Source organism: Somniosus microcephalus, unplaced genomic scaffold (assembly GCF_052327205.1).
Source record: "Somniosus microcephalus isolate GS21.2 unplaced genomic scaffold, FLI_Smic_1.0 unresolved_chr1, whole genome shotgun sequence".
Lineage (NCBI taxonomy): Eukaryota > Metazoa > Chordata > Chondrichthyes > Squaliformes > Somniosidae > Somniosus > Somniosus microcephalus.
In genome coordinates, this window is record NW_028225179.1 from 18,880,132 (window position 1) to 18,952,220 (window position 72,089).

Genomic DNA, 72,089 nt, shown 5'->3' on the forward strand with positions numbered 1-72,089 from the left:
GCTGGCAGTTTTACTGAATGGTGTAATAAAGAAAAAATCTAATAGGTATTTGCTGTAGTAAACTTTTTCTAAAGTGCTGAACTGGCAGTTGAGACAACCTAAGCAGTAGTGTTAGAACTGCATACTGTGTCAATTAGAGACAATTGGAAATAGTCGGATGTGGAAACCATAAGAGGCCTAGAGGATGTAAGTTCTGTTCTGGCAGGAAAGTAAAATAATGAGTTGGAAGTAAAGAGACCTACAGAGGCAGGAATGGAGGACAATGAGTCAGAAGTACAATGTTGATGAGACCCTATCTGGCATAAACAAAGGTCATAGGTGCAACAATAGCTTGGGGGATAACGGACATATAGGTTTGCGATAATAAAAGTGGTACATTAATGTAACGCAGCATAGGCAACCAATCAGTGAAGATGCATACGAGCCAAGATCCAATCAGGTGGCAGGAATGAATTCTGACCGAGCTGGACATATATGTTTTAATGTATAAAAATGTAGTGTTTGCTGCACCAATTTGGTGAAATCTGGCTATGACAGAGCAGATTGTCTCCCCACCAATGTAATAAAGATGATTGTTTATCGATCCGAAAACCTTGTGTCGAGTGTTGGTTTAAAATACTCCGCAGCAATTGGCATCACGAACAGGATCCCACATGGATGGGTGGCATGGACGAGTGAAGCTGAGCAAAAATGTGAGTTATTTTGAAAAACCACGTACAGTTAGGGCAAGGCAACACCGTCTCGTGTCCACCGCCCCCTTTGGAATCAAAGAACTAAAAGATTTGAATCAATAAGTCAAGCGGTCTTGGGGTTCAGGTGAAATACGCAGAACTATAGGCGTGGTATGTGTTGCAAGTAGTGCGTTAACTTTGGAGTAAAAGTCTAAAGCATACCTCTGACAGCTCGAGTTACAAGCAATGCAGAAAGTTTAAGCTTACCTCTGACAACTCCAGTTGCAGGTAGTGCTAAGCATACATCTGACAACAAATTACCCGAACAAAATTGTTGCAAGTATGGACTCACCCTGCGAGAGTAAATAAGGGAGCTACCTCTGACAACTGCGGTTGCAAGTACCGTCTCACACTGTGAGAGTAAAGCAAGGATGGTACCTCTGACAACTGCGGTTGCGAGAGTAAAGGATGGGACATACCGCTGACAACAATTAACCATGGAAAGTGAAAAACTCGAGGGGGCTCGGTGGGGTTGCTGATACACTATTTAATGGACAAAAATAAAAGATTCAATGACAAAATTGTTAATAACGATTGGCAACCGAACGACCCACCGGCCAAACAAAGAGAATGGTGGGCTAAAGAAACAAAATTAAAGGAAGAAAGGGCCATCATTTTAGTGGCTCATGCATATTATGAGTTGAGCAGCTGTGCTCGAGTTTGGACCAAAAACGGGTGCCAAAATTGTACCCAAGTACCCATAATGGCAACAGCTCCTGTAGTGCCATCTGAGGTGAAAAGAGTAGAGGAGGACAGGATAGACTGGGATGCGCTGAGCCGAAAAGTTGCTGAACATGACCCCGACTATAATGATGGGGAAAACTCGCCCCCATATGACGACATAAAAGTGGCATCTATTAAGGTGGAATTTATTCCGGTCACCCCGGCGGTGCCTATACTTTTAGGGGCACCCCCAGGCACCGTAGCGATCCCAGCAGTACCAGTTCAGGTATAAATCACTTATGTATCTTTCTCCACAGGAGATAAATTAAAGTTGCTTCAAATTCTGCTGGAACTAAAGCTCCGACAGAGTAATGCCATATTCTGGCAGAAACTAAGAGAAATGAGAATATGTCACAACTTCCACAACTGGGATGTTGATGGATTAGCGAGGGCAAAAATGAGCGAAGATATGTTGGGTCAATTACCTCAACAATATAGGGAGGGGACATGGTGTCAAGATGTAGCCCCTGTAAACCAGCAATGAGATGTGGATTATACAGCTTTTTGGACCGCTGTTACACAAGTTTTAGGATTAGTACCAGTAAACTGGGGACTAGTCATGGGAATTAGTCAGGGGAAAGGGGTGTCAACCCATGATTATGGAGAACGGAAGTGGACTAGTTTTGTAGCCCACTCCAGTATAATAGCACCACAACGAGACAATTTGGCATTTTTGAAAATGTACAAGGGCTGAGTCGTGCCCATCAGGCCATAGTACAAATTGGATTGGTCACCATACAGACCTTTGATGAATTGATCAGATGGGCGACTGAGGTAGACAACCAGCAGAAAGTTAAGGTGGCTGCCTTGGAGGAACAGATAGCTGCAGTAAAGGAGATGGAAGTCTGTATAAAATGCAATAGGCTTGGGCACAAGAGTTATCATTGCACATTAACTAGGAAAGACACAGGAAGGAGATGTAAAAACTGTAACAAACCTGGACACGAACAGCGAGACTCTTGGTCCAAGGGAGGGGGGAAGGAAGGTCAAGGCTCAAGACAACAAGAGGCAGCGTGTAGCGAGAAGATAACGGGCGAGGCCAATATGAATAAGATTCAATTGATCGAACTAATCAAAACCATGTCACAGTCCCGCTAGGTATCATCGGCCCTCGGTACAGGCACCGATCCCCGTCTGGAGCTAACAGCACTGTTATGGGGCCAGCAGTGCTATATGTTAGTTGACACAGGGGCATCAGTGTCTATAACCAATTTGGACCTCCCGTACACAAAAACCTCAAAACCTCAATAATGATACAAGGAGTGGGCGGGAAGAGCAATCGCGCTGACAAAAACGGGACAGAATTATTGGAACTAGGGGGAATTTTTCTCACATTCCAGTTATGGGCATGTGATAACCCAGAGGGATCAATCTTAGGAGTGGATAAAACGAGTGAACTGGACCATGTGACAGATGTATGAAATAAGACTGTATTATGAAAGCGCGTAAGTGATGATAAATTTGAAGCCAGGATTATGGCCAGTTATATGATAAAGATCGGTAGTAAAGCGATTGGGAACAATATGGAATATAGGGAGTCCTATGCCAGGCGGTGGAAGGAGTATGGGTCACCTCTAAACAGGACTGTGGACTAACTACAATTAACCCTATCATGATACCCGGGCCGGAGCACAAGGCGCATAGACAATACCCGATAAAACCAGCAGCCAAAGAGGCTGTATTCAGGATACTAACAGAGTTACTGAAACAGGGAGTGTTAAAAGAAACCACAGCAACCACAAACTCACCAATTTGGCCGGTAGGTAAACCAGACAGATCAGAACTAGTGACTCTCACGGATGCATTGAAATTGGCAAAAGGAAAATGAGTAAATATATACACAGACAGTAGATATGCATTTGGGGTAGTGAATGATTATATGATAGCATGGAATAGGAGAGGATATGTAACCTCCGGAGGAGGACAAATACAGCATGAGGAAGTAGTGAGAGACCTAGTAGAAGCGGTAAAAGGAGCAGAAGAGGGAGCAGTGATTAAAATAAAGGCACACCGCAAGGTAGTGAGCGAGCAACAAAAAGGAAATATGCTAGCTGATCAGGCAGCAAGAACAGCAGCGGACACAGAGATCCCTACACCAATAGCTGCAGGTAGAATAACAGCAGAGGAAGTGAACATTAAAAGAATCCAAGAGGAGACCGAAATGGAGGAGCAGGAGCCGTGGATAAAGAGAGGCGCAGCCAAAGGTACAGATGGAATATGGAAAAAGGATCACAGGGGAACTTGTTGAAAATGTACCATGAGCCAGACCATGGGGGGCGGAATGGCATGATAGGTAGGCTAAGTACAGATTGGTGGTGGAGTGGAGTGGGAAAAGATGTGGCAAGATACTGCAGACGCTGCATCATCTGTGGACAACACAACCCAGGTAGGCCCATAAAGGTTGGAATAGCCCACCAGCCACGACACAAAGGCCCCTGGGAAAACCTCCAATTAAACTTTACTGGAACCCTACCTCACAGTAGAGGGAAGAAATACTGATTAGTGATCATAGACCAGTTTACAAGTTGGGTGGAAGCATTCCCTACTGTAGTGCTCAGACTATGGCCCGAATATTTGCATACGACGTGATACTGAGATGGGGGTCCCATTGCAAATAGGTTCAGATCAAGGTACCCACTTTACGGGAAAGGTAATGAAAGAAACTTGTAAGTTACTGGGGGTAAGACAGAAGTTCCAAATCCCCTACCATCCGCAAAGCTCAGGCATGGTAGAGCGAATGGACAGAACCCTGAAAACAGCCTTAAGCAAGGCCATAGCCGAAACTGGACAGGGGTGGGTGGATGTCCTTCCATGTATCCTGATGAGGCTGAGAGCCAACTCAAACAGGATGACCGGACTGACACCATATGAACTCATGAGTGGACAAGCAATGCGTCTGCCGGAAGTATTAGCATCTGGTAGCGAGGGACTAGGACCATTAAACAATAAAATTATGAAGTACGTACAAACATTGGATAATCAATTGAAAGTGCTCTAACAAGAAGTTAAAGAACAACAAGACATCAGAGATAAAAATACACAAAAGTAGTGGTCCTCGGAGCACCTACCCCAGGTAGGCGAGCAGGTAGTTATTAAAATATTGCCAGAGAGATCGGGATTCTCACCTAGATGGACCAGAACATTTGAGGTTATCATGACCAGCGATATGTGCGCATGTATACATATGAGGGGAAAGGATAGATGGAAACATTGGACACAGCTAAACCGGTACAACAATAACCCATCTGATCTTATGTCCGACAGAAACAACGGAATAAACACCAGAGATGAGCTACCTCTGGTGACAACCAGACCTCTGTTTAAATTACAGATAAACATGGATCCCGTAAGATGGATTGTCATAACTACCCTGATGACAGCATTTATAAGTACAAGTAACGGGCTGGAAGAAATGGACTGCAGGTTGAGATCCCATAATGGCGACTTCATAGAGGCTTCATCATATCACACAGTTAGGAGTGTGAAAAACAAGGAAAATGATGTTACAGGTGTAACGGTACCTGGGTGAACTTGGATCAACAACCATGCGGACCCTGTAGAATGAATAAATGCCAGCAATATGGTAGAATGTAATAGACACTGGCAGATGTTGGCTCAAGTAGGGGGAGGATATGTCCTGAGCTGCACGGAAAATGATATAAGATGGACTATTGTACACGGCATTACAACACCTCAACCAACAACAACAAGGACCACACCACAAGGGTTAACCCTAGAAACAACAACACCCCAAATCACAACAATACCTGAAGAATGGAGGTGTCCGAAATGGACGCCTGGGCCTGAAAATGGACTGGTGATATTCACTGAGGGAGAACAATTGTATGATAGCGTGAGACACGAAATTGTACCGGTACTAATGAACTTAACCATGTTACAATGGCCAGGATATTCTGAAAGGTTTACTAAAATTAGAAAATTCTATGCATATATGATAAAGAATGTAATTAACCAAGCTGCTGATGTGACAGGGGCTACTGACGTTAGGGGACATGCTGCATTTCACCAAAGGATTAAGAGGAGCTTAGTAACCGATATACCCATGGGAATAAACACGGGGACATCATTCATTAATGCCCTAGATGTACAAGGTGTCCAAAGTAGTGTGGAACGACTACAAAGGGTAATACAACAGATTTTAGAGAAGGAAACTGGTTTGGTTCGACAAGGATCAGAGTTGGGAGGACATACGATAAGGAAGTTACTCAAGGGAATCAAGGTTATAGAGGACCATGCTAGCATTATCAACAAACCAAACCATAGAGATGAGGAACAGGCAAAGGACAGGGTAGGAAGAGGCTTGTGTTAAGCCTATGGCCAATGGATCACCGGACAGTTAAACACAATCTGGCACAGATACAGCGAGGCGAGGTACCAGACTGGATTAACAGCACACAGCTCTGTGGCCTGAGCCAGAATCCAGGCCCTCTGACTGCTTGTACCCTTAAAGGGATGACCAGAGTATATCCAGTGATACAAAAATGTAAAGCAGAAGTGACAGCAATGATAGGCATGGTACTCCTGATGCCAGTGGTGGGACTAGACATGGCTCCATACCCACAGTACCAGGTAACAAACATAGGCATAGTGAGGGGTGAGACATACCTCCAATACTATTCAATTGATACCTATGCCATCAGGAAGAATGATACTATGAGAGGCGTCTCCCTAAACGGATGCCACAGGAAAGGCACGCTTATGGTGTGCCCACATCCAGTAAGAGAAGGCCCTATAGATGAGTGCGCCTATAATAAGACAGAGAGTGTGTGTTGGACTGATCACAAGTTGATCACCATCACACCCGCTCAGGATATGAAGGCGAAGGGGAGTATTGTACAGCCACCACAGAGGCTGAGTACCAATAGAGTAACCTTGTATGTGCAATCACAATGCCTAACTTTTGCTTTACGCCAAAGATCCCTGTCACAATTGGACACACCAGATTGGTGTATGTACATTCAAGGGAGGAGATAAACCTAAATGTGCCAGATAGTCTAAAGAAAGAGTTGGTCAATTATGAAGTACCAGTAGGGACCGCAATACCCCACCTGCAAGAGGATCTGCAAGAATTGAAAGAGGATTTAAGTAAGATGGTGAAACAATACATAGTGCTGCAAAGGGACCTTGGGGAATTAGAAAGGGTAATAGAGATAGAGCTACAGGAGTTCCCGTGGTATGAGAAGCTGTGGGATTGGGGAATGAATGTTAACATACAACCATGGATCCGCATCATTTCCCATATATATTAGTGATAGTACAGTTAGTCATGGCTATATGATGGGGAATAGCAGCATGCACCACTTGTAACAAGAAACGGACCAACAAAGAGCTAAAGTGAAGCGGAAAGAGCTGGAATAAACAAGTTTGCTCTACACATGATGGGTATGCAGGGCCTCCTGAGCCAGCGCCTGATCACCACATGGGGCAGGAGGCACAGCAATGCTTATACATGTTGTTCAACTTGGGCAGTGGCCAAGTACCAAAAGGGGGGATTGCAGTGGGGAATGAGTTAAACTGACATCGCTGGCAGCTTCACTGAATGGTGTAATAAAGAGAATAATCTAATATTTGCAGTGGTAAGCTTTTTCTAAATTGCTGAACTGGCAGTAGAGATAACCTAAGCAGTAGTTGTAGAACTGCTTACTGTGTCACTAAGAGACAGTTGCAAATAGTCGGAGGTGGAAACCATAAGAGGCCTTGAGGATGTAAGCTCTGTTCTGGCAGGAAAGTAAAATAATGAGTTGGAAGTAAAGAGGCCTAGAGAGGCATGAAAGGAGGACAATGAGTCAGAAGTACAATGTTGATGAGACCCCATCTGGCATAAACAAAGTTCATAGGTGCAACAACAGCTTGGGGGATAATGGACATGTACTTTTCCGATAATAAAGGTGGTACTTTAATATAACGCAGCATAGGCAACCAATCAGTGAATATGTATATGGGCCAAGGACCAATCAGGTGGTAGGAATGAATTTTGAATGAGCTGGACATATATGTTGTAATGTATAAAAATGTAGGGCTCGCTAATCCAATTTGGAGAAGTCTGGCTAAGACAGAGCAGATTGTCTCCCCACTGGTGTAACAACGACAACTTGATTATCGATCCGAAAACCTTGTGTCAGGTGTTGGTTTAAAATACTCCACAACACTTCTATAGTTATTAATGACTTAGAAAATTCCTATATCCACGTTTGCTGATGATGCAAAGGCTGGTGGTATGGTAAGTCGTGTAGACAGCAGCATATAATTACAAAGATATATTGATAGATTAAGTGAATGGGCGAAACAGTGGCTGATGGATTACAACGCAGGTAAGTATATCGTCATTCATTTTAGACCTAAAAAGTAGATCCGAGTATTAATTACATGGTGCAGAGTTCGGAACAGTGGAGTTCCAAAGGGGTTTCGGGTCCATGTACACAGACCACTGAAATGTAGCAGTAAGGTACAAAAATAATCAAAAAAATAGAATATAAAGGAGAGGAAGTAATTCTGCAGCTATACAGCGACCTGGTTAGACCACATCTGGAGTTCTGTGTACCGTTCTGGGCACCGCCTGTTAGAAAGGATAGATTGACCTTAGAGGAAGTGCAGTGCACATTCACCAGAACGTTACCAGCGCTCCAATGGTTAAAATATGAACAGAGATTACATAAACTGGGCTTGTATTTCCTGGAATATAGAAGGTTGTGGGGATTTGATTGAGGTTTTAAGATTTTGAAACGAATTGATAAGTTAGATAGAGAGAAACCTTTTTTGGCCGTTGTTGGGGGAGCCGAGGACAAGGGGACATAATCGTAAAATCAGAGGCAGGCCATTCGCGAAAGAAGTTAGGATACATTTCTTCTCATGAAGGTTGATTGCAGTGTGGAACTCTCTCCCACAAAATAGCAATATATGCCAGCTCAACTAATAATGTAAATCTGAGATCGGTACGTTTTTGCTACACATGCGTTGAATTGATGTGTTGCCAAAGCAGCTGGATGGAGTTAAGGCAAAGCTCAGACAGGAATTCAGTGAAGGGCGAACAGGCTCAAGGGGCTGAATGGCCTCCTCCGGTTCCTATGTTCAGTGCACCAATTGTAAATGAAAAAACGCTGTCTTGAAGGGTGAATTATAAATATGGCACCATCCCTTGCAGAGATCATAAGCGTTTTCATACCAAAAATAGCTTTAGGTTTTACTTTCAACCTCGTTGCCTTAGCATCTACCCAGGAGTGGGGTTCAGAACCCACGCAGACACACGCCCATTGAATCTTAAGTCCAACGCCTTAACCACTCGGCCACCCTAGTGGCAGAAGCCCACCCGCGCAGTGCTTGAAAATTCGACAAATCCCTTGCTGACTAAGTTTAGTTTTCAGCGTAGAGCAAACTACGCGTCAGCATAATCTGAAAATGTGAGAGGATAAAGACATTTTCTAAAACTACAGACGGCGAAAAGCTGAACTGCAAAAGCACAGCAGCTGGGCAAGTAACGCATTGAGCTGACCGTTCGTAACTGGACAAGAATCCCCTCGGCTTTCAGCCCACAGAACATGTAATCCTCCCGTCAACACTGAAAACCTTTGAAGGAAGAATGTTAAAATGCAGGTCAAACACCGAGGATCAGCAAGCTCTAAACTGAGCCAGCGCTTAAAGGGTTATATTATAAGGTGCAGAGTAAAACGATGTGGGGGAGCGATGGGGAGAGTGACCGAGAAAGTAATAGTTGGACGGATAAACAGAGACCCAATGAGAAAAGCTTACAGAAAGTGACTGAGACTGAGTGAGACATACAGAGAGACTGACAGATGGTAAGAACGACAGAAACAGAGAGAAATAGAGCGAATCATAGAGCGAGAAAAAGAGAAACATCACATTAAAGGTGAGAAAGTCGCTGCCTGCTCGGACGAGAATTAAAGCCGTGACCTGAGGTTTACCGGTGAAAACACAAGCTCACTGAGGGAGAGCATTGTCGCATCATAGAACCATAGAATGACGCACTTTCCCCACAGCCCTGCACATTGTTCGCCATCAAGTATTTATCCAATTCCCTTCTGAAAGTGACTATTGGATCAGCGATCGGATCTGCTTCCACCAACAGTTTAGACAGTGAATTCCAGATCATAACTACCCTCTGAGTAATAAAACAATCTCATCGTCTGAGTAATAAAACAATCATCTCACCTCGCGTTCTTTTGCCAATGTAATTAATAATTTAAAGCTCAGGTCGATATTTTTCTGTTAGACAAGATAGGGATTGATTAGAAGTCAAAGCAGGTGGGTGAAGTTAAGATCCAGGTCAGACATGATCTCACTGAATGCCGGAACAGGCTCGAAGGGTTAAATGACCTACTCCTGTTTCTATTTTCAGTCAATCGGCGGAGAGCCTGTTGTAAATGTAGGAACACTGCCTGGAAATGTGAGATACAAATATTAAAACTTCCTTTCCAATGGTTACAATTCTCGGACGAATTATCACATCCACCAGCAGCAGTGCTCGAAACCACACAAACTGAAGTACACTCGATCTTTAACACGAATCCTTCAACTGCCCTGCTGATTTAAATAGCGACGCGCAGTTGTACACAATTCAACAAATTCTTTTCACATCAACATACCAATCCATTGATAATGCCAGTGATTTGAAAGCTGCTGTGGAAAAAAACAACAGTTACTTTCCAGTTTCCTGGTCCTCATCGTCTCCCTTTCACTGTGGGCGTCCAATCCCTCTACATTCCATCAGCCACCAGGACGGCAGGAGGGCCCTCCGCTTCTTCCTTGAACGGAGGCCAACACAGTCACCATCCACCAGCCCCTCCTCCGCCTGGCTGCCCTTGTATTGAAAATACATTGAACTAATTCTCCTTTGAATCCATTCACTTCAACCAAATAAGCCCAGCTGCTCCCATAGCTAACTTGACGACACTTCCTCCCACCTTGATTCCTGTAAGGACTCTATTCCTTTTTCTCAGTTTCTCCATCTCCATCGCATCTCTTCTGATGATGCCACCTTCCGATATGTTTTACTTTTCCCTCAACCAAGGACTCCCCTCCACCATGGTGGACAGGACTCTCGACTGTTCCATTTCCCGCACTTCTGCTCTCACCCATTCCTCTTCCTCTCAGAAGCACGATAGGATTTCCCTTGTCCTCACCTTTCACCCCACCAGCCTCCACATTCAACGGATCATCCTCTGCCATTTCCACCACCTCCAGCGTGATCCCATCACCAAACACATCTTCCCCTCCCGTCCCCTTTCAGCAGTCAGCAGAGACCGCTCCCTCTGCGACACTCTGGTCCACTCATCTATCACCCGCCCACACCTTCCCCTTCCCACGACACCTTCCCGTGCAAGCGCAGGAGATGCAACACCGGCCCTTTTACCTCTTCCCTTCTCACTGTCCAGGGACCCAAACACAACTTCCAGGTGCAACAACGCTTTACTTTTCTTCTTGCAATTTAGTAAACTGTACTTGCTGCAGACTCCGCTACATTGGGGAGACCACACAGAGATTGGGTGATTGCTTTGCGGAACACCTCAATTCACTTTTGAAAGTTACTATTAATATGCTTGGATCTCCCTTGTTGATATAATAATGCAAATCTAAGTGAAAGGACGCTGGGATAGTTGGACCAGTGAATCATCTTAAAGCATTCTGACATAAATCATCTTAAATCATGCTAACATTTCCCCCCTTTAGACCCAGAATTTGAGCAATCACTCTGAGCCAATTAACTTTCTTTCTGTCTTTACTGTTGATTTGCTTGGAGTATACAGTCGATTACTGTTACATTGATGTCAGCACACCAAACATGTCCGCATGGCTCCAACGGTTCCTTTGGCCTTATTTCATTGGTTGATCATTATTCCTGAGTTTCCCCGCACTCCAGGCTTGGGAGAGCTCTCTGCTGACCCGGCTCCTTGTTTTTCCTCTTCAATTGTGTAAGGGCTTGTCGAAGCAATGCGTACACAATGATCACCAGGAACAGTAGACGGCATTGGAAAATAATTAACAGTTGTGAAATAATTCTGAACAACAGGTGTATCAAGATGTTATTGACTTGCTCCCACCGTGATTTCCTTCCCACTCCCTCTAGCTCTGTTAGCAGGTTTTCATTTTCCTGGTGTAGTTGGTGCAGGTGTTTTACTGTGATCACGGTTCGTTCTCTAATCTATTTTAGTTTTAGTGACGTGCGTGGTGTGGCGGAGGGGCGTCCAGTGGATATCCAAATCCAATCAATATTGTGTCAGTGTCTAAGAGCATATCACCGTGCACTGTGATGTTAGTAACATTATGCTTGATCACTGGTATCAGGATCTCATGATCTATCTTGGTGACCTGGGTTGGTTCAAAGCAGAAAGAGGAGTGGGTGACAGGGCAGGTGAGGGGTCTGTATTCACAGAGGCTGCGGCCGTAGTGACACAATAGCGCCCCTGTGCGACACAACTAGTATTAGTTTATCTCTGGTGCCAGCATATTACAGACATGGTGCAATTTGGAGTTTCTTAATTCCAAACAAGACCACCATAGTGTTTCATTAACTTCCCTCAGGTGATATGAACACATCCTTTGATTAAAGAACATTTTGCCATGTCTGGCACTGTCTTTCCTTCATTTACTTGAACCATGTACGGTGGGAATGGCTGATATTCATAATGCAATTTCTCTTCCAATATCAGAACTGATTCTACTGACCATACTTTTATGGATATTGGGTCGCTTGTATTGTCAGGGCAGGAATGCTCCCTCCCAGACCCTTCAGTTTAGCATGGCACGGGTGAGTCGTAGCCCAGACTCTGCCCAACCTCCTGAGTTCACAAATGGAAAGCGTGACGTCGACACCTTCCATTCTGCCAGCTGTTTATTTGTCACAAAGTTGGGGATTAGGTTGTTCTTGATATCACCCCATCCCCGGTGTATTGGGGGAAAGAAGGAATACCCCATACATGCTACAACCAACTCCCTTTGAGGCGTCAATTGAAGCCTGAGCATCCTCTTGGGTGGTGCACTGATTTTGACCTGCAGTTTATGTTCATTGGACACTCGGTCCGTCACTGAGAACAACACCTGTCTAATCTCCCCTCCCTGGTCCTTGAACATCTGGTTCTCCTTTAACAACATTCCTTCAAGCTGCCATTGCATCTTTTCCTCACTTCCAGCCAAGGAATCAAAGTCCATCATATTGCACCTGGCAGTGCCCCCCAGCTCAATACCCAACCACTGCTCCCACCACAGCTGCAATACCCAACAATTGTCCCCCCGGCTCCAATACCCAACCATTGCTCCCACCACAGCTGCAATACCCAACCATTGCCCCTCAGCTCCAATACCCAACCACTGCTCCCAGCACAGCTCCAATACCCAATCACTGCTCCCACCACAGCTACAATGCACAAACATTGCCCCCACCACAGCTACAATACCCAACCAATGCACCCAAGCTCCAATACCCAACCACTGCTTCCACCACAACTACAGAACCCAACCATTGCCCCCAGGCTCCAATACCCAACCATTGCCCCCGCCTCCAATACCTAACCACTACTCCCACCACTGCTACAATACCCAACCATTGCCCCCAGGTTTCAATACCCAACCATTGATCCCACCACAGCTGCAATACCCAACCATTGCCCATTAGCTCCAGTACCCAACCACTGCTCCCACCACAGCTACAATACCCAACCATTACCCACCGGCTCCAATACCGAACCACTGCTCCCACCACAGCTACAATACACAACCAGTGCATTCCCCCGCCCCGCAGCTCCAATACCAAACCATTGCCCCCGGCTGCAATACATACACACTGCTCCCACCACAGCTACCATACTCAACCACTGCCCCCCGGAGCCAATACACAAACACAGCTCCACCAACAGCTACAAAACCCAACCATTGTCCCCGGCTCCAATGCCCAACCATTGCCCCCCGGATCCAATACACAAACACAGCTCCCCCCACAGCAACAATTCCAAACCATTGCACCCAGCTCCAATGCCCAACCATTGCCCCCAGCTCCAATACCCAACCATTGCCCATCGTCTCCAATACTCCACCATGCCCCACTGCAACACGCCCGGCCCTCGGCTCCAATACTCAAATATTCACCCACTGCACCACCCTTGCACCCCCAGTTCCAGTACCCAAGCATTCAACCACTGCCCCCCGGTGCCAATACCCAACCATTCACCCACTGCTCCCCGGCTCCAGTACACAACCATTCACCCACTGCCCCCCGGCTCCAGTACCCAAACATTCACCCACTGCCCCCTCAGCTCCAGTACCCAGCCATTCACCCACTGCCCCCTGGCTCCAGTACCCAACCATTCGCCCACTGCCCCCGCAGCTCCAGTACCCAGACATACACCCATTGCCCCCTCGGCTCCAATATGCAATCATGACCCCCGACACCAATACCCAACCATTCACCCATGGACTGCCGGCTCCAATACCCAAACATTCACCCACTGCCCCCCGGCTCCAATACCCAACCATTCACCCATGGACTGCCGGCTCCAATACCCAAACATTCACCCACTGCCCCCCGGCTCCAATACCCAACCATTCACCCATGGACTGCCGGCTCCAATACCCAAACATTCACCCACTGCCCCCCGGCTCCAATACCCAACCATTCACCCACTGCCCCCCGTCTCCAATACCCAACCATTCACCCAAGGACCCGCGACCACAATACCCAACCATTCACCCACTGCCCCCCGGCTCCAACACCCAACCATTCACCCACTGCCCCCCGGCTCCAATACCCAACCATTCACCCACTGCCCCCCGTCTCCAATACCCAACCATTCACCCAAGGACCCGCGACCACAATACCCAACCATTCACCCACTGCCCCCTCGTCTCCAAAACCCAACCATTCACCCAGGGACCCCCGGTTCCAATACACAACCATTCACCCACTGCCCCCCGGCTCCAATACCCAACCATTCACCCACTGCCCCCCGGCTCCAATACCCAACCATTCACCCACTGTCCCCCGGCTCCAATACCCAACCATTCACCCACTGCCCCCCCCGGCTCCAATACCCAACCATTCACCCACTGTCCCCCGGCTCCAATACCCAACCATTCACCCACTGCCCCCCGGCTCCAATACCCAACCATTCACCCACTGCCCCCCCCGGCTCCAATACACAACCATTCACCCACTGCCCCCCGGCTCCAATACCCAACCATTCACCCACTGCCCCCCCCGGCTCCAATACCCAACCATTCACCCACTGTCCCCCGGCTCCAATACCCAACCATTCACCCACTGCCCCCCCCCCGGCTCCAATACCCAACCATTCACCCACTGCCCCCCCCCGGTTCCAATACACAACCATTCACCCACTGCCCCCCGGCTCCAATACCCAATCATTCACCCACTGCCCCCCGGCTCCAATACCCAACCATTCACCCACTGCCCCCCCCCGGCTCCAATACCCAACCATTCACCCACGCACCCCCAACTCCAATTCCCACCCATTCACCCACTGCCCCACGGCTCCAATACCCAACCAGGTGTTGTATGCATGTGGGTTTGCTTTTAATCACCTGAGCTTAAAGTAAATGATTTTTGATCCTTGCTTGTGATAAGTACATGAATTGAGTACTGTTTGTATTCTGCTAATTTTACTTGTAACCTCTTGTGGATTTTTAATTAAAAGAAATTTCACAGATTCATTGGGTTTTGTGTTGTCTGTTCCACGAGTCTGAACTCTATAAACTATCAGACAATCAGACTGTCTTACAACTCCCATCTGCACCAGTTCTCCAGCCACACATCAACATGTCTTATCTTACTTCTCCTATATGCTCCAGGACATGACACTGGGAGTAATCCAGGGATTACTGCCATTTTTGGTCCTGCAATTTAACTTGCTCTGGAAAATGTGCCTGTAGGAACACAGCCCGTTTCCTATCTCTGTCATTGGTTCCAACAATGATCATGGCTGCTGGCTGTTCATCTGCCCTTCGCAAAATGTTATGCACCCTATCAATGATGTCCATCACCCTGGCATCAGGGAGGCAACATACTCTGCGAGAATCACGACGACTGATGCTGTAACGCCTGTCTCTCCCCGCTGAATGTCGAATCCCCAAGCACTACTGAATGTGCTCGCATTGCTGCGCCCCCTGTGCAGCCATTTGCCCCACGAAGCCGTTTAGCAGATTCACCCATCTCTCCCTTCACCAAGCTCTTTGCTCTAGGATGCACTCCCCCAGGGTGTCATCACCGTCACTGGTATCAGCACGGAAAACCGGGTTGAGAGGGCCAGATTCGCGGGGGATTCCTGCACGGCCTGCCTCTTCCTCACCTGCCGGCTGGCCACCCACTTACTCCCCACCTGAACTCTCTGTAGCTGCGTGGTTACCACCTCCTGCAACTTTTTCTGCGGGGGAATTGCCATCACCCGAATGCCCAGCAGTGACTCCCGCCGCTCCTCAGTCTCAGAAACCCTGAGCTCGAGAAACTGGGGGCTCTTCCTGCACACGTGGTTGTCCAGGAAACAGGAAACTTTCTGCAGCTGCTAAATGCCACAAGAATTGCAGGCATCGGGTCTCAGCTGCCCCTTGATCTTGATTAAAATTGGACCTGTATTTGTAGGGAACTGATTTCCAGGATTAAGAGTAAAACGCTGGGGTCTGGCTTCAAATTTTACCGCTCTTTCAAAGAACAGGCACTGGCACGATGGGCCGAATGGCCCCTTCGGTGCTGTAAACTTCTATGATTCTATTCTATTATTCTATATATATTAATTTAGCACTCCTTACTCCTACTTATTATTTAATTAATGACGTACATCCGATTTTTATTCAATGCAGTTCAGATTCCTTTAATGTTGCTATCCTGAACCTAGTTAATTTTATTCCTAGATCTAATTAGTTACACTATTTTGTGTATTTACTGTTCTTCCTTGATTTAAATTACCGAGCATTTCCTTCCCCCTCTGCACCGAAGTCCCACTCTCACCAACTTCCCATCACCACTCAGTTTAGCAGATTCACCCAACGCTGTCTTCACCAAGCTCGATGCTCACGGCAGGTGGAAAACACTTCTCCATTGAAAGCACATGATGTTCATATTATTGTATTATTATTCTATCAGCCCCGAGGTTTATTGTTTAAATATATCTGGAGATCCAAGCTGGTTCTGTTAAAGCAGAATGACAATGAGTGCAGTGGGAAATGTGAAGAAACAGCAGCAATTCCTTCTGCTCACTGTACACACTGAGGGCAATTATTGTTGAGCAGCAGCCGCAGTGGAAACCACAGTTCGCCGGCCCCTCTTCATCTTAACTGTGCGCCCCATTTTATAAATAGTGTGAGGTAACTTTAAACACAATACATGACAATACATTCAGCTGCAATGTAGATTCACGCTGCCATCTTCTGACTATTGTCTGATTTAAAGTCAAAGTTTCCGTGAAATTAATGTAAGGTGGAAATACCGGCCAGGACACCGGGAGAATTGCTTGGGATGGTTTTACGATGTTGAAGAATTAGCGAACAGGTCCCCGTAGAGTTCCTTCTTTCCTATATTTGGTTCAATCCATCATTCACGGATTGGGTGTCTGGCAGGTCACTGATTCACCACTTCCTTTAATTTCCCCGATTGGCTTCCCGCTCTTCTCAGAGAGATTCTTTCGCTCAACAGGACTCCTGCAACCTGTCGGTTCCAACAATCCGGGAAGCTCCAGCCCCGTTTCGATACAATGAAGTGGTCCTTCAGGGAGGCCGTGTGTCAGCCCTGGCTCAGTTGGTGACACCCTGAATCAGAAAGATATTGGGTCAGAGACCTGGGCACTGCAGTGCCGCACTGATGGAGTGCTGCACTGTCGGAGTTGCCGTGTTTTAGCTGAGACGTTAAAACCAAGCCCCGTCTGCCCTCTCAGGTGGGCGTAAAAGATCACATACGGCACTACTTCGATAAAGAGCAGGGAAATTACCCGGTGTCCTGGTCAATATTTATCCCTCAATCAACTCAAAACAACAGATTATCTGGTCATTGTCACATTGCCGTTTGTGGGAGCTTGCTGTGCACAAATTGGCTGCTGCGTTTCATAATAACATAGGAAAAAGGAGCAGGAGTAGGCCATAGAAACCCTCGAGGCTGCTCCACCAATCAGTAAGATCATGGCTGAACTTCCACCACAACTTCAGTTTCCCGCCCGATCTTCATATCCCTTGATTCAGTTGGTGCGCAGATATCTATCGATCTCAGTCATGAAGATAGTCATCCACAGCCCTATGGAGATTCCCCTCTCTCTGACCACATTTACCTGCTGCTGACCCTCTTCCCCCTCTCTCTGACCCCATTTATCTGCTGCTGACCCTCTTCCCCCTCACACTGACCCCATTTACCTGCTGCTGATCGTCTTCCCACTCTCTCTGACCCCATTTACCTGCTGCTGACCCTCTGCCCCCTCTCTCTGACCCCATTTACCTGCTGACCCTCTTCCCCATCTCTCTGACCCCATTTACCTGCTGCTGACCCTCTTCCCCATCTCTCTGACCCCATTTACCTGCTGCTGACCCTCTTCCCCCTCTCTCTGACCCCATTTACCTGCTGCTGACCCTCTTCCCCCTCTCTCTGACCCCATTTACCTGCTGCTGACCCTCTGCCCCATCTCTCTGACCCCATTTACCTGCTGCTGACCCTCTTCCCCATCTCTCTGACCCCATTTACCTGCTGCTGACCCTCTGCCCCATCTCTCTGACCCCATTTACCTGCTGCTGACCCTCTGCCCCATCTCTCTGACCCCATTTACCTGCTGCTGACCCTCTGCCCCATCTCTCTGACCCCATTTACCTGCTGCTGACCCTCTTCCCCATCTCTCTGACCCCATTTACCTGCTGACCCTCTTCCTCCTGTCTCTGACCACATTTACCTGCTGCTGACCCTCTTCCCCCTCCCTCTGACCCCATTTACCCGCTGCTGACCCTCTTCCCCCTCCCTCTGGCCGCATTTACCCGCTGCTGACCCTCTTCCCACTCTCTCTGACCCCATTTACCTGCTGCTGACTCTCTTCCCCCTCTCTCTGACCCACTTACCTGCTCCTGACCCTCTTCCCCCTCTGCTTGACCCCATTTCCCTGCTCCTGACCCTCTTCCCCCTCTGCTTGACCCCATTTCCCTGCTGCTGACCCTCTTCCCTCCTCTCTTTGAGCCCATTTACCTGTTACTGTCCCTCTTCCCCCCTATCTCTGACCCCATTTACCTGCTGCTGACCCTCTTCCCTCCTCTCTCTGGCCCGATTTACCGGCTGCTGACCCTCTTTCCCCCTCTCTTTGAACCCATTTACCTGCTGCTGACCATCTTCCCGCACTCCCTGGCCCGATTTATCTGCTGCTGATTCACTTCCCCCGTCTCTAGGATCCCATGTACCTGCTGTTGACCCTCTTGCCACCTCTCCCTAACCCCATTCCCCTGTCATGACCCTCATTCCCCCTCTGGCTGACCCCATTATCCTCTCTCTGACCTCCCATGCTCTAGTCTCCCCATCCTCCGACCCCCATTGCCCCTCTCTTTCCACGAGGCCCCAATCTGTCCCTCCAATCCATTTTCCAGTCTTCCTTCCTTCTCTCACCTCCCGAGTCCCTCACTGATTATATATAGGCCTTGGAGTTGATGCAGCACAGAATCACCTGAAATTTACCTGAGCTAAAAGGGTTAAATTACGAGGACATGTTGCAAAATATTGCTTCCATTTCCTTGAGAAAAGGAGATTGAGGGCTGACCTGTAAGAGGTGCTTAAAATGTCTAACGATTCAATAGGGTAGATACCGGGAAACAATTCTGTCTGGTGCAAGAATCATGAACAAGGGGACGTATTGTCGAACTCGCTACCACAATCATTAGTTGAATCGAGTTGCACAGATGTATTTAAGGGGAAGCTAGATAAATACATGAGGGTGAAATGACTAGAAGGCCATGGTGATGGGGTGAGAGGAGACTGGTAGAGCAGAAACAGCAGCTTGGACCAGTTGGGCCGAATGGCCTGTTCCTCTGCTGTATATTGTATGTAATTCTATACAATAAGCTTAACATTAGATTTATGTCATTCAGGAGCGAAATCAAGATGCACTTTGTCACACGATGGCTGGTGGGAATTTGAAACTCTAACCAACAAAAAGCTGCAGATGCTCGGGATTATTTGGAGCTTTCATGGCTGTGATCGATACATTGTTGTTAGCTGAGGATATGAAGGGATAAGCAGCAAAGCCGCGGAAACGGAGCTGAGCTGCAGATCAGCAATGATCAAATTGAATGGCGGAGCAGGCCCGAGACGCTGAATGACCTACTCCTGGTCTGAATGCACCTGTGTCCCACGGACTGGCCTTCGATAATATCACTGGAAAGATCAAAGTGAAACTACTGGGAATGGATAATAATAGAAAATAACGAAATGAGCAGAAACTCTAATCCCCACCGCAGCCCACAGAATCCTGGGGGATGCAGATTTCCACAGCGATTGTGCTCTAAATGTGGCCCAACCTATTTCAATATTGTATAGTACCCCATACCTAGATTATCCCTCTAAAGGAACAGGGCTCTGCCTTAACCTGTAACCTTTATAGAATGTGGATTTCAGTGAAATCCAGGATTTTTCGAGCCCCTGTCCATGGTTTCATTTTTCTACCTGAGATGTTAGATTTAATTTATTCCAGGTGTTGCTGCAAAGCCCGACTCTTCCCGTCCTAAAGACATAAATTCCTCACTCAATTGCCAGCCTAAACTCCCACATTGAAAGGGCTGAGTTTGGAGGGCCGGGGGCGGTGTAAACACTGAAAGATGTTTGAGAATTGGGGGAATTCTGTTGCTGCATCGACAGGAGTGAGCCGTGTGACGTCACAGAGGGGACCCTGAAGCTGCTTCTGTTGAAGATGTTGCAGCGATGCGGTCAGAGCCCGGCTTTCAGTACATTGACAGAGAGAAATGTGAGCAAAGTATTATTCCAATCTTTGGGCGGTTTCATTTCAAAACACTTGTAATATCAATTTGTATCTAATTAGTGCAGCACAAACATGACAGTGTAGGGAGTTGACACGCTGCCCAAATGACTGGAAGTAATGTCAATACTCCTGATGCTTCCTGATCCCACGGGAAGTGTCCCTCAATTATAAATGGTTTTCTCTTAATCCCTCATCTCACAGACTCAGTTGAGCCCTGTGTCCAGTGCCAAGAGTCACCATCACTTCTCAGACAGAATGAGAGTTCCCTTAACTGCATATCCATTTACCATCTTACCGCCAGTTATACAGGCAGCAATGATTTACTATCCGATTATAGCAGCCATTGGAATCCCCGGTAAGTGATTCTCTTCCATTACTAAAGTTGTGAATCAGGGTTAACTCTGTTCCTGCTCCTATCTCGGTAAGTGTCCTTTTCTCACTGTTTTTCACAAGTCAATTGAAAGGCAGAAATTCAGTGACTGTATTTCCCGCTGTACCTCGTTCATTGACTGTTCATTTATTACCTTTTTAAGTTTCTTTAAACCCCATAAAAACTGCAGATTATTTTCTGCATTTAATGTCTTTCCAATGATTCCGTTTTAATTGAGACCTCGTGCAATGTGTGATTCCATGGAATATTTTAATTCCATTGTTTCCATGCCCCGCCAGATTTTCTCTCCTCCACTTTTTCCGGCTACATTCGTTAATATCTGACAATGTCTATATCTTACTGAACATTCACTGTGTTGTAAAATGCTCCAGTTTCTCCCCCTCTGACTCCCGCTGGGGACCGATCGACTGATGGCATCTCCTGGACATATACCTGGGAATCCAGACAGTCAGGACTGGGATTTGTTCAGTCTCATTAATCAGAATCTTCCCACTCTTCTCGGTCTGTTTCCAGCAAAGTGCTGGATATTGTTCCTGCTGATCACAATCCATGCCGAGGCTGGGTTTGTGCTCCATGCAGGGACATAGGCTCTTCCCCTGGTCTTCTCCCCTGACCGGTCACCAGCCTGTTCTCAGACTCCTCTTCACCCACCGGGCGGGCACTGTGCTGCCTTCAGCCGGTGGGGGGCAGCTCATTCCTGTCACATCCCTTCCAGCAGCTCAGACCGGGAATCCAATGCACTGAGAGTGCGATTGAAACAAAGCAGCGGCGCTCTGTGGAACTGTCCTGGCTTTGTCCCCATTTGAAAAATCCGTTTCAGCTTCCATCACCCGCATTTTACCCAGAGCGCCGATCAGAATCCGGGTTCTGATCCCTTTATACAAACCGGACACTTTTATTGTTCAGATCATACACTTGCATGTTGATATAACACCAGCTGAACTCTCAGCAAGCCTGGTCGCCCGGTCAAACCGCTGCTCACTACCAAGTTATATTAAGTTCCCTTCTGATCCTTACAGTTAGAAGATATTTGTAAAGACAGTTAACCAACCTGTCCCGATATACCTTCATCACCTCTTCCTCCATCAACCTATCCATTCTACTCTGAAACTGAGCATAGCTTCTGCCTCAACCACTAACCCTGGAACTGAACTCCACCGCCTCCCAACTCTCTTTGTGAAGATGTTTCTCCCGCTCCCTTTTCCAATGTACCGAATGTCTTCTGTTCAATCTTGTATCTATGACGCCTCGTTCTTGACCCCATCATTTGCTGGAATCAGTCTGTTTCTATCTACCTTCTCCCACCCTTCCATCATTTTAAACACTTTGATCATATCGCCCTGTAATCTGTGTCTGTGTTACATTCCTCTAGCTCAGATTCATAGTTTAGTGTGACTGAGCCCTGGGTATGAAACCGGTGTATTTTAACTCCGACATTACAAGGAATCAAATTCTCCCCTTCAGCTGGGAAACTGAAATCTCACATTCAGTGGAATGAGTTCCCAATACCCGCTGCTACTAAAAGTTCCAGGTTGCTTTTTGAACAAATGTGATCGGCATCAAACTCCAATATTTCTACTATTGGTTTTAAAACTCTGCCAGGTCTGTTTAAAGATGTTACTCAGTAAGGACATAGTGAAGTGAGTTGTCTCACTGTCCCACTGACTCTCACAAATCTCAGGGACAATGCAGCCTAATGCTCCCATTGGGAGCTTCGCTCCTGTATTAATAAGTCTTTCTCTGAATATTACAGCTCACAGGGTCCATTGTGGCTCGGTGTCCTGCACCAAGAGTCCCCATCATTTCTCAGAGATAAATAAAGTGGAATGTATTGTATATCTGTTTGTCATGTTCCCGTTCTACAAGCGGTATTTGGTGTTCCCGCTAACTGATTCTGAACTTACTGACTTTGTGAATCAGGGTTTATGTGTGTCACTGGTCTTTGTACATGTCCGATATCTTTTCTGTTCCTTCTGAAGAATTTGTTTTGGTTTTTCCAAATCAATGTCAGAATTTAATTGAATATCACATCCTCCCTGTCCGCCATCTTCCTTGAGTGATATGTTCATTGAGATCATAATGCACTTATAATGTCCAGCAAAAGCTCCAATTGTTATCTTCATTCAATGTCCTGTCAGCGGGTGTAATTTTAACTGTAAATATCGTCAGCACACGATGCAATGGAATGTTGGTCCCCATATTCTCAAGTTGAAATACAGTGTCAGTTATTTCCCTGCTTCAGATAAGGTTTCACACAGAAATTGTTAACAAAGGTGAGATTGCACAGTATTGGAGGTAACCTTGTGAGACGGGTTGGTAGTTGCTTGCGAGGAAGGAGACAAAAAGTAGGAATAAATGTTGATGGGATTTTGTTTTTTTCACAAGGGTGTTTAAAATCGAAAGTGAGCAAGTGATGCTTCAGTTATATCGAACCTTGGTCAGACCCCATCTGGAGCACGAGTTCAGTTTTGGACACCGCACCGCAGGAAACATGTATTCGTCTTGGAGGGAGTTCAGCGCAGGTTCACCAGAATTACACCGGGGCTTAAAGGGTTAAATTATGAGGACAGATTGCATAAACTTAGTTTGTATTCCTTGTGTTTAGAATGTTGAGGGGTGTTATATTCGAGTTATTTAAAATGATAAAGAGATTCGATAAGGTTGATGCAGAGAAACTGTTTCCTTGGTGGAGATTGGAGGACGAGGGGACATGATCTTAAAATGAGAGTTATGCCATTTAGGAGGGAAATCAGGAAACACTTTCTCACACAAAGGGCAGCGGAAATCTGGAACTCGTTTTCCCAAAAGCCTGTCAATGCTCGGTCAATTGAAATTTTAAGACTGTGATGGATATAACTTTTTATGGTATGAGTATCAAGGGATATGGAACCAAGACAGGTAAATGGAGTTAAGGTGCAGATCAGCCAGGGTCTAACGTGATGTCGGAAAAGGCTTGTGGGGCTGAATAACCTCCTCCTGTGTCCCTGTGTAACTGTGCATCAAGCTCCCAATTCATCGTCATTTCTGCAATGGGAGTTCCATTAATCGCGTGTCCATTTCCAGTGTAACTGGTATAAGTGATTTCTGAAGTTATCCTTGCCGCCCGTGGAGTTCCCGGTGAGCCATTGTTACCGATTATTGATTGTATAAGTCCGTGTCTCTTTGTATTACTGCTCTCCTTGCGGGTCTGCTCAGTTGCTGTGTTTGTCCGGAGGTGATTATTCTACAGATTACGGGTCAGTTTCAGAAATTCTGGGAATATCACGCCCTAACTGTCCTCCCTCTTCCTTTTGCGATATGCTTATTGATATTATAATGTTCTGTGCTTTAATGGTTATATTCGGGACATTGCACGGAGAGTGAGCCCGGAGACTGAAGGAACGGAGAGCTGGGGAAATAGAAACATTACGGCACAGCAGTAAAGATATTTTTATTTTTAACTGACGACATTGGTGGTTGGATTCTCAGAGTGGTGGATATTCTTTTCTTCATATTCCGTCATTGCACTTGGAAATAGAAACAAGTGTAATTGACGGCAATCGTTGTGTAACCAGATCGTTTGTTATTTAAGTGTCACCACTGTTTAAAGTGTGACTCTAAGTAAGGCGGGACTATAATTAATAAACCATTGAAACACTGATCCAATTGTTGAATCAATTAATGGTTTAGTGCATGATAAATGTGGCGAATAATTTTAGCAATTTTGTATAATGCTGCATATTTTAGATAAATAAATTACTGAAATGGTTTGACTCATTACAAAATATTGGTAACATTGGGAAAAAATTATCCCGTCACATTTGGTGCATAGTAACTGTGTCCAAAGCTTAGAAGTGCCGCCCTAACAGCCCTGTGGGAGCAACTTCACCACATGGACTGCAGCAGTTCAAGCAGAAGGTCCACCTCAACCTGCTCAGGGTCACTAGACAGCACCTCATATCTCTTATCTCTGATTCGGGGGCAGTACCTTTACAATATATTTCTGTATCCATGGAGATCCCCCCAGCTGCTTAACTATTTAAAAATTATACACGCCTAAAATCATGTCATATCATTTCCACCTAAGTGTCTCTTGGCTAAAGTCGGTTCTGCAGGAAGGCAGTGAATTATTTCTACTTCACCTACCTTATCTTGCAAAGGCTTTTCCTTCTGCACAGAGTTGTCTCTGATATATATAGTTCTAGTTTTTCTCTCTCTCTGTCTCTCAATCTCAATTTTTCTTTCTCCCTCTCTCTCCCCTCTCCCTTTCACTGACTCTCTCTTTTAGTCTCTCCCTATCTCGTTCTATCCGTCTCTCATTCTCTCTCTCTCCCACACACTCTTTCTCTCTCTTATTCTGTACCAATTAACCCATGACGCTTCTTTCCATGTCAAGCTGACAACCTGCCATTCGACACATTATCCTGAGTGAAACTCTGATATTGTTGATTGTTTATTCCGAATGCTCAGTTGTATATATTTCCCATGTCTGCTAGGATGTAATTTTGGAAAATCTTACAGGCCAGGGTGACAGATTCTCAATATTGCTCGTGTGTCGGATTAATTTTACAGATGGATTCGTCCAATTCAGAGGTACATCCTTCCCACTCAAACTTTCTGAAGCTGAATCTCGGCAGGTACTTTGTTGTCATGGGCTGGACAGCAGCCGCTATTGTCACTTGCACTGGTCTTTGCTGCAAGCTCGGGATCGCCGCCATCACCTCCCTCTGAAGTTTCATCCATTGTCAGAGGTGACAAAAGCGAGGTCGGGAGTGTGCTCGTCTTACATCATGTACTTTGGAAGGTTCAATTATTCCTGGATCACAGAACAAGGTCATCTTCTTTGTTGCTGCTCACATCTGACCTACTCCCCCTTGCGGTGATTGTTGGAGTTTGCCCACATGATGTTGAACTGTTCAAGGCACCGATGTCAGGACCTGGGGTTTCCAGCAAGGGGAAGTCGGTTGATCAGGTGAACTGTTCATCTGACTTTTTCCTGTTCTAACGAAGGGTCATCGACCTGAGACGTTAAATGTGTTTCTCTCTCTGCAGATGCTGCCTGACCTGCTGAGTATTTCCAGCATTTTCTGTTTTAATTTCAGATTTCCAGCATCTGCAGTATTTTGCTTTTGTTGAAATGTCCATCCGGTGGTTTGTAAACAGAAACTGGTCGAGTTGACCCACAACAAGTCGCTTTGTAACATGGTGTTTGACATTTGTCTTTTCAACAGTTTTTAGTCATTCCCCCCAGTCTGAGAATCCAACCTGACAAATACGAGCCTGTTCTGACCCCCGCGTGGTATCTGCTCCCCTCTCCTGCCCACGGATCCGAACCCCCCAATGATCTCACCATCGGTGCTCCCCGTTTAGCATTTACCACATTTCGGGCCGGCATCATTCTCACTGCTCCTCAACTGTCATTTATCTCCCAATTTATAACTGACCATTCAGTACTTATTTTCAATCACTTTTCTTTCATTTTGTTTTCATTCGTTCTTCCGTCAATGAACTGCTACTTGTTGCTATTAATTATAACTCATTATCTGGCTGTCCATTTGCTCATACAATTTAACGTCCGGTAATTTACTCAGAACTCGTCGGGATTCCTTGCACTTCTGATGAAGCTGTGATGGTGGAAGAGGAGCAGCTCTGAGGAAATTCCCAGAGAATCCATGTTGTTCATGTTTTAATCTTTGCTGCAGGCGTTTATTTTCACTTATTTACTGCAGACTCTCTTATACTGAACATTGCAATTTTATGTTAAAATTGTTATCAACTGCACAATCCTAGCAGCGGTAACGAGTTCAGTTCCCATTCCCAGATCCTGCAGTAAAGTACATTTCACATCAAATACTGTGAAACTGGCTCCCTTGCTGTAACCTGAAGGCTGATTCCCTGTTTATGTCTGTTTCCCATTTACAGCGAACGTGATGACGATTGTGATCCTGTCCCGGGGAAAGTGCGGTCTCTCCAGGTGTATCACCCGCTACCTGGTGGCCATGGCGGCGGCGGATCTACTGGTCATTATCACTGATGTGATACTGGTTCGGATTAATGATTATTATTTCCCAACTACCTTCCTGTTCCTCACACCTGTGTGTTCTTTCCACGCTGTCCTGGTCCGTGCAGTCACAGATATTTCTGTCTGGTTAACAGTCGCTTTCACTTTTGATCGTTTTGTTACCATTTGTTGCCAGAAGCTGAGGACTAAATATTGCACCGAGAAAACTGCAGCCATGGTTATAGGAACCGTGTGTCTGCTGTTCTGTTTGAAAAACATTCCCTGGTACTTTATATTTGAACACTCCTATACAATCGACAACGTGCCCTGGGGCTGTGATCCAAAACTAGAGTATTACACTCTAACTGCGTGGGTAGTATTTACCTGGATTGATCGCTGTTTCACCCCACTGCTCCCAATATTCCTGATGCTGCTGCTCAATGCTCTGACCGTAGGACACATTTTGGCGGCCAGTAGAGTCCGCAGGAGGCTGAGGAGCAGCAAGAATGATGCCAATCACAATGATCCGGAGATGGAGAACCGAAGGAAATCCATTATTCTACTCTTCGCTATATCCGGAAACTTCATACTGCTCTGGATGACATACGTGATATTTTTCTTATTAATGCGAATTACAAACCATTATTATCATATAGGTTTCAATGACCCAATGATTATCGCAGATTGTACCAGCTATATGCTCCTGCTATTGAGCTGCTGCACAAACACATGTATTTATGCAGTAACACAGACTAAATTCAGAGAGGAGCTGAAGATTGGGATGAAATATCCACTGAGAATAATATTTAAATTAGTTAAGCAACGAAAAGATCGGAGGAATTCCCAGCATTAGACCTGCATTGCATCTCATATCCCATCCTGAGTTCTTTCCATCTTTTACCGGAACCCCAACAGGCTCCATCTCTGCCCCAGGCTTCTCCAGATATAACGCTGGCCTCTATCTGACAAGGCCCGCGTGTTTCCATGTAAGAGTCAGTGAGCAAGGTAGAAGAGGTGGATGGTAAGGTTATAAAAGCGGTAGGGGTTTAATTGGATTAAATCAAACTCTGGACACAAAGAAATACAAGACCCAGCATTGAGGTTTAGGCTGATGTGAGAATGGGATGTTGATTGCTGGATGAGCGTCAGAACACGTGGGTTACACCAGTTGAGTGTGAAAGGAGAATAAGCCCGTCTGTAATTAATATCTAAATAATATAAGGACATGAACAATAACTGTGGTGGCTTATGTGTGTGGATTACCTGGAGAACAATAAACAGATCATTAAAACAATCAGCCTGTGCTGTCTTTGGACTTTTACTTTCTCCAGCTCATGCACAGCTCCTCCATCACCGGCGGGACTGTGGGATTTATTGGAACTAAAGCGATGTTGTTTCCTATAGTGAGACTCCTGGACTTGTGCCGATGAACAGTGGTGAACTCCGTTCCCAGCCACTGACTCCATCCCTCTCCCTAACATCTGTCTGCGGCTGACCCGCACTGTTCACAACCTTGGAGTCATATTTGACCCTGGAATGAGCTTCCGAGTATCCGCAGCATAATGAAGACCGCCTATTTCCACCTCAGTAACATCGCCCATCTCCACCCTTGCCTCAGCTCATCCACTGCTGAAACTCTCACCCATGCCTTTGTTACCTCTAGACTTCACTATTCCATCGCACACCTAGCTGGCCTTCCACATTCCACACTATGTAAACTTGAGGTTATCCAAAATTCAGCTGCCTGTGTCCTTACTCGCACCAAGTCCCGTTCACCAATCACCCCTGTGCTCGTTGACCTACTTTGGCTCCGGCTTAAAGCCTCGATTTCAAAATTCCTGTCATAATATTCAAATCCCACCATGGCATCGCCTCTTCCTATCTCTGTAAACTCCTCCAGCCCCACAACCCCCCGAGTTATCTGCGCTCCTCTAATTCTGCCCTCGAGCATCCCTGATTATAATCATTCAACCATTGGTGGCCGTGCCTTCTGTTGCCTCGGCCCTAAGCTCTGGAATTCCCTCCCTAACCCTCTCCGCCTCTCTACCTCTCTTTCCTCCATTAAGACACTCCTTAAAACCTACCTCTATGACCAAGTGTTTGTTCACCTGCCCGAATTTCTCCTTATGCATCTCTGTGTCGTTTTTGTTTTTTTATGCACCTGCGCAGTGCCTTGTGACGATTTACTACTTTAAAGGTGCTATGTAAATAAAAGTTGTTGTTATTGTTGTTGCTTCCAGCATCGAGTTCCCCTGCACTTGTGTCTATGAACAAGGATGCTTCCAATAGTGAGACCCATGTCCCTGTGTCTATAAGCAGTGGCTATGAACGGTGGCATAGTGGTTAGCACTGTTGCCTCACAGCGCCAGGGACCTGGGTTCAAATCCGGCCTCGGGTGACTGTGCAAACTCCACACAGACATTCTCCCCGTGTTTGCATGGGTTTTCTCCGGGTGCTCCGGTTTCCTCCCACAGTCCAAAGATGTGCGGGTTAGGTTGATTGGCCATGATAAAAAATTGGCCCTTAGTGTTAGGGGGGGAATTAAATACGTGGGGTTACAGGGATAGCGCTTGGGTGGGATGGCTGTCGGTGTAGGGACCGGGTGCTAGGGTTTGGATGATCAGCCATGATCTCGTTGAATGGCGGAGCAGGCTCGAAGGGCCGAATGGCCTACTCTTGCTCCTATCTTCTATGTTTCCAGTAGTGAGTCCCCTATCCCGGTGTCTATGAACAGCGGTGTTTCCAGTAGTGAGTCCCCTGTCCCGGTGTCTATGAACAGTGGTGTTTCCAGTAGTGAGTCCCCTGTCCCTGTGTCTATGAACAGTGGTGCTTCCAGTAGTGAGTCCCCTGTAAGAGCCATAAAAGCTTAAGAAAATACTTTAAAATAGTGGCTAAATGGCATAATACAGTTAATTTACCTGACCGACTTATTGTATTAAGAAACCCCCTATTTTCTTGCTCCAGTCATATAGTCCGACACCCCCTTCATTCTTGCCACAATGGAACAGTCCCTAAGCCACACATGGGTGCAGCCATTTTACAGTTTAAACTGCACGTGGTGAAAGAGGCAGAAGCTGTGAGGTTTGGAGCAGTACAGTTTTTGACCGTGTTCGTTTATACGTGTTTGCTTTGTAGTTCCGTTTGTTAAGTGTTATAGTAAACAGTTTAAAAGACAAAGCTACGTTTGGGAACGTTTTATTTCGACACGCGTCTACTCATTGTTAAAGGCCCCACAGCTCAGTGGCCTGCCTGTTTGGAAACTAAGAAGCGCCACTACATTAGTCAAAAACTTGCTCCCTAAGAAGGAAGGGACGGAATCGTCGGCGAACGTGTTCATGAATGGTCACGGAGCCAGACGACAATATAAGAACGCGAAGGTACAGTGACTGCTACTTGCTTTGTTCATTCTATTGAGAAGCTAAATAAGAGCTGCGGGTAAAATGGCCGAGGCCTTGCGGAGCCAGGAGCTTCCCTCAGCCAGAAGGATTGCTAGCCAAAAGAGGGAAATAAAGCTCACCCCAAAGGCAATGGAAGAGAAGTTACATAGAAGCATAGGTGCAAGGAAGGCTAAATTAGCTCAGATAACTGGAAAAATGAAGATAATTGATCGCCTCATGGAAGATAATGCTAATATTAAGAAAGCTGAAGACATAATGTATTACGATTTCTCCAAGCTGCATGAAGAGTTTAATGTACTCAATGAAGATGTATTAGCACTTCTGTCTGAAGAAGAGGGAAACGATGATCAGCACAACTGGTTTGATCTTAAATCAACCAGCATTCAGGACTATATCAAGGCCACGGAACAGTGGATTTTAAAGATTCGACAAGATGCTGATACAGCAGAGAAAGATAAAGTTGACGATGAAGTCGGACCAGACGATAGCACTTCAGAGACTTCCGCCAGACCGAGCAAAAATCGAAAAGAAGGTAGCTCTGTTTCTGGACGCAGGTCAGTCGCTTCCACCACAAGCTCGTCGCGACGCATGAGAGCGGAGGCTGAACGGGCGGCGCTGATGGTGTGCGCAGCATCTTTAGCGGAGAAGCAAGCTCTTGAATGGGAAGAGGCCCAACTGCAGGTCCAAGAGGCCCAACTGCAGGCCCAACAGGCCCAACTGCAGGCCCAAGTGCAGGCCCAACGGGCCCAGGTGCAGGCAAAGAAAGAACAGCTGGAGATAAAAACAGCTATCGAGGTCTCACACGCCAGGTTGAGTGCGTACGAAGATTATGAAGGCTCACGGGAGGGCGGGAGCCACTGCCAGTCAACGTTGTCACATAGAGTTGGATCCAGGGCACCTTCAAGAGTTACAACAGAGCCCGAAGGCAATCCCCTGGCATTACAGCGTGGAAGAGTGGCCTCTCCACTAACAGGAGCACGTGATGCTACCCCAGACGTCAGACGGTCTAGACTAGACCCTGCTGATGACCACCAGAGGCCTGAAGACACAGGGAGAAGCCTATACCGAGTGATGCAACGTCAGAACGAAATTACAGAGATGCTTGTAAAACAACAGAATCTGTTTCGACTCCCTCAAAGAGACATACCAGTGTTCCAAGGCGACCCACTCAAGTATAAGCCCTTCATCAGATCCTTTGAACAAGCCATTGACTCCAAAACAGAGAGCAGCAGTGACAAGTTGTACTACCTGGGACAGTACACCAGTGGTAAACCACAAGACCTGGTCAGAAGCTGTGAACACATGAGACCGGACCGGGGATACATAGAAGCCAGGAAGTTGCTGCAGGAGCACTATGGTAACGAGCTGAAGATAGCCACTGCATATATTGAAAAGGCTACCAAGTGGCCACAGATCAGATCGGAGGACGGAGAGGCATTGAACGCATACGTTCTTTTCCTCATAGGATGTCGCAACACCATGGAGGATGTTGAATTCATGGAAGAGATGGACAATCCTACGACTATGAGAATCATCATCTCTAAGCTTCCTTACAGGATGAGAGAACAATGGAGAAGAACAGCCTTTGAGATAATGGAGAGACGGAAAAGTAGAGCCAGGTTTGCAGACTTAGTGAATTTCATTGACAAACAGGCTAAAATTGCTAGGGACCCATTGTTTGGAAACATCCAGGATGTCAGCCCGACTACTGATGGAAGAGTGAAAGCCAAGCCTGTTGAATCAAAGACTCTCAGGAAAGGTGGTTCCAGGGGAAGCAGCTTTGCAACTATCGTCACTCAGGCCGAGGAAGAAAGGCCCCAGAACTCCTCTACCAAAAGGAGCAGCACAGGGACGTCTGCTGATGCCTTTCAGAAGCCATGCCTATTCTGCCAGAAGAATCATACATTGGATTTCTGCAGCGACATCAAAGCACAGCCACATAAGGACAGAATCGAATTCCTGAAGTGCAACGGCCTATGTTTTGGATGTCTCTCTCAGGGGCACCTGAGTAGAAACTGTAAGCAAATAACAACATGCAGAGAGTGCACTCGGAAACATCCAAGTCTGCTGCATATCCATAAAGAAGAACAAGTCCCTAAGAAGAGTGAAGAAAGCAATACCGACGAGATGGTTGTTTCAAGTGCTCTGGTGTCGCTAGAACCAGAGACTTGCGGACTTACTGGGGCCGGTGACAGTGATTGTATTCTTGCCATCGTACCAGTAAGGATCAAGTCTAAGAGGAGTGAGAAGGTTGTGGAGACTTACGCCTTCATGGATCCAGGTAGTTCAGCAACGTTCTGCACAGAATCACTCATGCTACAGCTGAACGTTAGAGGCAGAAGAACAGCAATTCTATTACGCACCATGGGTCATGAGAAGGCAATGCAAAGTTATATCCTGTCAGAGCTAGAAGTGTGTGGACTTGAAGAGAAGGACTTCATAGACCTGCCTAATGTTTTCACACAGAGGGAGATTCCTGTTAGAATAGGGAACCTAGCCCTGCAGAAGGATGTGGATGGATGGCCTTACCTAGAAAAGGTGCGTCTTCCATACATTGAAGCAGAAATTGGCCTATTAATTGGAACCAATGCCTACAAAACTATGGAGCCATGGCAGGTGATAAACAGCAAGGATGACGGACCCTACGCCGTCAGGACAGCCCTTGGATGGGTAGTCAATGGACTGGTAAGGAGAGATGATGGCAACAAGTCGAACAAGGAGGAACGACAAAATGTCACAGTTAATCGCATCTCTATCGCAAGCATTGAAGAGCTGTTGATACAACAGTTCAACGCAGACTTCTCAGAACGCAGCTGTGAGGAAAAGACAGAGATGTCACAAGAAGACCATCAGTTCAGGGATTTGATGACAAGGTCTACACAGTTCATTGATGGCCACTACCACATTGGTTTGCCACTGAGAAGACAGACCGCGAAGATGCCGAACAATCACTGCATAGCAGAGCAACGCACCATCAGTCTAAAGAGAAAGCTGAACAAGAACCCTGACTTTCACGAAGACTACAAAGACTTCATGAGAAACATCATAGCGAAAGGCTATGCGGTAAAAGTGCCCGAAGAACAGTTGAACAGAGACGATGGAAGGGTCTGGTGCATTCCTCATCACGGGGTGTATCACCCAAAGAAGAAAAAGATCCGTGTAGTGTTTGACTGCGCCGCCTCATTCAGAGGAACTTCGCTGAATGACCAGCTGCTTCAAGGTCCTGATCTTACTAATACCCTCATTGGCGCCTTGACTAGGTTTAGACAAGAGCTCGTTGCCATGATGGCAGACATAGAATCAATGTTCTACCAAGTCAGAATCCCTGATGAAGATGCTGATCTTCTGCGTTTCCTTTGGTGGCCAGATGGCGACGTTAGTCAAGCGATGGTGGAATGTAGAATGGCCGTACACTTGTTTGGAGCCACATCATCTCCCAGCTGTGCAAGCTACGCTCTCAGAAAAACTGCAGAAGATGGCAAAGGCAAAGCACCATCAGAGGCTGTGGAGACAATCTTCAGAAACCTTTATGTCGATGACTGTCTGAAGTCCGTGTCAACAGAAGACGATGCCATTGCACTGTCAAGAGACCTTAGGACTCTGTGTTCGAATGGAGGATTCCATCTGACTAAGTGGATAAGCAACAGCAGAGCAGTTCTAGATACTATCCCAGAAAAGGAAAGAGCCACTGAAGTCAAAGATCTGGACCTGAGCCACGATGTCCTTCCTATCGAGAGAGCTCTTGGTGTACAATGGTGCATCGAGTCAGACACGTTCAACTTCAGGATAATGGTGAACGAAAGACCATCCACAAGACGAGGGATTCTCTCCGTGGTCAGTTCCATCTACGACCCTCTCGGATTCCTGGCACCACTCATTCTGCCGGTGAAGCTGATGCTACGAGAGCTGTGTAGAGACAAGAGAGGATGGGATGAAGATATCCCAGAAGGTCAAGCTCAGAGATGGCACAGATGGCTGACAGATTTGCAACAACTTTCTAGCTTCAACGTCAGTAGAAGCATCAAGCCCGCGAGTTTTGGAGTTACAAAGACGGCTCAACTACATCATTTCTCGGACGCCAGTGAGGACGGCTATGGCACGGCTACCTACCCCTTGCTGACAAATCAACAGGGCCAGAAACATTGTGCCTTCCTCATGGGAAAATCCAGGGTGGCTCCGCTGAAGCAGGTCACCATCCCGAGACTGGAATTGACGGCAGCGGTTGTTGCAGTTAAAGTCGACCAGGTGATGCGTAAAGAGTTACAGCTCCCATTCGAAGAATCTGTGTCCTGGACGGATAGCACGACGGCGCTGAAGTAGATAGAGAATGAGAAGATATGCTTCGAGACCTTCGTAGCAAACAGAATCTCATCCATTAGAGAAGCTACACAACCATCTCAATGGAGGTATGTAAACACCTCATTAAACCCAGCAGATCAAGCCTCACGGGGATTGAAGGCTGAAAACTTCACGAGGAGCGAAACTTGGATACAAGGCCCAAGTTATCTGCTGGAAACAGAGAGATCATGGCCAGAAAGGCCAGATATGCCAAGTCAGATTGCTGAAGACGACGTCGAAGTCAAGAGATCAGTCACAGTAAATCTCATAAATACGAAAGAGAACTTCGACACAGTGAACAAGCTTGTTAACCATTTCTCAGGATGGCACCAGTTGAGGAAAGCAGTTGCATGGTTCCTAAGGTTGAAAGAGTTGCTGCTACACCGGAGCGGTAAGAGAAAAGAGTACCGAGCCACTATCAGTCAGTCTGAAAGTAACCCTGATAAGCAGAGAATGCTTCTACAGCAGTACATGCATCAGCACAAGACCACATTGGGCAAGAATTCACTGACCGTGGAGGATTTGGCCAAGGCTGAGAAGGAGATAGATCGCTTCAGTCAAAGACAAAGATACCCAGAAGAAATCGAAGCTCTACAGCGAAATACTCCAATCAAGAAAGGCAGTCATATCTGCAAGCTGGACCCTACACTGCAAGATGGAGTACTGAGGGTGGGAGGGAGACTAAACAAATCTGCTATGCCAGAGGAGGCCAAGCATCCTGCTATCCTTTCTAAGGACCTCCGGGTTGCTACTCTCATTCTTCAGCATATACACCAGAGTATTGGACACAGTGGGAGGAATCACGTGCTTGCGAAGCTAAGACAAAGATACTGGATTCCAGGAGCAAATTCCGTAATAAGAAAAATACTCTCTGAATGCATTGTTTGCAGACGGTTACACGCTAGAGCTGGGGAGCAGAAAATGGCAGACCTGCCTGAAGACCGTTTGTTACCAGACAAGCCCCCATTTACAAACGTAGGGGTGGACTATTTCGGGCCTTTCGAGGTAAAGCGAGGATGGAGCTTTGTCAAGAGATATGGTGTGCTTTTCACTTGTTTGACCATCAGAGCAGTTCATATTGAGGTGGCACACACGCTTGACACTGATTCCTGTATTAACGCCTTGCGGCGCTTTGTCTGTAGAAGAGGACAGGTGTCCATTACGCGTTGTGATAATGGCACCAATTTCGTCGGAGCGGAGAGAGAACCACGGGAAGCGATTGAAGGTTGGAATCAGCTTAAAATACAGGAAGCCATGATGCAAACGGGAATTAAGTGGCTGCATCCCACCACGGAGGTGTCTGGGAAAGACAGATACGCACCGTAAGAAAACTACTCAGTTCTGTACTGAAGCAGCAAGCGCTTGACGACGAGGGAATCCAAACCGTTCTGTGCGAGGTCGAAGCCATCATTAATGACCGACCGATAACTAAGACATCAGATGATCCCAATGACCTCGAAGCCCTGACTCCGAACCACCTGTTGTTGTTGAAAACACAGCCAGCCATGCCCCCGGGAGTCTTCAACAAGGAAGATTTGTATGCCCGTCGGAAGTGGAGGCAAGTTCAGTATATGTCAGACCTTTTTTGGACCAGATGGACAAGAGAATACTTACCTCTGCTACAGGAGCGTCAAAAATGGTCCAAAACAAAGAGGAACTTCATTGTCGGAGACATTGTCTTAATCGTGGATGATTCAGCCCCTAGAAATTCTTGGTTGATGGGAAAAATAATTAAGACCATGCCAGACTCCAGAGGCGTTGTTCGTCGTGTTTGTTTGCAAACCAAGACCAGTACCCTGGAAAGACCGATCACAAAGCTCTGCCTGCTACAAGAAGTAGCGTGAAAGGTTCCTGAACGAAAAAAGTGGACATTTGTATTGTAAATATGTTGAACTCATTAGTTTATGACTCTTAAGAATGTTTGAGTAATTGATTTGCTTCATGTGCCGAGTCAATTAGGGGCCGGAATGTAAGAGCCATAAAAGCTTAAGAAAATACTTTAAAATAGTGGCTAAATGGCATAATAGTTAATTTACCTGACCGACTTATTGTATTAAGAAACCCCCTATTTTCTTGCTCCAGTAGTATAGTCCGACACCCCCTTCATTCTTGCCACAATGGAACAGTCCCTAAGCCACACATGGGTGCAGCCATTTTACAGTTTAAACTGCACGTGGTGAAAGAGGCAGAAGCTGTGAGGTTTGGAGCAGTACAGTTTTTGACCGTGTTCGTTTATACGTGTTTGCTTTGTAATTCCGTTTGTTAAGTGTTATAGTAAACAGTTTAAAAGACAAAGCTACGTTTGGTAACGTTTTATTTCGACACGCGTCTACTCGTTGTTAAAGGCCCCACAGCTCAGTGGCCTGCCTGTTTGGAAACTAAGAAGCGCCACGACATCCCCTGCACCGGTGTCTATGAACAGCAGTGTTTCCAGCAGTAAGTCCCCAGTCCCGGTGTCTATGAACAGTGGTGTTTCCAGCAGTGAGTCCCCTGTCCCGGTGTCTATGAACAGTGGTGTTTCCAGTAGTGATTCCCCTGTCCTGGTGTCTAAGACTCCAGTAGTGAGTCCCCTGTCCCGGTGTCTATGAACAGTGGTGTTTCCAGTAGTGAGTCCCCTGTCCCGGTGTCTATGAACAGTGGTGTTTCCAGTAGTGAGTCCCCTGTCCCGGTGTCTATGAACAGTGGTGTTTCCAGTAGTGAGTCCCCTGTCCCGGTGTCTATGAACAGTGATGTTTCCAGTAGTGTGCCCCCTGTCCCAGTGTCTATGAACAGTGGTGTTTCCAGTAGTGAGTCCCCTATCCCGGTGTCTATGAACAGTGGTGTTTCCAGTAGTGAGTCCCCTGTCCCGGTGTCTATGAACAGTGGTGTTTCCAGTAGTGAGTCCCCTGTCCCGGTGTCTATGAACAGTGATGTTTCCAGTAGTGTGCCCCCTGTCCCGGTGTCTATGAACAGTGGTGTTTCCAGTAGTGAGTCCCCTGTCCCTGTGTCTGTGAACATCGGTGTTTCCAGTAGTGAGTCCCCTGTCCCGGTGTCTATGAACAGTGGTGTTTCCAGTAGTGAGTCCCCTGTCCCGGTGTCTATGAACAGTGGTGTTTCCAGTAGTGTCCCCTGTCCCGGTGTCTATGGACAGTGGTGTTTCCAGTATTGAGTCCCCTGTCCCGCTGTCTATGGACAGTGGTGTTTCCAGTAGTGAGTCCCCTGTCCCGGTGTCTATGGACAGTGGTGTTTCCAGTAGTGAGTCCCCTGTCCCTGTGTCTATGAACAGCGGTGTTTCCAGTAGTGAGTCCCCTGTCCCGGTGTCTATGAACAGTGGTGTTTCCAGTAGTGTCCCCTGTCCCTGTGTCTATGAACAGTAGTGTTTCCAGTAGAGTCCCCCGTCCCGGTGTTTATGAACAGTGGTGTTTCCAGTAGTGAGTACCCCCCGCTGAATTCCCCCCCCGCCGAATTCCCCCCCGCCGAATTACCCCCCGCCGAATTATCCCCCCCGCCGAATTTCCCCCCCGCTGAATTTCCCCACCACGCTACTCACTTCCCCCCATCTAATACCCCTGAGCTACTCACTTCCCCCCGTCTAATACCCCCGTGATACTCTTCTCCCCCCAGCTTGTCTAATACCCGTGATAATCTCTTCTTCACCCCCGTCTAATACCCGTGATACTCTTTCCCCCCCAATACCCGTGATACTCTGTTCTCTCCCGTCTAATACCCATGACTATAGCTCCGTGACATCCCCCCTATAATACAACCCATTAAAATCTCCCATAATACCCCTGCATACTACACCCTCATGAAGTTACCCCACCGTGAAACCCTCCACCTATAATTTTCCCCCCGTTTATTCCCCGTGAATTCCCCCCGCTTGTAGAATTCCCCTCGCTTATCTCCTGCGCCCCCCCTGCTGTATTGTCCACCCGTGTGCCACTCCTGTACAATAACTCCCCCTGTATAATTCACCCCATCTCCCTGTACACTCCGCCCCCTGTACCTCTCTCCCTCTGTGAAACTCCTTCCCTCCTCCCCCTTGGTGAAACACCACCCCCCCCTGTATAAGACCCCCACATATCTCCATCCATGTATAATCACCCCGCCCTGACAATCTCCCTCCCCACCGCTGGTGAAACTCCACAGCCCCCCCTGTATAAAACCCCCATATATCTCCATCCATGTATAATCCCCCCGCCCGCCCTGTCAATCTCCCTCCCCACCGCTGGTGAAACTCCACAGCCCCCCCTGTATAAGACCCCCATATATCTCCATCCATGTATAATCCTGCCCGCCCTGTCAATCTCCCTCCCTACCGCTGGTGAAACTCCACAGCCCCCCCTGTATAAGACCCCCATATATCTCCATCCATGTATAATCGCCCCGCCCTGTCAATCTCCCTCCCCACCGCTGGTGAAACTTTATTTTGCCCCGTGTGTGAAGCACTCACTTAACTGGTGTGGCTCCAAATGACAACTCTCTTTAATTTGCTTTAATTCACATCCAAACAAACAAACAATGTAAAACACTTCCCCCGCACCGAGCACAAAATGGCTGCCCCCCCACACCGAGCACAAAATGGCTGCCTCCCCCCGCACCAAGCACAAAATGGCTGCCTCCCCACACCGAGCACAAAATGGCTGCCTCCCCCTGCACCGAGCACAAAATGGCTGTGGCCGCTCACTCAGTCGGTGGCTGTATAATGAGTGTCTGGAACCTAATGGGAGAGAGATTGAGAAGCCTGGGAATACAGGAGGGTGAGAGTGTGAGATGGGGGGCATTAGAGATCAGAGGTGGGTGCAGACGTGGAGCAAGAGATGACGGGCATTCCCAACCTTCCCGCACAGTACCATCCCAGCTCCAGGTATGTTCCTCACTGCAGGAAGGTGTTTACCCCCCGCCAACCCCCATCAGTGTAGTGGGAAACAAAACCTGAGCTGGGTGTCCCTGAACAGAGAAAAGACACACAGAGATTTGGGTGACATAGGAGGCCATTCAGCCCTTCGAGCCTGTCCCACCAATGTGAGATTGTGGCTGATCTGCACCTCGACTCCATTTACCCACAGGAGAGAGGCAGAGACGTAGAGGGAAAGAAACTGTTTGACTTGGCGTTATACAACAAACCGGGTGATGGTGAATCAGCCTCCCGTTTCACATCTCGCCCTATTGTAACATTGATGGAAATCAACCTCGGGAGAGATGTGACGCAGGATTCTGGTTTATTGTCACTGGGTTCACACTGTGGCACCGGGTCAACATCTGGCCCAGTGAGAGGGACTGAGGAGCAGAAAGCAGAGATACGGAAAGTGAGAAGGACAAAGAGGCAGAACAGAGTGAAAGGGAGCAAGATTGGGAATAAGAGAGAGAGAGGGAGCCAGAACCAGTGAGAGGAGCGGAGAGCAGAAGACAGAGAAACTGAGATTCAAAATAGAAAGAGAGGCAGATGGACAAAGAGAGAGGGAGAGAGTGGCTGGCAGAGAGAGAGAGAGAGAAAGTTAGGGAGAGAGGCAGATATGGAGAGTTGGAGATCGAGAAAGACAGAGAGTGCTGCAGAGAAAGAGTTGGAGAGTCAGAGATATCAAGAAAGATGTAGATACAAAGAAGATTCGAGAGGGAGATGAAGGGATGCAAAGATTAACGTTGCAGGAAGAGATAAAGAACAATGGAGAGAGAGAGAAGCCTGTGGCCCAGACAACATCAAAAATGAAATGCTAAAGTTCAGTAATATGGAGATGCAGGGTGCGATACTCAAACTATTCAACATCATATTACGCTCAGGCTGTTTTCCCGATATCTGGTGCCAAGGACTAATCTCCCCCATATATAAAAGTGGAAACAAATCAGACCCAAATAACTACCGCGGCATCTGTGTCAACAGTTGTCTAGGGAAGTTATTCTGCAGTATTCTAAATAGTAGATTACTTGATTTTCTTAACAAACATAATATCCTCAGAAAAAACCAAATAGGCTTTCTTCCAAAACACCGCACCGCCGACCATATCTATACCCTTCACACCCTCATCGAAAAACATAAACACCAAACAAAAAATGGGAAAATATTCGCCTGTTTCATCGACTTCAAGAAAGCCTTTGACTCTATATGGCACGAAGGGCTCTATTATAAACTTCTTCAGTGTGGAATAGGGGGCAAAGTCTATGACCTTATTAAATCAATGTATCTGAAAAACAAATGCGGGGTCAAAATTGGAGACAAACGCACCGATTTCTTCACCCAGAGAAGAGGCGTCCGGCAGGGCTGCAATTTGAGCCCGACCCTGTTCAACATATACATAAATGAATTAGCAGACATGCTGGAGCAAAGCGAGTCACCAGGTCTCTGTCTCCTGGATGGAGAAGTGAAGTCCCTGTTCTATGCGGACGACCTGGTTCTGCTGTCTCCCACAGAACAGGGATTACAGCAACAACTAGACCTACTCGACAAATACTGCCAAAATTGGGCTCTAACAGTAAATCTAAAGAAAACCAACATCATGATTTTTCAGAAAAGACCCAGATGTCACGAAAACAAATACCAGTTTACCCTCAGTGATACCACTATAGGACACACTATGAGCTACACCTACCTTGGTCTAACTATTACAGCATCAGGGAGCTTCAGCATAGCAGTGAATGCACTAAAAGAAAAAGCCCGAAGAGCCCTATATGCAATAAAAAGAAAATTCTACAACATCCAAATCCCAATCAAAATCTGGCTCAAAATTTTTGACAGCATAATCCTGCCCATTGCACTGTACGGTAGTGAAGTATGGGGCCCGCTAAATCACCAAAGCTACACTAAATGGGAAAAACACACAATAGAAGCCCTACATGCAGAATTCTGCCGAAGCATCCTTCGCACCCAAAGAAAAACGCCAACAAATGCATGCAGAGCCAAACTAGGCAGATACCCACTGATAATAAACATCCAAAAACGAGCACTAAACTTCCTAAATCACCTCAAATCTAGCTCCCCAGACACCCTTCATTTCAAAGCCTTTCAGACCCAAGAGCTAAACCCAGAAAAGAGTCCCCTGAGTCAGCTGCTACTGAAACTAAGTACTCAGCCGGACCCTGACCAGCCCCAGACCAACACAGCCGTCCAAACACCAATCCGAGTGAACCAAATCATTAAAAAATGCAAAGAAACCTACCTGGAACATTGGAACAAAATAACCGAAAGCCAAAGCAGATTAGAATGTTACCGGGCCCTAAAAAGAGAATATAAACTGGCAGATTACCTCACGACCATCAGAGACACAAAACAGAGACAGACCCTCACCAGGTACAGACTAAGCGACCACCAACTGGAAATTGAAAAAGGCAGATACAAGAAATCCTGGCAGCCTAGAGAGAATAGAATATGCGATCAATGTCTGGCTGGCGAGGTTGAAACAGAAATGCATTTCCTCCTAAAATGCGAAAAATTCAACACATCAAGAAACATATTATTCAACAAGCTAAGCCAAACAACCCCAGATTTCAAGGAATTGGATGATCTGTCAAAATTGAGATTAGTCCTAGGAGAAGGAGACAGACCATACCTTGGGGCTAAATATGTAACAACATGTCACAACCTGAGGACTGTTTAAAAGTAAGACTGTTTAAAATTAATATTGAACGTACCAAATGAAGTAGAAAGACTGTTTAAAATTAATATTGTTTAAAAGTAATATTGTATATACCCAACAAATGTCAAATCGATTGACACTTACAGAATGTTGGAAAACTGTACCTTTTTGCTATGTAAGCTTTGGCAATATGGTTCTCTGTAAACTTTCATGCCAATAAAGCATTTGAACTGAACTGACTGACGTAGAGATACAGATATAACGAAAGATGTGCCGATACAGAGATCTGACTCGAGAGGGAGGGAGGTGGAGCGTAGAATATACAGCTTACAGTGGGCGATCTGGAGAACTAACTCCAGTGGAAATTCAAGCCCCCCGATGTGTCTACAGGGACAGGTTTCTCTGACTGACTGTACGGCCTGGCCTGCGTGTGTCTCTGTCACTGGTCCCAGGCTGTAAGGGACAGGCAGAGAGATGGGGAAATAGAGAGAGAGGGAATTGTACAAGTTTACAGCACAGAAGGAGGCCATTCGGCCCCTCATGTCTGTGCCGGCCGATTTATAAAGCTATCCAGCCTAATCCCACTCTCCTGCTCTGGGTCCGTCGCCTTATCGGTTACGGCACTTCTCGTGCATATATGGCCCTTGGTTATTGACCTCTCTGCTGGGGAAGAGCAGTCCTTCCCATCCACTCTATCTAGGCCCCTCATCATTTTATACACCTCCATTTAATCTCCCTCAGTCTCCTCTATTCCAAAGAAAACCAACCCCGCCTATCCAGTCTTTCCTCATAGCTAATAAAGGAAAGTATCTAGTCTGCCATCTTCAGTGCCTGTTCTTCAGAGGTAGAGAGAGAGAGGGTGGTGCAGAAAGATGTACAAGTTACATTGGGGGGAGCAAGCGATGGCAATGAATCGCGGGCTGTTAAAACAGACACTGATACGCTTATCAATTACTCCATAAAAGGCGATGAATTAGGATAGTAATGAAAAGGTTTTTATTAACTAAAGAACAGAGCATGCCTCTCGTGGACAGCTGGTTCCAAGAAGGAAGTGGGTTGCCGAGCAGCCACCTTTATACCAGGTCATGTAGGTGCAGCCAGCAGAGGCATGCATTGGTACACAGTGAGTAGCAAGAGGTAACAATGTGCACTAACGATAACAGTAGTGAACAACAGTGAAAACAATAACAGTGGTTTACCACATTCACCCCTTGTTTAAAATTGAGTCCGGCGGGGTGAAGTGTACTAAAAGTTCGTGTAGGTAAGTCTATCAGGAGGCCTTGTATGCCGTCCTGATCGTCGTCGCAGCGGCGGCGGTGGTGCAGTATCCAACGTCGAATCTGGTGTCTGAGTGGACGACGAGGCATCCTGGGGCTCCGGCATGCCGTCTACAGGGGTTGGGTTGGGAGAAGTGGTGGATAATAACGGTGGTGATTCAGGGGCGCCCGAGGGTGCGAGGTCTCGTATGGAGACCGTGTCCTCCCGCCCGTCTGGGTATGCCACGTAGGCATACTGGGGGTTGGCGTGTAGGAGGTTCACCCTCTCGACCAGGGGGTCCGTTTTATGGGTCCTCACGTGCCTCCGCAGTAGGACGGGCCCAGGAGAAGTCAGCCATGTCGGTAGCGAGGTTCCCGATGTGGACTTCCTGGGGAAAATGAACATTTGCTCATGAGGGGTGGCTTTAGTGGCAGTACAAAGCAGTGACCAGATGGAGTGGAGCGCCGCAGGGAGGGCCTCCTGCCAGCGAGAGGTCGGAAGGCCCTTAGATTTTAAGGCTAAGAGGACGGCCTTCCAAACCGTCGCATTCTCTCTTTCCACCTGGCCGTTCCCCCGGGGATTGTAGCTGGTGGTCCAGCTCGTAGCAATACCTCTCCCGAGCAGGTACTGATGAATTTCGTCGCTCATGAAAGATGAGCCCCGGTCGCTATGTATATAGCTAAGGAACCCGAACAAGGCGAAGAGGTCATTCAGACATTTGATGACCGTGGTACTGGTCATGTCTGGGCAAGGGATGGCAAAAGGGAAACGGGAGTACTCATCAACTATGTTGAGGAAGTACACGTTGCGGTCAGAGGAAGGGAGGGGCCCCTTAAAGTCGATGCTCAAGCGCTCGAAGGGGCGAGTGGCCTTGATCAGGCGAGCTCTGTCTGGCCTATAAAAATGCGGTTTGCATTCGGCACAGATTTGTCAGTTCCTGGTCATAGTCGTGACCTCCTCGATGGAGTAGGGCAGGTTGCGGGACTTAATGAAGTGGCAGAATCTGGTGACCCTGGGGTGGCAGAGGTCATTGTGGAGGGTCCGCAGTCTATCAACTTGCGCGTTGGCGCATGTACCTCGTAATAGAGCATCTGGGGGCTCATTGAGTTTCCCGGGCCGGTACAAGGTATCGTAATTGTAGGTGGAGAGTTCAATTCTCCACCTCAAGATCTTGTCGTTCTTGATTTTGCCCCTCTGCTTATTATTGAACATAAAAGCAACTGAACGCTGGTCAGTGAGAAGGGTAAATCGTTTTCCGGCCAGGTAATGCCTCCAGTGTCGCACCGCTTCCACAATAGCCTGGGCCTCCTTTTCGACAGAGGAGTGTCGAATCTCGGGGCCCTGGAGGGTCCTTGAGAAAAAGGCCACGGGTCTCCCCGCCTGGTTAAGGGTTGCAGCTAGGGCGAAGTCGGATGCATCGCTCTCCACTTGGAAAGGGATGGACTCATCCACTGCGTGCATTGTGGCCTTCGCAATATCACTCTTGATAAGAGTGAAGGCAGCACCCGCCTCTGATGTCAGGGGGAAGGAGGTGGACTTGATGAGGGGTCTGGCTTTGTCCGCATAGTTGAGCACCCACTGAGCATAGTAAGAGAAAACCCCCAGGCATCTCTTCAGTGCTTTTAGGCAGTGGGGGAGGGGGAGCTCCATAAGGGGGCGCATTCTGTCGGGGTCAGGCCCGATGACTCCATTCTCCACTACGCAGCCGAGGATGGCAAGGCGCATGGTGCGAAACATACATTTCTCTTTATTGTATGTTAGATTCAGCCGCTGGGCCGTACGGAGGAATTTCGCTAGATTAACGTCATGGTCCTGCTGGTCGTGGCCACAGATGGTGACGTTATCCAGATAAGGAAAGGTGGCCTGCAGCGCATTCTGGTCAACCATCCGGTCCATCTCCCTTTGGAAGACCGAAACCCCGTTGGTGACGCCGAAGGGGACCCTAAGGAAGTGGTAGAGGCGGCCGTTTGCCTTGAAGGTGGTATACTGGCGGCCCTCATGGTGGATAGGGAGTTGGTGGTATGCTGACTTAAGGCCAATGGTGGAGAATAGCCTGTATTGCACGATCTGGTTGACCATATCAGATATGCGGGGAAGGGGGTATGCGTCCAGCTGGATGTACCGGTTTATGGTTTGGCTGTAGTCGATGACTAGACAGCGTTTATTGGCGGTCTTAACAACTACAACCTGGGCTCGCCAGGGGCTGGTGCTCCCTTCGATAATGCCCTCCTTCAGGAGTTGCTCCACCTCAGCGCTAATAAAAGCTCTGTCCCCGGCGCTGTACCGCCCGCTCTTGGTAGCGATGGGTTTACAGTCGCGGGTCAGGTTAGCGAACAAGGGAGGGGGGGGGACTTTGAGTGTGGAAAGGCTGCAAGTGGTGCGCGGCGGGCGATTTAAAAGCTGTTGGTTGCAGACTGTGAGCGGGGGAAGTGGTCCACCGTATGCCAATGTGACACTTTTGAGGTGGCACTGAAAATCCAACCCTAGCAGAACGGCAGCGCAAAGATGGGGCAGGACAAGAAGTTTAAAATTTTTATATTCAGTGCCCCTAACCGAAAGGGTCACCACACAGTTGCCGCCGACGTCCGTTGAATGGGACTTGGACGCCATAGAAATCTGATGGCGCGTTGGCAGGACCGTGAGGGAGTGGCTACGCACCATTTTGGGGTGAATAAAACTCTCCGTGCTCCCGCTGTCAAATAGGCAAGTAGTGGCGCGGCCGTTTACCGTAATGTCCATCATGGACCTGGACAGATGATGAGGGAGAGCTTGATCCAGTGTAACGGAGGCCAGTGTATGGCTGAGTGAGCTGATATGGTCGTCCGACGAGACGGTGGTCGAGTCCGGAGACAAATTGGCGGTTGAGTGCGGCGGGCAAAATGGCGGTGGCCATGATTCCGATCCCCACGCGGCCGGAGGTGCACAAAATGGCGGAGAAGATGGCTGCCCCCACGGTTCACATGCGGCGCTGCTGGCGCTCGCGGGTTTCCCTCTGCAGGCGTTGGCGTAATGGCCTTTCTTCCCACAGCCAGAGCAGGTAGCGGTCTTCGCCGGGCAGCGCGCTCTAGGGTGGTTTAACTGGCCACAGAAATAGCATTTTTGGGCCTGGTTACAGGACATCATTGCAGTAGTTGGTACCGGGGGCGGCGGTCCCAGTTGATTTCGGGACATCGCTGCAGTAGTTGGTAACGGGGGCGGCGGTCCCATGTCCCAAGGTCGCGATGACCATGGCGCGGCCCCGTTACGTGAGTATGCTTCGAGGTTTCGGTGGGCCGCATCTAGTGAGAGCGCGAGGGCTACGGCCGTCTTCAGTTCGAGCTCTTTGCTTTCGAGCAGTCTCTGCCGGGAGTAGTCGGACTGGAGGCCCTTAACGAAGGCATCACAGGTAAGTCCCTCGGCGTGCGTCACAGCCGTTACCGCCTTACAGTCGCAGTCCCTGCAGAGCGTCTGTAACGCCCGTAAAAATTGGTACACAGTGAGTAGCAAGAGGTAACAATGTGCAATAACGATAACAGTAGTGAACAACAGTGAAAACAATAACAGTGGTTTACCACAGACACATTGGGGGCCAGGCAGGCAGCCTGTGCTGAGGGGGCCTCGGTCACTCTCCTCCCTGTGAAGGAAGCACTTCTCCAGGATTCCACCTCCCAAAAGACTCTCTCTCTGCATCGTCACGTTGCAGCTTCTGAAGAGAGAGAAATGAAAATTGATTAAAAGAAAGCACGCAATGAATTAAAAAACTACATGCACAGCTCTGACCCAGGAAATGGAGTTTTTTTTGCTGATTTGTCAACATTTACTGGTTTCTAAAAATTTCCCAATCCTCTGGCCTAACACTAATCTTGGCAAAATTGTCTGCCTTTTCTTTCAATGTGATCCCATCTTTAACTCCCTTAGTTAGCCACGGATGGTGCATCCTCCTCGTAGAGCCTTTCTTTCTCACTTGATGAAATATCTCCTTAAATGTCTGCCACTGCTGAGCTAGCGTCTTACCCTTTCATCTATTTTCCCAGTCCGCTTCAGCCAACTCTGTCCTCGTACCCTTGTAATTGCCTTTATTTCAGTTTAGGACACTAGTTTCAGACCCAAGTTTCTCACCCTCAAAATGAATTTGAAATTCTACCAATCACTCTTTCTTAGGGGATCCTTTACTATGAGATCATTAATTAATCCTGTCTCATTACACATTACCAGATCTAAAATAGCATCTCCCACTTCTGGCATTGAACAGTCACCTCCATCTGCGTCCCCCCCTCTCTCTCCCCATCGCTTGTTCTCTCTCCCCCTCTCTCTGTTCCTATCTAGCTCCCCATCTCTGTCGCTCGTTTTCATTCACTCATCTGCTCTCTCTCTCTGATTCTTTCCCTCTATCTCAGCTTTAATCTTGATTAAAATGTATTCTGAAATGTTTCTGTCTCAACATTTAAAATAACGACAAATCCAATTGCATTTTTTATGTTAAGGGGGAAAATTCGGTTGCAATGCAAAAAGAGAGAGAGCGAGCGAGAGAAAGCTAGAGAGATAAAACAACAACAATTATATTTGTATAGTGCCTTTAATGTAGTGAAACCTCCCAGGGAGCTGCACAGGAGTGTTATAAAACAAAATTTGACATCGAGCCACATAAGAGAAAGATGGCGAGAGAGAGACAGACAGAGAAAGCTGGCGAGAGAGAGACCGAGAAATCTGGCGAGAGAGGGAGACAGAAAGCTGGCGAGAGAGAGACAGAGAAAGCTGGCAAGAGAGAGACAGAGAAAGCTGGCGAGAGAGAGACAGAGAAAGCTGGAGAGAGAGACAGAGAAAGCTGGCGAGAGAGAAAGAGAAAGCTGGCGAGAGAGAGACAGAGAAAGCTGGAGAGAGAGAGACAGAGAAAGCTGGCGAGAGAGAGAGAGAAAGCTGGCGAGAGAGAGAGACAGAGAAAGCTGGAGAGAGAATCAGAGAAAGCTGGAGAGAGAGAGACAGAGAAAGCTGGCGAGAGAGAGAGACAGAGGAAGCTGGCGAGAGAGAGAGAGAGAGAAAGCTGGCGAGAGAGAGAGACAGAGAAAGCTGGCGAGAGAGAGAGACAGAGAAAGCTGGCGAGAGAGAGAGACAGAGAAAGTTGGCGAGAGAGAGACAGAGAAAGCTGGCGAGAGAGAGACACAGAAAGCTGGCGAGAGAGAGACAGAGAAAGCTGGCGAGAGAGAGACTGAGAAAGCTGGAGAGAGAGAGACAGAGAAAGCTGGCGAGAGAGAGAGAGAAAGCTGGCGAGAGAGAGAGAGAAAGCTGGTGAGAGAGAGAGACAGAGAGAGCTGGCGAGAGAGAGAGACAGAGAAAGCTGGCGAGAGAGAGAGAGAGAAAGCTGGCGAGAGAGAGACAGAGAAAGCTGGAGAGAGAGAGACAGAGAGAAAGCTGGCGAGAGAGAGAGAAAGCTGGCGAGAGAGAGAGAGAAAGCTGGTGAGAGAGAGAGACAGAGAAAGCTGGCGAGAGAGAGAGAGACAGAGAAAGCTGGCGAGAGAGAGAGACAGAGAAAGCTGGCGAGAGAGAGACAGAGAAAGCTGGCGAGAGAGAGAGAAAGCTGGAGAGAGAGAGAGAGAGAGAGAGAGAAAGCTGGTGAGAGAGAGAGAGAGAGAGAAAGCTGGAGAGAGAGAGAGAGAAAGCTGGAGAGAGAGACAGAGAAAGCTGGAGAGAGAGACAGAGAAAGCTGGCGAGAGAGAGAGAGAAAGCTGGCGAGAGAGAGACAGAGAAAGCTGGCGAGAGAGACAGAGAAAGCTGGCGAGAGAGACAGAGAAAGCTGGCGAGAGAGAGACAGAGATAGCTGGTGAGAGAGACAGAGAAAGCTGGCGAGCGAGAGAGAGAGAAAGCTGGCGAGAGAGAGAAAGCTGGCGAGAGAGGGAGAGAAAGCTGGGGAAAGGGAGAGAGAGAGAGAGAGACAGAGAAAGCTGGAGAGCGAGACAGAGAAAGCTGGAGAGAGAGAGAGAAAGCTGGAGAGAGACAGACAGAAAGCTGGCGAGAGAGAGACAGAGACAGAGACAGACACAACCTGAGGACTCTTTAAAATTAAGACTGTTTAAAAATAATATTGAACGTACCAAATGAAGTACAAAGACTGTTTAAAATTAATATTGTTTAAAAGTAATATTGTATGTACCCAACAAATGTCAAATCGATTGACACCTACAGAATGTTGGAAAACTGTACCTTTTTGCTATGTAAGCTTTGGCAATATGGTTCTCTGTAAACTTTCATGCCAATAAAGCATTTGAATTGGAATTGGAATTGCAATTGGAAAGCTGGAGAGAGAGACAGAGAAAGCTGGTGAGAGAGAGACAGAGAAAGCTGGCGAGAGAGAGAGAGAGAAAGCTGGCGAGAGAGAGAGAGAAAGCTGGAGAGAGAGAGAAAGCTGGAGAGAGAGAAAACGAGCACCAAACTTCCTAATCACCTCAAATCTAGCTCCCCAGACACCCTTCATTTCAAAGCCTTTCAGACCCAAGAGCTAAACCCAGAAAAGAGTCCCCTGAGTCAGCTGCTACTGAAACTAAGTACTCAGCCGGACCCTGACCAGCCCCAGACCAACACAGCCGTCCAAACACCAATCCGAGTGAACCAAATCATTAAAAAATGCAAAGAAACCTACCTGGAACATTGGAACAAAATAACCGAAAGCCAAAGCAGATTAGAATGTTACCGGGCCCTAAAAAGAGAATATAAACTGGCAGACTACCTCACGACCATCAGAGACACAAAACAGAGACAGACCCTCACCAGGTACAGACTAAGCGACCACCAACTGGAAATTGAAAAAGGCAGATACAAGAAATCCTGGCAGCCTAGAGAGAATAGAATATGCGATCAATGTCTGGCCGGCGAGGTTGAAACAGAGATGCATTTCCTCCTAAAATGCGAAAAATTCAACACATCAAGAAACATATTATTCAACAAGCTAAGCCAAACAACCCCAGATTTCAAGGAATTGGATGACCTGTCAAAATTGAGATTAGTCCTAGGAGTAGGAGACAGACCATACCTTGGGGCCAAATATGTAACAACATGTCACAACCTGAGGACTGTTTAAAATTAAGACTGTTTAAAATTTTTATTGAACGTACCAAATGAAGTACAAAGACTGTTTAAAATTAATATTGTTTAAAAGTAATATTGTATGTACCCAACAAATGTCAAATCGATTGACACCTACAGAATGTTGGAAAACTGTACCTTTTTGCTATGTAAGCTTTGGCAATATGGTTCTCTGTAAACTTTCATGCCAATAAAGCATTTGAATTGAAAAATTGAATTGAATTGAGAAAGCTGGCGAGAGAGAGAGAGAGTGTGTGAGGAGAGAGAGAGAGTGTGTGAGGAGAAACACCAGCTGGAGAGAAAAAGCTGGAGAGAGAGAGAAACAGAGGCCTGAACCGAGAGACCGGGAGGAGCAGCCCGAACCAGGACAGTAAAAAAATAAGAGGCCTGGGGAAGGTGAACCCGAGAACGCGAGGCCCAGAGACCGCGGGATCGGAGACCGGGAGGAGCGGCCCGAACCGGGAAAATGAGTAAGAGGCCTGGGGAGGGCGAACCCGAGACCGCGAGGTCGGAGAACGGGAGGAGCGGCCCGAACCGGGAAAATGAGTAAGAGGCCTGGGGAGGGTGAACCCGAGACCGCGAGGTCGGAGAACGGGAGGAGCGACCCGAACCGGGAAAACGAGTAAGAGGCCTGGGGAGGGTGAACCCGAGACCGCGAGGTCGGAGAACGGGAGGAGCGACCCGAACCGGGAAAACGAGTAAGAGGCCTGGGGAGGGTGAACCCGAGACCGCGAGTTCGGAGAACGGGAGGAGCGACCCGAACCGGGAAAACGAGTAAGAGGCCTGGGGAGGGTGAACCCGAGACCGCGAGGTCGGAGAACGGGAGGAGCGGCCCGAACCGGGAAAACGAGTAAGAGGCCTGGGGAGGGTGAACCCGAGACCGCGAGGCCCAGAGACCGTGGGAACGGAGACCGGGAGACCAGGGCAGAAAACAGCCTGGTGAGTCAATAAACCCAGGGGCCTGAGACCGACACGACGACGCGAGGAGATCCGCCCAGACCGCGGAGAGCGAATGAGTCCGGGGCACGGAGAGTGGACGAGTTTGGAACACGGAGAGAGAGAGAGAGTCCGAGACCCGGAGAACGAGTGAGAGAGTCGGAAGAGAAAAAAAAAAAAAAAAACGGAGAAATAAGTTTTACCTAATTCTACCTAAGTTTCATTTTAGTTAAAGTTAGTTCGGAAAAAGTTTAATTTTATTTAAATTTAGTTCGAAAAAAACCTGAAAAAAGAACAACAAACCCGCGAGGAAAAGGAATAGAAACCCGAGAGAAACGATAAACTACCCGAACCAAGAGCCTGTGAGAGAAAGAGAAAGATAAACCTTTAAGAGCAGCTATATCAAAGATGAACCCCTGAAAAACTCCCAATTTTGGACCTAAAAGTGGGCTAAGGTGGAACACGAAACAAAAAAGAGAAAAAAAAAAGATATCTATCTGAGACAAAAAACAAACGACTACAATGAGCAGGGAAATGATATATCCTGAGCAATGCACAAAAAATAAAGCAAAGGAAAAATACAAGTACACAACACTAAAAAATAACCCAGAGATCCTCTACGTTGACTATACCACACACAAAGGGACTAAGCTGAAGAACAACCTCATATTCTACACCGAATACGTCACCTCCTGGAAGGAGACTTTACAAAAACACTACGCATACGTCTCCAGTGAAGGTATTGGCAGTGGAGGCAGACTGAAAATATGTAAAGATAGAAACCTAGATAAAGATGACCCCCTGCTAACCATAAGCTACTACAACAAAAATAGAAAGATCATGATACAGGGGAATGTGGAAAATCTGGACTCCTTCGAAAAGGAATTCCCCCAGTTGAAAACTAAGGCCGACACAAAGAGGACCAATGGACAGGAAGCAAAAGAGAGTCGAACAGAGGATGATGAGAGCCAAGTGGAGGAAGAAGAAGAGAGACCAGCAGAGGAAAACACCTCCCTGTCCATCTCCACCGCCCCCACACCTCTCAACGAAAACAAAATGATGAAAGAGAATCTGGCCAAACTAGAACTTGATTTCAACGAATACAGAGAAACACTGGCCAAGAATCTGAAGGAGGAATTCAAACAGCTAAAAACGGAACACGAGTCCACCACCCACAAGATGAGAAAGACATAGAGGAGCAAAGAAATGAGATCAAAGAACTCCGTACTCAACTGAACAAAACGAAGGAGACCGTAGAAAGGCTCAGCAGGCAACACAAACCTCTTAAGGTCCAAAAACCTGAGGACACAAAAACAACACACACAAGGACACAGAACCCGCTGGATGCCACCCCACACGAAGACACACCGAAAGCCACAAACCCCGCTCCAACCAGCCCTCAGTCGAATCATGCCCAGACTACTGCTACCCAGTCCTCACACACAGGAACACAAAAACCGACAGATACCCCCACAAACGTGGACACACCGAAAGCCCCAAACCCCGCTCCTGCCACACAACATATCCCAGAAACCCAGCCAACAACCAGCCACCAGGCGAGTCCTACCCAGACTACTGTTACCCAGTCTGAAAAACCAGCCCCTCAGGCGGTCCTGCTGACCGACTCCAACGGAAAGTTCCTGGACCCCCAGAGGCTGTTCCCAGACAATTAAGTCCTGAAAAAATGGTGCAGCAACACAGACCAAGCAATGAAGATCCTGAACAAAGAATCCCTTGGAAGCCCCAAATGGATTGTGATCCACACAGGCACGAACGACCTACGCACCCTACAGGAAGGCACTGCTAGGGCGGTGAGCAGGATGGCGGAAAAGGCCAGCAGGGAATTCCCCGAGGCGCGGATCGTGATCTCCACACTACTGCCCAGAAAGGACACCCCAGCCAAGATAATCCACAACACCAACAGGGAGATCGACACGAGATGTTCTGTCCTCCCCAACGTCTCCCTGGCCCATCATCCAAACATCAACACAAGGGACCTCTATGACGAAATACATCTACTCAAACAGCGGATGTGGGTCTTCACAAGAAACCTCATAAACACTGCCAAAAGACGCAGCCCTCCCACCCCCTCTACCATTGGGAGCCCAAACAGGACCACCAATGTCCCCCACCCCCCATTACAAAACCAACAACAGAACCGTGCTTTTATACCTGACCCAAGACCCCCCTCTAGACCAAAAACTGTAGACCAAGAACTGAGAAAGATCATGACGATGCTGAACAGCCTGATAGAAAGCCGGAGAAATTATTAATATTGTTATTTATCATTATCATTATTGTTATCTTATCAGTATTATTACTATTATTAGACAGATATATGTGCATGCCTCATGAAATTTATACTAAATCATCATTTAGCATTATAGAAAATAGTGTTTCCACACTCATCCCACAAAATAGGTCCATTTTATTTCGTTTTATTGAACTATATAAATGCGTTCTTTCCACATAAGCTGCTGGAATATCCATGGCCTCCGCTCCTCAACTTTTGGGATGAAGAGTACAGACCCTGAATTCCTAAAAGCTATAAAAGACATTGATATAATTGTGTTAACAGAAACATGGTGCCAAAAGGGCGTGCCGACCCACTGTCCCCCAATGTACCATGAAATCATTGTGCCCTCAGTAAAGAACACTAAAACACGCAAGGGCAGAACCTCCGGGGGAATATTGGTGTGGTATAAGGGAAAACTGGACAAACACATCTCACCGGTAAAACAGGGAAAATCACACGTATGGCTAAAACTAGATAAACATATAGGAATAGCAAAAAAAGATGTTTACTTATGTGCGATCTACACACCTCCAATAGAATCGCCATATTTCGAAGAGGAGTTATTTGATACTCTCCACATGGAAATCAGCCATTTCCAGGCCCAAGGAAAGGTGATAATATGTGGGGACCTAAATGCAACGACTGGTTGTGAACCTGACTTCATAGACCCACAGGGAAACAACCATGTGTTTGGCCAGACGCCTTTAGATGTCACACCAGCCATCGCAAATCGGAACAACCTTGATCGTGAAATAAATAAAAGCGGTAGGGAGGTAGTGCAACTCTGCCGAGCCTTAGGCCTGTACATAGTTAACGGTAGGTTCAGAGGGGACTCCCTAGGGAGACTCACATACTCCTCAAATCTTGGGTCTAGTGTGGTGGACTATACAATCACTGACCTGGACCCCTGCGATATCAACTCATTCACTGTCAGGCAGCAATCCCCCCTCTCAGACCATAACCAAATAAATATGTACCTTAAACTTTCTGCCCAAACTACAGACACGAAAAATGAACCCAGTAAGCTCCATAAAATAAACCAGACATACAGATGGGCCCCAGGCAGTGGAGAAAAATTCATCACAGCACTAAAGTCACCTGATCTCACAAGTAAAATATCAAAATTTAAAGAATACCCATACGAGATCACCAGAGATGGTGTAAACATGGCCATAGAGGATATAAATATGATCTTCCATGAGGCAGCTGTAAAAGCCGACCTTGTGAAACAGAAGAGGAAGCGTCACAAAAGACAAAATAAAAATAATAAATGGTTTGACCACGAATGCAAAAATGCCAGAAAAGACCTGAGAAAAATATCAAACCAAAAGCATCGCCAACCAAACAATCCGGACCTACGTACTAGATACAATGAAACCCTCAAAAGATATAAACACACCATTAGGAACAAAACACAAAACTATACCCACAAAATACTCGAAGAAATTGAAAACTCCACCAATCCAAAACAATTCTGGGAAATGTGGAATAACCTGAGTACAACACAATTGCAAGCATTACCAATCCAAGATGGCGACATCTGGAGAACACATTTTGAAAACCTCTACAAAGACATCCCAAGAAACGAAACAAACCCAAGTCAACATCAGGTCACAGAAAAACTCCACACATTAGAAGCAACAATTAAAGACAACCAAAACCCTCTAGACTCCCCAATCACATGGAAAGATCTGGCCACAAAAACAAAATCTCTCCACCTAAAGAAAGCCTGTGGCCCAGACAACATCAAAAATGAAATGCTCAAGTTCAGCAATATGGAGATGCAGGGTGCGGTACTCAAATTATTCAACATCATATTACGTTCAGGCTGTTTTCCCGATATCTGGTGCCAAGGACTAATCTCCCCCATATATAAAAGTGGAAACAAATCAGACCCAAATAACTACCGCGGCATCTGTGTCAACAGTTGTCTAGGGAAGTTATTCTGCAGTATTCTAAATAGTAGATTACTTGATTTTCTTAACAAACATAATATCCTCAGAAAAAACCAAATAGGCTTTCTTCCAAAACACCGCACCGCCGACCATATCTATACCCTTCACACCCTCATTGAAAAACATATACACCAAACAAAAAATGGGAAAATATTCGCCTGTTTCATCGACTTCAAGAAAGCCTTTGACTCTATATGGCACGAAGGGCTCTATTAAAAACTTCTTCAGTGTGGAATAGGGGGCAAAGTCTATGACCTTATTAAATCAATGTACCTGAAAAACAAATGCGGGGTCAAAATTGGAGACAAATGCACCGATTTCTTCACCCAGAGAAGAGGCGCCCGGCAGGGCTGCAATTTGAGCCCGACCCTGTTCAACATATACATAAATGAATTAGCAGACATGCTGGAGCAAAGCGAGTCACCAGGTCTCCGTGTCCTGGATGGAGAAGTGAAATCCCTGTTCTATGCGGACGACCTGGTTCTGCTGTCTCCCACAGAACAGGGATTACAGCAACAACTAGACCTACTCGACAAATACTGCCAAAATTGGGCTCTAACAGTAAATCTAAAGAAAACCAACATCATGATTTTTCAAAAAAGGCCCAGATGTAAGGAAAACAAATACCAGTTTACCCTCAGTGATACCACTATAGGACACACTATGAGCTACACCTACCTTGGTCTAACTATTACAGCATCAGGGAGCTTCAGCATAGCAGTGAATGCACTAAAAGAAAAAGCCCGAAGAGCCCTATATGCAATAAAAAGAAAATTCTACAACATCCAAATCCCAATCAAAATCTGGCTCAAAATATTTGACAGCATAATCCTGCCCATTGCACTGTACGGTAGTGAAGTATGGGGCCCGCTAAATCACCAAAGCTACACTAAATGGGAAAAACACACAATAGAAGCCCTACATGCAGAATTCTGCCGATGCATCCTTCGCACCCAAAGAAAAACGCCAACAAATGCATGCAGAGCCGAACTAGGCAGATACCCACTGATAATAAACATCCAAAAACGAGCACCAAACTTCCTAAATCACCTCAGATCTAGCTCCCCAGACACCCTTCATTTCAAAGCCTTTCAGACCCAAGAGCTAAACCCAGAAAAGAGTCCCCTGAGTCAGCTGCTACTGAAACTAAGTACTCAGCCGGACCCTGACCAGCCCCAGACCAACACAGCCGTCCAAACACCAATCCGAGTGAACCAAATCATTAAAAAATGCAAAGAAACCTACCTGGAACATTGGAACAAAATAACCGAAAGCCAAAGCAGATTAGAATGTTGCCGGGCCCTAAAAAGAGAATATAAACTGGCAGACTACCTCACGACCATCAGAGACACAAAACAGAGACAGACCCTCACCAGGTACAGACTAAGCGACCACCAACTGGAAATTGAAAAAGGCAGATACAAGAAATCCTGGCAGCCAAGAGAGAATAGAATATGCGATCAATGTCTGGCCGGTGAGGTTGAAACAGAAATGCATTTCCTCCTAAAATGCGAAAAATTCAACACATCAAGAAACATATTATTCAACAAGCTAAGCCAAACAACCCCAGATTTCAAGGAATTGGATGATCTGTCAAAATTGAGATTAGTCTTGGGGGAAGGAGACAGACCATACCTTGGGGCCAAATATGTAACAACTTGTCACAACCTGAGGAATGTTTAAAATTAAGACTGTTTAAAATTAATATTGAACGTACCAAATGAAGTACAAAGACTGTTTAAAATTAATATTGTTTAAAAGTAATATTGTATGTACCCAACAAATGTCAAATCGATTGACACCTACAGAATGTTGGAAAAGTGTACCTTTTTGCTATGTAAGCTTTGGCAATATGGTTCTCTGTAAACTTTCATGCCAATAAAGCATTTGATTTGGAATTGGAATTGGAAAGCTGGCGAGCGAGAGACAGCGAAATCTGGCGAGAGAGACAGAGAAAGCTGGCGAGAGAGAGACAGAGAAAGCTGGCGAGAGAGAGACAGAGAAAGCTGGCGAGAGAGAGACAGAGAAAGCTGGCGAGAGAGAGACAGAGAAAGCTGGCGAGAGAGAGACAGAGAAAGCTGGCGAGAGAGAGACAGAGAAAGCTGGCGAGGGAGAGACAGAGAAAGCTGGCGAGAGAGAGACAGAGAAAGCTGGCGAGAGAGAGACAGAGAAAGCTGGCGAGAGAGAGACAGAGAAAGCTGGCGAGAGAGAGACAGAGAAAGCTGGCGAGAGAGAGACAGAGAATGCTGGCGAGAGAGACAGAGAAAGCTGGCGAGGGAGACAGAGAAAGCTGGTGAGAGAGACAGAGAAAGCTGGCGAGAGAGAGACAGAAAGCTGGCGAGAGAGAGACAGAGAAAGCCGGCGAGACAGAGACAGAGAAAGCCGGCGAGACAGAGACAGAGAAAGCTGGCGAGAGAGAGACAGAGAAAGCTGGCGAGAGAGAGACAGAGAAAGCTGGCGAGAGAGACAGAGAAAGCTGGCGAGAGAGAGACAGAAAGCTGGCGAGAGAGAGACAGAGAAAGCCGGCGAGACAGAGACAGAGAAAGCCGGCGAGACAGAGACAGAGAAAGCTGGCAAGAGAGACAAAGAAAGCTGGCGAGAGAGTGACAGAGAAAGCTGGCGAGAGACAGAGAATGCTGGCGAGAGAGAGAAAGAAAGCTGGCGAGAGAGAGACAGAGAAAGCTGGGGAGAGAGAGACAGAGAAAGCTGGCGAGAGAGACAGAGAAAGCTGGCGAGAGAGAGACAGAAAGCTGGCGAGAGAGAGACAGAGAAAGCTGGCGAGAGAGAGACAGAGAAAGCTGGCGAGAGAGAGACAGAGAAAGCTGGCGAGAGACAGAGAATGCTGGCGAGAGAGAGAAAGAGAAAGCTGGCGAGAGAGAGACAGAGAAAGCTGGGGAGAGAGAGACAGAGAAAGCTGGCAAGAGAGACAGAGAAAGCCGGCGAGACAGAGGCAGAGAAAGCCGGCGAGAGAGAGACAGAGAAAGCTGGCAAGAGAGACAGAGAAAGCTGGCGAGAGAGAGACAGAGAAAGCTGGCAAGAGAGACAGAGAAAGCTGGCGAGAGAGAGACAGAGAAAGCTGGCAAGAGAGACAGAGAAAACCGGCGAGAGAGAGACAGAGAAAGCTGGCGAGAGAGAGACAGAGAAAGCTGGCGAGAGAGACAGAGAAAGCTGGCGAGAGAGAGAGACAGAGAAAGCTGGCGAGAGAGAGGCAGAGAAAGCTGGCGAGAGAGAAAGGCAGAGAAAGCTGGCGAAAGAGAGACAGAAAGCTGGCGAGAGAGAGACAGAAAGCTGGCGAGAGAGAGAAAGAGAAAGCTGGCGAGAGAGAGACAGAGAAAGCTGGCGAGAGAGAGACAGAGAAAGCTGGCGAGAGACAGAGAATGCTGGCGAGAGAGAGAAAGAGAAAGCTGGCGAGAGAGAGACAGAAAAAGCTGGGGAGAGAGAGACAGAGAAAGCTGGCGAGAGAGAGACAGATAAAGCCGGCGAGACAGAGACAGAGAAAGCCGGCGAGAGAGAGACAGAGAAAGCTGGCGAGAGAGTGACAGAGAAAGCTGGCGAGAGAGAGACAGAGAAAGCTGGCGAGAGAGACAGAGAAAGCTGGCGAGAGAGAGACAGAAAGCTGGCGAGAGAGAGACAGAGAAAGCTGGCGAGAGAGAGACAGAGAAAGCTGGCGAGAGAGAGACAGAGAAAGCTGGCGAGAGACAGAGAATGCTGGCGAGAGAGAGAAAGAGAAAGCTGGCGAGAGAGAGACAGAGAAAGCTGGCGAGAGAGAGACAGAGAAAGCTGGCGAGAGAGAGACAGAGAAAGCTGGCGAGAGAGAGACAGAGAAAGCTGGCGAGAGAGAGAAAGAGAAAGCTGGCGAGAGAGAAACAGAGAAAGCTGGAGAGAGACAGAGAAAGCTGGCGAGAGAGAGACAAAGAAAGCTGGCGAGAGAGAGACAGAGAAAGCTGGCGAGAGAGAGACAGAGAAAGCTGGCGAGAGAGAGACAGAGAAAGCTGGCGAGAGACAGAGAAAGCTGGCGAGAGAGAGACAGAGAAAGCTGGCGAGAGAGAGACAGAGAAAGCTGGCGAGAGAGAGACAGAGAAAGCTGGCGAGAGAGAGAGACAGAGAAAGCTGGCGAGAGAGAGACAGAGAAAGCTGGCGAGAGAGAGACAGAGAAAGCTGGCGAGAGAGAGAGACAGAGAAAGCTGGAGAGAGAGAGACAGAGAAAGCTGGCGAGAGAGAGACAGAGAAAGCTGGCGAGAGAGAGACAGAGAAAGCTGGCGAGAGAGAGAGACAGAGAAAGCTGGCAAGAGAGACAGAGAAAGCTGGTGAGAGAGAAACAGAGAAAGCTGGAGAGAGAGAGACAGAGAAAGATGGCGAGAGAGAGACAGAGAAAGCTGGCGAGAGAGACAGAGAAAGCTGGCGAGAGAGAGAGACAGAGAAAGCTGGCAAGAGAGACAGAGAAAGCTGGTGAGAGAGAAACAGAGAAAGCTGGAGAGAGAGAGACAGAGAAAGATGGCGAGAGAGAGACAGAGAAAGCTGGCGAGAGAGAGACAGAGAAAGCTGGAGAGAGAGAAAGCTGGCGAGAGAGCGAGACAGAGAAAGCTGGCGAGAGAGAGGCAGAGAAAGCTGGCGAGAGAGAGACAAAGAAAGCTGGCGAGAGAGAGACAGAGAAAGCTGGTGAGAGAGAGACAAAGAAAGCTGGAGAGAAAGAGACAGAGAATGCTGCTGAGAGAGACAGAGAAAGCTGCTGAGAGAGACAGAGAAAGCTGGCGAGAGAGAGACAGAGAAAGCTGGCGAGAGAGAGACAGAGAAAGCTGGCGAGAGACAGAGAAAGCTGGCGAGAGAGAGACAGAGAAAGCTGGCGAGAGAGAGACAGAGAAAGCTGGCGAGAGAGACACAGAGAAAGCTGGCGAGAGAGAGACAGAGAAAGCTGGCGAGAGAGAGACAGAGAAAGCTGGCGAGAGAGACACAGAGAAAGCTGGCGAGAGAGAGACAGAGAAAGCTGGCGAGAGAGAGACAGAGAAAGCTGGCGAGAGAGAGACTGAGAAAGCTGGCGAGAGAGAGAAAGAGAATGCTGGCGAGAGAGAGACAGAGAAAGCTGGCGAGAGAGAGACAGAGAAAGCTGTCGAGAGAGAGACAGAGAAAGCTGGCGAGGGAGAGAGAGAGAAAGCTGGAGAGAGAGACAGAGAAAGCTGGATAGAGAGACAGGGAAAGCCGGCGAGAGAGAGACAGAGAAAGCCGGCGAGGGAGAGACAGAGAAATCCGGCGAGACAGAGACAGAGAAAGCCGGCGAGAGAGAGACAGAGAAAGCTGGCAAGAGAGACAGAGAAAGCTGGCGAGAGAGTGACAGAGAAAGCTGGCGAGAGAGAGACAGAGAAAGCTGGCGAGAGAGACAGAGAAAGCTGGCGAGAGAGAGAGACAGAGAAAGCTGGCGAGAGAGAGACAGAAAGCTGGCGAGAGAGAGACAGAGAAAGCTGGCGAGAGAGAGACAGAAAGCTGGCGAGAGAGAGAAAGAGAAAGCTGGCGAGAGAGAGACAGAGAAAGCTGGCGAGAGAGAGACAGAGAAAGCTGGCGAGAGACAGAGAATGCTGGCGAGAGAGAGAAAGAGAAAGCTGGCGAGAGAGAGACAGAAAAAGCTGGGGAGAGAGAGACAGAGAAAGCTGGCGAGAGAGAGACAGATAAAGCCGGCGAGACAGAGACAGAGAAAGCCGGCGAGAGAGAGACAGAGAAAGCTGGCAAGAGAGACAGAGAAAGCTGGCGAGAGAGTGACAGAGAAAGCTGGCGAGAGAGAGACAGAGAAAGCTGGCGAGAGAGACAGAGAAAGCTGGCGAGAGAGAGACAGAAAGCTGGCGAGAGAGAGACAGAGAAAGCTGGCGAGAGAGAGACAGAGAAAGCTGGCGAGAGAGAGACAGAGAAAGCTGGCGAGAGACAGAGAATGCTGGCGAGAGAGAGAAAGCAGTGAATGCACTAAAAGAAAAAGCCCGAAGAGCCCTATATGCAATAAAAAGAAAATTCTACAACATCCAAATCCCAATCAAAATCTGGCTCAAAATATTTGACAGCATAATCCTGCCCATTGCACTGTACGGTAGTGAAGTATGGGGCCCGCTAAATCACCAAAGCTACACTAAATGGGAAAAACATACAATAGAAGCCCTACATGCAGAATTCTGCCGAAGCATCCTTCGCACCCAAAGGAAAACGCCAACAAATGCATGCAGAGCCGAACTAGGCAGATACCCACTGATAATAAACATCCAAAAACGAGCACTAAACTTCCTAAATCACCTCAAATCTAGCTCCCCAGACACCCTTCATTTCAAAGCCTTTCAGACCCAAGAGCTAAACCCAGAAAAGAGTCCCCTGAGTCAGCTGCTACGGAAACTAAGTACTCAGCCGGACCCTGACCAGCCCCAGACCAACACAGCCGCCCAAACACCAATCCGAGTGAACCAAATCATTAAAAAATGCAAAGAAACCTACCTGGAACATTGGAACAAAATAACCGAAAGCCAAAGCAGATTAGAATGTTACCGGGCCCTAAAAAGAGAATATAAACTGGCAGACTACCTCACGACCATCAGAGACACAAAACAGAGACAGACCCTCACCAGGTACAGACTAAGCGACCACCAACTGGAAATTGAAAAAGGCAGATACAAGAAATCCTGGCAGCCTAGAGAGAATAGAATATGCGATCAATGTCTGGCTGGCGAGGTTGAAACAGAAATGCATTTCCTCCTAAAATGCGAAAAATTCAACACATCAAGAAACATATTATTCAACAAGCTAAGCCAAACAACCCCAGATTTCAAGGAATTGGATGATCTGTCAAAATTGAGATTAGTCCTAGGAGAAGGAGACAGACCATACCTTGGGGCCAAATATGTAACAACATGTCACAACCTGAGGACTGTTTAAAATTAAGACTGTTTAAAATTAATATTGAACGTACCAAATGAAGTACAAAGACTGTTTAAAATTAATATTGTTTAAAAGTAATATTGTATGTACCCAACAAATGTCAAATCGATTGACACCTACAGAATGTTGGAAAACTGTACCTTTTTGCTATGTAAGCTTTGGCAATGTGGTTCTCTGTAAACTTTCATGCCAATAAAGCATTTTAATTGGAATTGGAATTGGAATTGGAAAGAGAAAGCTGGCAAGAGAGAGACAGAGAAAGCTGGCGAGAGAGAGACAGAGAAAGCTGGCGAGAGAGAGACAGAGAAAGCTGGCGAGAGAGAGACAGAGAAAGCTGGCGAGAGAGAGAAAGAGAAAGCTGGCGAGAGAGAAACAGAGAAAGCTGGAGAGAGACAGAGAAAGCTGGCGAGAGAGAGACAAAGAAAGCTGGCGAGAGAGAGACAGAGAAAGCTGGCGAGAGAGAGACAAAGAAAGCTGGAGAGAAAGAGACAGAGAATGCTGCTGAGAGAGACAGAGAAAGCTGCTGAGAGAGACAGAGAAAGCTGGCGAGAGAGAGACAGAGAAAGCTGGCGAGAGAGAGACAGAGAAAGCTGGAGAGAGAGAGACAGAGAAAGCTGGAGAGAGAGAGACAGAGAAAGCTGGCGAGAGAGAGAGACAGAGAAAGCTGGCGAGAGAGAGACAGAGAAGGCTGGCGAGAGAGAGACAGAGAATGCTGGCGAGAGAGAGACAGAGAAAGCTGGCGAGAGAGAGACAGAGAAAGCTGTCGAGAGAGAGACAGAGAAAGCTGGCGAGGGAGAGACAGAGAAAGCTGGAGAGAGAGACAGAGAAAATAGACAGAGAGAATAGAATATGCGATCAATGTCTGGCTGGCGAGGTTGAAACAGAAATGCATTTCCTCCTAAAATGCGAAAAATTCAACACATCAAGAAACATATTATTCAACAAGCTAAGCCAAACAACCCCAGATTTCAAGGAATTGGATGATCTGTCAAAATTGAGATTAGTCCTAGGAGAAGGAGACAGACCATACCTTGGGGCTAAATATGTAACAACATGTCACAACCTGAGGACTGTTTAAAAGTAAGACTGTTTAAAATTAATATTGAACGTACCAAATGAAGTAGAAAGACTGTTTAAAATTAATATTGTTTAAAAGTAATATTGTATATACCCAACAAATGTCAAATCGATTGACACCTACAGAATGTTGGAAAACTGTACCTTTTTGCTATGTAAGCTTTGGCAATATGGTTCTCTGTAAACTTTCATGCCAATAAAGCATTTGAACTGAACTGAACTGAACTGAACTGAACTGAAAGCTGGAGAGAGAGACAGAGAAAGCTGGTGAGAGAGACAGAGAAAGCCGGCGAGAGAGAGACAGAGAAAGCCGGCGAGAGAGAGACAGAGAAAGCCGGCGAGACAGAGACAGAGAAAACCGGCGAGAGAGAGACAGAGAAAGCTGGCAAGAGAGACAGAGAAAGCTGGCGAGAGAGTGACAGAGAAAGCTGGCGAGAGAGAGACAGAGAAAGCTGGCGAGAGAGACAGAGAAAGCTGGCGAGAGAGAGAGACAGAGAAAGCTGGCGAGAGAGAGGCAGAGAAAGCTGGCGAGAGAGAAAGGCAGAGAAAGCTGGCGAAAGAGAGACAGAGAAAGCTGGCGAGAGAGAGACAGAGAAAGCTGGCGAGAGAGAGACAGAGAAAGCTGGCGAGAGAGAGACAGAGAAAGCTGGCGAGAGACAGAGAATGCTGGCGAGAGAGAGAAAGAGAAAGCTTGCGAGAGAGAGACAGAGAAAGCTGGCGAGAGAGAGACAGAGAAAGCTGGCGAGAGAGAGACAGAGAAAGCTGGCGAGAGAGAGACAGAGAAAGCTGGAGAGAGAGAGAGAAAGCTGGCGAGAGAGAGACAGAGAAAGCCGGCGAGACAGAGACAGAGAAAGCCGGCGAGAGAGAGACAGAGAAAGCTGGCAAGAGAAACAGAGAAAGCTGGCAAGAGAGACAGAGAAAGCTGGCGAGAGAGAGACAGAGAAAGCTGGCGAGAGAGACAGAGAAAGCTGACGAGAGAGAGAGACAGAGAAAGCTGGCAAGAGAGACAGAGAAAGCTGGCGAGAGAGAAACAGAGAAAGCTGGAGAGAGAGAGACAGAGAAAGATGGCGAGAGAGAGACAGAGAAAGCTGGTGAGAGAGAGACAGAGAAAGCTGGAGAGAGAGAAAGCTGGCGAGAGAGAGGCAGAGAAAGCTGGCGAGAGAGAGAGACAGAGAAAGCTGGCGAGAGAGGCAGAGAAAGCTGGCGAGAGAGAGACAGAGAAAGCTGGCGAGAGAGAGACAGAGAAAGCTGGCGAGAGAGAGGCAGAGAAAGCAGGCGAGAGAGAGACAGAGAAAGCTGGCGAGAGAGAGACAGAGAAAGCTGGCGAGAGAGAGGCAGAGAAAGCAGGCGAGAGAGAGACAGAGAAAGCTGGCGAGAGAGAGACAGAGAAAGCTGGCGAGAGAGAGACAAAGAAAGCTGGAGAGAAAGAGACAGAGAAAGCTGGCGAGAGAGAGACAAAGAAAGCTGGCGAGAGAGAGGCAGAGAAAGCTGGCGAGAGAGAGACAGAGAAAGCTGCTGAGAGAGACAGAGAAAGCTGGCGAGAGAGAGACAGAGAAAGCTGGCGAGAGAGAGACAGAGAAAGCTGGCGAGAGAGAGACAGAGAAAGCTGGCGAGAGAGAGACAGAGAAAGCTGGCGAGAGAGAGACAGAGAAAGCTGGCGAGAGAGAGACTGAGAAAGCTGGCGAGAGAGAGACAGAGAAAGCTGGCGAGAGAGAGACAGAGAAAGCTGGCGAGAGAGAGACAGAGAAAGCTGGCGAGAGAGAGACAGAGAAAGCTGGCGAGAGAGAGACAGAGAAAGCTGGCGAGAGAGAGACAGAGAAAGCTGGCGAGAGAGAGACAGAGAAAGCTGGCGAGAGAGAGACAGAGAAAGCTGGCGAGAGAGAGACAGAGAAAGCTGGCGAGAGAGAGACAGAGAAAGCTGGCGAGAGAGAGACAGAGAAAGCTGGCGAGAGAGAGACTGAGAAAGCTGGCGAGAGAGAGAAAGAGAATGCTGGCGAGAGAGAGACAGAGAAAGCTGGCGAGAGAGAGACAGAGAAAGCTGGCGAGAGAGAGACTGAGAAAGCTGGCGAGAGAGAGAAAGAGAATGCTGGCGAGAGAGAGACAGAGAAAGCTGGCGAGAGAGAGACAGAGAAAGCTGGCGAGGGAGAGAGAGAGAAAGCTGGAGAGAGAGACAGAGAAAGCTGGATAGAGAGACAGGGAAAGCCGGCGAGAGAGAGACAGAGAAAGCCGGCGAGGGAGAGACAGAGAAATCCGGCGAGACAGAGACAGAGAAAGCCGGCGAGAGAGAGACAGAGAAAGCTGGCGAGAGAGACAGAGAAAGCTGGCAAGAGAGACAGAGAAAGCTGGCGAGAGAGTGACAGAGAAAGCTGGCGAGAGAGACAGAGAAAGCTGGCAAGAGAGACAGAGAAAGCCGGCGAGAGAGAGACAGAGAAAGCTGGAGAGAGAGACAGAGAAAGCTGGCAAGAGAGACAGAGAAAGCTGGCAAGAGAGACAGAGAAAGCTGGCGAGAGAGAGACAGAGAAAGCTGGAGAGAGAGACAGAGAAAGCTGGCGAGAGAGACAGAGAAAGCTGGAGAGAGAGACAGAGAAAGCTGGCGAGAGAGAGACAGAGAAAGCTGGAGAGAGAGACAGAGAAAGCTGGCGAGAGAGACAGAGAAAGCTGGCGAGAGAGACAGAGAAAGCTGGAGAGAGAGACAGAGAAAGCCGGCGAGAGAGAGACAGAGAAAGCTGGAGAGAGAGACAGAGAAAGCTGGCGAGAGAGACAGAGAAAGCTGGCAAGAGAGACAGAGAAAGCTGGCGAGAGAGAGACAGAGAAAGCTGGCGAGAGAGACAGAGAAAGCTGGCAAGAGAGACAGAGAAAGCCGGCGAGAGAGAGACAGAGAAAGCTGGAGAGAGAGACAGAGAAAGCTGGCAAGAGAGACAGAGAAAGCTGGCGAGAGAGTGACAGAGAAAGCTGGCGAGAGAGAGACAGAGAAAGCTGGCGAGAGAGACAGAGAAAGCTGGCGAGAGAGAGAGACAGAGAAAGCTGGCGAGAGAGAGACAGAAAGCTGGCGAGAGAGAGACAGAGAAAGCTGGCGAGAGAGAGACAGAAAGCTGGCGAGAGAGAGAAAGAGAAAGCTGGCGAGAGAGAGACAGAGAAAGCTGGCGAGAGAGAGACAGAGAAAGCTGGCGAGAGACAGAGAATGCTGGCGAGAGAGAGAAAGAGAAAGCTGGCGAGAGAGAGACAGAAAAAGCTGGGGAGAGAGAGACAGAGAAAGCTGGCGAGAGAGAGACAGATAAAGCCGGCGAGACAGAGACAGAGAAAGCCGGCGAGAGAGAGACAGAGAAAGCTGGCAAGAGAGACAGAGAAAGCTGGCGAGAGAGTGACAGAGAAAGCTGGCGAGAGAGAGACAGAGAAAGCTGGCGAGAGAGACAGAGAAAGCTGGCGAGAGAGAGACAGAAAGCTGGCGAGAGAGAGACAGAGAAAGCTGGCGAGAGAGAGACAGAGAAAGCTGGCGAGAGAGAGACAGAGAAAGCTGGCGAGAGACAGAGAATGCTGGCGAGAGAGAGAAAGCAGTGAATGCACTAAAAGAAAAAGCCCGAAGAGCCCTATATGCAATAAAAAGAAAATTCTACAACATCCAAATCCCAATCAAAATCTGGCTCAAAATATTTGACAGCATAATCCTGCCCATTGCACTGTACGGTAGTGAAGTATGGGGCCCGCTAAATCACCAAAGCTACACTAAATGGGAAAAACATACAATAGAAGCCCTACATGCAGAATTCTGCCGAAGCATCCTTCGCACCCAAAGGAAAACGCCAACAAATGCATGCAGAGCCGAACTAGGCAGATACCCACTGATAATAAACATCCAAAAACGAGCACTAAACTTCCTAAATCACCTCAAATCTAGCTCCCCAGACACCCTTCATTTCAAAGCCTTTCAGACCCAAGAGCTAAACCCAGAAAAGAGTCCCCTGAGTCAGCTGCTACGGAAACTAAGTACTCAGCCGGACCCTGACCAGCCCCAGACCAACACAGCCGCCCAAACACCAATCCGAGTGAACCAAATCATTAAAAAATGCAAAGAAACCTACCTGGAACATTGGAACAAAATAACCGAAAGCCAAAGCAGATTAGAATGTTACCGGGCCCTAAAAAGAGAATATAAACTGGCAGACTACCTCACGACCATCAGAGACACAAAACAGAGACAGACCCTCACCAGGTACAGACTAAGCGACCACCAACTGGAAATTGAAAAAGGCAGATACAAGAAATCCTGGCAGCCTAGAGAGAATAGAATATGCGATCAATGTCTGGCTGGCGAGGTTGAAACAGAAATGCATTTCCTCCTAAAATGCGAAAAATTCAACACATCAAGAAACATATTATTCAACAAGCTAAGCCAAACAACCCCAGATTTCAAGGAATTGGATGATCTGTCAAAATTGAGATTAGTCCTAGGAGAAGGAGACAGACCATACCTTGGGGCCAAATATGTAACAACATGTCACAACCTGAGGACTGTTTAAAATTAAGACTGTTTAAAATTAATATTGAACGTACCAAATGAAGTACAAAGACTGTTTAAAATTAATATTGTTTAAAAGTAATATTGTATGTACCCAACAAATGTCAAATCGATTGACACCTACAGAATGTTGGAAAACTGTACCTTTTTGCTATGTAAGCTTTGGCAATGTGGTTCTCTGTAAACTTTCATGCCAATAAAGCATTTTAATTGGAATTGGAATTGGAATTGGAAAGAGAAAGCTGGCAAGAGAGAGACAGAGAAAGCTGGCGAGAGAGAGACAGAGAAAGCTGGCGAGAGAGAGACAGAGAAAGCTGGCGAGAGAGAGACAGAGAAAGCTGGCGAGAGAGAGAAAGAGAAAGCTGGCGAGAGAGAAACAGAGAAAGCTGGAGAGAGACAGAGAAAGCTGGCGAGAGAGAGACAAAGAAAGCTGGCGAGAGAGAGACAGAGAAAGCTGGCGAGAGAGAGACAAAGAAAGCTGGAGAGAAAGAGACAGAGAATGCTGCTGAGAGAGACAGAGAAAGCTGCTGAGAGAGACAGAGAAAGCTGGCGAGAGAGAGACAGAGAAAGCTGGCGAGAGAGAGACAGAGAAAGCTGGAGAGAGAGAGACAGAGAAAGCTGGAGAGAGAGAGACAGAGAAAGCTGGCGAGAGAGAGAGACAGAGAAAGCTGGCGAGAGAGAGACAGAGAAGGCTGGCGAGAGAGAGACAGAGAATGCTGGCGAGAGAGAGACAGAGAAAGCTGGCGAGAGAGAGACAGAGAAAGCTGTCGAGAGAGAGACAGAGAAAGCTGGCGAGGGAGAGACAGAGAAAGCTGGAGAGAGAGACAGAGAAAATAGACAGAGAGAATAGAATATGCGATCAATGTCTGGCTGGCGAGGTTGAAACAGAAATGCATTTCCTCCTAAAATGCGAAAAATTCAACACATCAAGAAACATATTATTCAACAAGCTAAGCCAAACAACCCCAGATTTCAAGGAATTGGATGATCTGTCAAAATTGAGATTAGTCCTAGGAGAAGGAGACAGACCATACCTTGGGGCTAAATATGTAACAACATGTCACAACCTGAGGACTGTTTAAAAGTAAGACTGTTTAAAATTAATATTGAACGTACCAAATGAAGTAGAAAGACTGTTTAAAATTAATATTGTTTAAAAGTAATATTGTATATACCCAACAAATGTCAAATCGATTGACACCTACAGAATGTTGGAAAACTGTACCTTTTTGCTATGTAAGCTTTGGCAATATGGTTCTCTGTAAACTTTCATGCCAATAAAGCATTTGAACTGAACTGAACTGAACTGAACTGAACTGAAAGCTGGAGAGAGAGACAGAGAAAGCTGGTGAGAGAGACAGAGAAAGCCGGCGAGAGAGAGACAGAGAAAGCCGGCGAGGGAGAGACAGAGAAAGCCGGCGAGACAGAGACAGAGAAAACCGGCGAGAGAGAGACAGAGAAAGCTGGCAAGAGAGACAGAGAAAGCTGGCGAGAGAGTGACAGAGAAAGCTGGCGAGAGAGAGACAGAGAAAGCTGGCGAGAGAGACAGAGAAAGCTGGCGAGAGAGAGAGACAGAGAAAGCTGGCGAGAGAGAGGCAGAGAAAGCTGGCGAGAGAGAAAGGCAGAGAAAGCTGGCGAAAGAGAGACAGAAAGCTGGCGAGAGAGCGACAGAGAAAGCTGGCGAGAGAGAGACAGAGAAAGCTGGCGAGAGAGAGACAGAGAAAGCTGGCGAGAGACAGAGAATGCTGGCGAGAGAGAGAAAGAGAAAGCTTGCGAGAGAGAGACAGAGAAAGCTGGCGAGAGAGAGACAGAGAAAGCTGGCGAGAGAGAGACAGAGGAAGCTGGCGAGAGAGAGACAGAGAAAGCTGGCGAGAGAGAGACAGAGAAAGCTGGAGAGAGAGAGAGAAAGCTGGCGAGAGAGAGACAGAGAAAGCCGGCGAGACAGAGACAGAGAAAGCCGGCGAGAGAGAGACAGAGAAAGCTGGCAAGAGAAACAGAGAAAGCTGGCAAGAGAGACAGAGAAAGCTGGCGAGAGAGAGACAGAGAAAGCTGGCGAGAGAGACAGAGAAAGCTGACGAGAGAGAGAGACAGAGAAAGCTGGCAAGAGAGACAGAGAAAGCTGGCGAGAGAGAAACAGAGAAAGCTGGAGAGAGAGAGACAGAGAAAGATGGCGAGAGAGAGACAGAGAAAGCTGGTGAGAGAGAGACAGAGAAAGCTGGAGAGAGAGAAAGCTGGCGAGAGAGAGGCAGAGAAAGCTGGCGAGAGAGCGAGACAGAGAAAGCTGGCGAGAGAGAGGCAGAGAAAGCAGGCGAGAGAGAGACAGAGAAAGCTGGCGAGAGAGAGACAGAGAAAGCTGGCGAGAGAGAGACAAAGAAAGCTGGAGAGAAAGAGACAGAGAATGCTGCTGAGAGAGACAGAGAAAGCTGCTGAGAGAGACAGAGAAAGCTGGCGAGAGAGAGACAGAGAAAGCTGGCGAGAGAGAGACAGAGAAAGTTGGCGAGAGACAGAGAAAGCTGGCGAGAGAGAGACAGAGAAAGCTGGCGAGAGAGAGAAAGGGAAAGCTGGCGAGAGAGAGACAGAGAAAGCTGGCGAGAGAGAGACAGAGAAAGCTGGCGAGAGAGAGACAGAGAAAGCTGGCAAGAGAGACAGAGAAAGCTGGCAAGAGAGTGACAGAGAAAGCTGGCGAGAGAGAGGCAGAGAAAGCTGGCGAGAGAGCGAGACAGAGAAAGCTGGCGAGAGAGAGGCAGAGAAAGCAGGCGAGAGAGAGACAGAGAAAGCTGGCGAGAGAGAGACAGAGAAAGCTGGCGAGAGAGAGACAAAGAAAGCTGGAGAGAAAGAGACAGCGAATGCTGCTGAGAGAGACAGAGAAAGCTGCTGAGAGAGACAGAGAAAGCTGGCGAGAGAGAGACAGAGAAAGCTGGCGAGAGAGAGACAGAGAAAGTTGGCGAGAGACAGAGAAAGCTGGCGAGAGAGAGACAGAGAAAGCTGGCGAGAGAGAGAAAGGGAAAGCTGGCGAGAGAGAGACAGAGAAAGCTGGCGAGAGAGAGACAGAGAAAGCTGGCGAGATAGAGACAGAGAAAGCTGGCAAGAGAGACAGAGAAAGGTGGCGAGAGAGAGGCAGAGAGAGCTGGCGAGAGAGACAGAGAAAGCTGGCGAGAAAGAGACAGAGAATGCTGCTGAGAGAGACAGAGAAAGCTGCTGAGAGAGACAGAGAAAGCTGGAGACAAACGCACCGATTTCTTCACCCAGAGAAGAGGCGTCCGGCAGGGCTGCAATTTGAGCCCGACCCTGTTCAACATATACATAAATGAATTAGCAGACATGCTGGAGCAAAGCGAGTCACCAGGTCTCCGTCTCCTGGATGGAGAAGTGAAATCCCTGTTCTATGCGGACGACCTGGTTCTGCTGTCTCCCACAGAACAGGGTTTACAGCAACAACTAGACCTACTCGACAAATACTGCCAAAATTGGGCTCTAACTGTAAATCTAAAGAAAACCAACATCATGATTTTTCAAAAAAGGCCCAGTTGTCAGGAAAGCAAATACCAGTTTACCCTCAGTGATACCACTATAGGACACACTATGAGCTACACCTACCTTGGTCTAACTATTACAGCATCAGGGAGCTTCAGCATAGCAGTGAATGCACAAAAAGAAAAAGCCCGAAGAGCCCTATATGCAATAAAAAGAAAATTCTACAACATCCAAATCCCAATCAAAATCTGGCTCAAAATATTTGACAGCATAATCCTGCCCTTTGCGCTGTACGGTTGTGAAGTATGGGGCCCGCTAAATCACCAAAGCTACACTAAATGGGAAAAACACACAATAGAAGCCCTACATGCAGAATTCTGCCGAAGCATCCTTCGCACCCAAAGAAAAACGCCAACAAATGCATGCAGAGCCGAACTAGGCAGATACCCACTGATAATAAACATCCAAAAACGAGCACTAAACTTCCTAAATCACCTCAAATCTAGCTCCCCAGACACACTTCATTTCAAAGCC

The 72,089-nt window shown here is 47.5% G+C and overlaps 1 protein-coding gene across 1 annotated transcript; it reads left to right on the plus strand.

The window, feature by feature from the left end:
• The first annotated feature begins 20,676 nt into the window (after positions 1-20,676).
• LOC147093786 (putative G protein-coupled receptor 139) lies at positions 20,677-27,870 on the plus strand. Its single transcript, XM_085973914.1, has 2 exons — positions 20,677-20,780; positions 26,718-27,870. The coding sequence occupies exons 1-2, from the start codon at positions 20,681-20,683 to the stop codon at positions 27,647-27,649; spliced, it is 1,032 nt and encodes a 343-aa protein (XP_085830040.1). The 5' UTR covers positions 20,677-20,680; the 3' UTR covers positions 27,650-27,870.
• Positions 27,871-72,089: the final 44,219 nt, after the last annotated feature.

Coding starts and splice junctions, on each gene's coding strand:
- LOC147093786 (XM_085973914.1), top strand. CDS start 20,681: ATGAGAGTTCCCTTAACTGCATATCCATTTACCATCTTACCGCCAGTT. Junction 20,781..26,717: donor AGCAGCCATTGGAATCCCCG/GTAAGTGATTCT, acceptor TCCCATTTACAG/CGAACGTGATGACGATTGTG.